Source organism: Hyperolius riggenbachi, chromosome 7 (genome assembly GCF_040937935.1).
Source record: "Hyperolius riggenbachi isolate aHypRig1 chromosome 7, aHypRig1.pri, whole genome shotgun sequence".
NCBI classification, from domain to species: Eukaryota; Metazoa; Chordata; class Amphibia; order Anura; family Hyperoliidae; genus Hyperolius; species Hyperolius riggenbachi.
In genome coordinates, this window is record NC_090652.1 from 193108874 (window position 1) to 193180962 (window position 72089).

Sequence of the window (72089 nt, forward strand, 5' to 3'; positions counted from 1 at the left end):
CATGCCCTCAGACCTCGGAAGCTCACCCATAAAATCCATGGACAAATGGGTCCATGGTCCATGGTTCACTCGGGGTGGGCAAAGGCTGCAACGTTCCCACAGGTGCCAGACGGGAGGGTTTGCTTTTTGCACATACTGCACACTCTCTAACATACTCCTTGCAGTCAGTTGCCAATGAAGGCCACCAAGCACACCTAGCAACAAGGTCCTGTGTTCTGGTGGCCCCAGGATGTCCAGCATTTTTGTGGGAGTAGAACATCTGCAATATCTGGAGACGAAATTGCAGTGGTACAAACGTCACCCCTTCAGGCTTTCCTTCAGGGACATCCTGCTGGAAGGGACTTAAAGTCTCCATCCAGTTTTTCCAGGTCTCTGTGGCTGCCAACACTACTCTCTGTGGGATAATAGTCTCTGGGTCTGAGGGCTGTGCTGTCTCTGACTCAAAGCATCCGGACAAAGCATCCGCTTTAATGTTTTTACTACCCGGAGTGTGCGTAATTACAAATCTGAATCTCGAGAAAAACAGTGACCACCGAGCCTGACGGGGACTCAATCTCTTAGCCCCCTCAATGTATTCCAAATTTTTGCGATCAGTGTAAACGGTAATCATATGTTCTGCTCCTTCTAGCCAGTGACGCCATTCTTCGAAGGCCAATTTAATGGCTAGGAGCTCCCTGTTGCCTATATTGTAGTTTTTCTCTGCTGGTGAAAACCTACGAGAGAAATAGGCACACGGGTGTAATCTTCCCTGCAACCCAGAACGCTGAGACAGCACAGCCCCTACCCCGACCTCCGAGGCGCCCACCTCCACAATAAAGGGATAGGAGGTGTCGACGTGTTTTAAAATGGGTGCAGAGCAAAACAATTCTTTCAAAGTGGAGAAAGCAGCCAGAGCTTCGGGTGACCAGTGGTTGGTATCTGCCCCTTTCTTTGTGAGACTGGTGAGGGGTGCTATGACTGTGGAGTACCCCTTTATGAACCTTCTATAGTAATTAGCGAATCCTAAAAATCTCTGGAGAGATTTTAGTCCCACTGGCTGGGGCCATTCCAGGACAGCAGAGACTTTGGCAGGATCCATAGAAAGGCCCGAGGTGGAAGTTATGTACCCCAGAAAAGTGACAGATGTTGCCTCAAAAATGCATTTCTCCAATTTAGCATAAAGCATGTTCTGTCTTAACTTGTACAGTACAAATTTGACATGAGCCCTGTGCTCAGAGAGGTTATCTGAGAAGATTAGTATATCATCCAGATATATCAGAACAAATTTACCCAACACCTCCCTGAAAAATACTTCATTAATGAGTTCCTGAAAGACGGCCGGGGCGTTACACAACCCGAAGGGCATCACCAGGTACTCGTAATGCCCATCGGGTGTGTTAAAGGCCGTCTTCCACTCATCGCCCTCTCTGATCCACACCAGGTTGTATGCACCCTGCAAATCCAATTTCGAGAAAATCTTAGCATTGGTGACCTGAGTGAATAAATCGTCTATCAAAGGCAATGGATAGCGATTTTTTACTGTGATTTTATTCAGGCCCCGGTAATCAATGCATGGCCGAAGGCCTCCGTATTTTTTCTTTACAAAAACCGACCGGGAGGGCGAATGAAACCCTTAGCTAAGTTTTCACGGATGTACTCTCGCATGGCCACTTTTTCTGGCCCAGACAAATTGTAGAGATGACCTCTAGGGGGCATACAACCAGATCGGAGATCGATGGGGCAATCGAAAGGACGATGTGGAGGTAGTTTCTTTGCAGCTTTGGAAAAAAACACATCTGCAAATTCAGAATATTGTTCTGGTACTCCCTCCATATGAATCCTGGTCTGACCCAAGGTCACCCCCACTAAACAATGATGAAAGCAATGGGCTGACCAGCTTGTTAGCTGACCAGTGGCCCAATTAATCTGAGTGGAGTGAAGGTGCAACCAAGGCATGCCAAGGATGACTGTGGAGGTTGTCATGTGTAACACAAAAAAAAAACAACTTCTCCCTATGCAACACCCCTATAGTGACTCCCACCTCTGGTGTCTGAGACAGAGGACGGTTATGTTGCAGGGGGAATCATCCACTGCCGTAACTTGGATAGGTGGTGTTACCGGGGTGAGTGGAATACCCAATTTCTTAGCAAATTCGTAATCCATAAAATTAGCCGCTGAGCCTGAATCAACGAAGGCCTCAGTGACTTCAGATTTATCTTCCCATGTAACCGTACAAGGAAGAAGCAACCTTTTATCATCTAGGGGTAAAAGTTGTACGCCTAGGGTATTACCCCCAACTACTCCTAGGCAGTAGCGTTTCCCAATTTCTTCGGGCAATTCTGTACTCTATGACCCCCCTCTGCACAATAAAGACATAACTGCTCTGAAATCCTGCGTCTCCGCTCCACTTGAGACAACTTTGACCGACCAATCTGCATTGGTTCGGGTGGAGGTGAAACGGGAGGAGGTGGAGTAACAGGAGGCGCAGCGTAGGACACCAACTTTACATGATTTCTACCCCGGGTCTGTCTCTGATAGCGTAGCCTACGGTCGATCCTGATGGCCGATGAAATGGCCTCATCAATGGTCTTAGGTTCAGGCTGACTTAACATAAGATCAGAGACCTCATCTGATAACCCTGATAGGAAACAATCTAACAGGGCAAAGGTGTCCCACCTGGCTGATACTGACTAGTGTTGGGCGAACAGTGTTCACCACTGTTCGGGTTCTGCAGAACATCACCCTGTTCGGGTGATGTTCGGGTTCGGCCGAACACCTGATGGTGTTCGGCCAAACTGTTCGGCCATATGGCCGAACTAAGAGCGCATGGCCGAACGTTACCCGAACGTTCGGCTAGCGCTGTGATTGGCCGAACGGGTCACGTGTAGTGTTGGGCGAACATCTAGATGTTCGGGTTCGGGCCGAACATGGCCGAACTCCAAACATAATGGAAGTCAATGGGGACCCGAACTTTCGTGCTTTGTAAAGCCTCCTTGGCGCTTTGAGTCCGCCAGGAGAAAAGCGCGATATAAATGTTCTGTGTTTGTTTGTTTGTTGTTTGTTGTTATATGCTACATACCCCAAATTTACAGGGTATGTGCACCTTGGGAGTGGGTACAAGAGAAATTTTTTTTTTAGCAAGAAGAGCTTATAGTTTTTGAGAAAATCGATTTTAAAGTTTCAAAGGGAAAACTGTCTTTTAAATGCCGGAAATGTCTGTTTTCTTTGCACAGGTAACATGCTTTTTGTCGGCATGCAGTCATAAATGTAATACATATAAGAGGTTCCAGGAAAAGGGACCGGTAACGCTAACCCAGCAGCAGCACACGTGATGGAACAGGAGGAGGGTGGCGCAGGAGGAGAAGGCCACGCTTTGAGACACAACAACCCAGGCCTTGCATGAGGACAAGAAGCGTGCGGATAGCAATTTGCATTTTGTCGCCATGCAGTCATAAATGTAATACAGATGAGAGGTCCAATAAACAGGGACCGGAAACGCTAACCCATCACAGATGTTCATTGTTCATGTTACTTGGTTGGGGTCCGGGAGTGTTGCGTAGTCGTTTCCAATCCAGGATTGATTCATTTTAATTTGAGTCAGACGGTCTGCATTTTCTGTGGAGAGGCGGATACGCCGCCGATCTGTGACGATGCCTCCGGCAGCACTGAAACAGCGTTCCGACATAACGCTGGCTGCCGGGCAAGCCAGCACCTCTATTGCGTACATTGCCAGTTTGTGCCAGGTGTCTAGCTTCGATACCCAATAGTTGAAGGGTGCAGATGGATTGTTCAACACAGCTACGCCATCTGACATGTAGTCCTTGACCATCTTCTCCAGGCGATCGGTGTTGGAGGTGGATCTGCACGCTTGCTGTTCTGTGTGCTGCTGCATGGGTGTCAGAAAATTTTCCCACTCCAAGGACACTGCCGATACCATTCCCTTTTGGGCACTAGCTGCGGCTTGTGTTGTTTGCTGCCCTCCTGGTCGTCCTGGGTTTGCGGAAGTCAGTCTGTCGGCGTACAACTGGCTAGAGGAGGGGGAGGATGTCAATCTCCTCTCTAAAGTCTCCACAAGGGCCTGCTGGTATTCTTCCATTTTGACCTGTCTGGCTCTTTCTTCAAGCAGTTTTGGAACATTGTGTTTGTACCGTGGATCCAGAAGGGTATAAACCCAGTAATTGGTGTTGTCCAGAATGCGCACAATGCGTGGGTCGCGTTCAATGCAGTCCTAGGCCGAAGAGGTCATAGCCTAGGGTCACAAAACCTGTTTATTTGGGCAATTTCAATGGTGGCGAGTCTGACGTACATAAATCGCAGCAATGGCCGTTAGCAACGTCTGAATCTCACGAAATGTCTCATGCAGGTAGAAGACATATTGTTAGACTTGGGCTCCAAAGATGGGTTCCCTACATCTCTGCAAACCAGAGTTACAGGGCTCCAAATTTGGTAAAATCACCCATAGGCTTTCATTGGGCCTCCTATTTACAGTTCCAAAATCTCACATCTTTTCAAAGGGCAATTACTCAGCAGTGGCAAATTTTCTAGCATTGTAGGGACCCTTAGGGGGAACATGACTGGTGAGTTTCGGGCCCCTAGGCCAAAGAGGTCATAGCCTAGGGTCACAAAAACCTGTTTATTTGGGCTATTTCAATGGTAGTGATGGTGGCGTACATAAATCGCAGCCATGGCCGTTAGCAACGTCTGAATCTCACGAAATGTCTCATGCAGGTAGAAGACATATTGTTAGACTTGGATTCCAAAGATGGGGTCCCTACATCTCTGCAAACCAGAGTTACAGGGGTCCAAAATTGGTAAAATCCCCCATAGGATTTCATTGCCTCCCTATTTCACTTTCCAAAATCTCACATCTTTTCAAAGGGCAATGGCTCAGCAGTACCAAATTTTCTAGCATTGTAGGGACCCTTAGGGGGAACATGACTGGTGAGTTTCGGGCCCCTAGGCCGAAGAGGTCATAGCCTAGGGTCACAAAAACCTGTTTATTTGGGCTATTTCAATGGTAGTGATGGTGACGTACATAAATCGCAGCAATGGCCGTTAGCAACGTCTGAATCTCACGAAATGTCTCATGCAGATAGAAGACATATTGTTAGACTTGGATTCCAAAGATGGGGTCCCTACATCTCTGCAAACCAGAGTTACAGGGGTCCAAAATTGGTAAAATCCCCCATAGGATTTCATTGCCTCCCTATTTCACTTTCCAAAATCTCACATCTTTTCAAAGGGCAATGGCTCAGCAGTACCAAATTTTCTAGCATTGTAGGGACCCTTAGGGGGATCATGACTGGTGAGTTTTGCCACTGCTGAGCCATTGCCCTTTGAAATGGTGTGAGATTTTGGAACGGTAAATAGGAGGCCCAATGAAAGCCTATGGGGGATTTTACCAATTTTGGACCCCTGTAACTCTGGTTTGCAGAGATGTAGGGACCCCATCTTTGGAATCCAAGTCTAACAATATGTCTTCTACCTGCATGAGACATTTCGTGAGATTCAGACTTTGCTAACGGCCATTGCTGCAATTTATGTACGTCACCATCACTACCATTGAAATAGCCCAAATAAACAGGTTTTTGTGACCCTAGGCTATGACCTCTTCGGCCTAGGGGCCCGAAACTCACCAGTCATGTTCCCCCTAAGGGTCCCTACAATGCTAGAAAATTTGGTACTGCTGAGCCATTGCCCTTTGAAAAGATGTGAGATTTTGGAACGGTAAATAGGAGGCCCAATGAAAGCCTATGGGGGATTTTACCAATTTTGGACCCCTGTAACTCTGGTTTGCAGAGATGTAGCGAACCCATCTTTGGAGCCCAAGTCTAACAATATGTCTTCTACCTGCATGAGACATTTCGTGAGATTCAGACGTTGCTAACGGCCATTGCTGCGATTTATGTACGTCAGACTCGCCACCATTGAAATTGCCCAAATAAACAGGTTTTGTGACCCTAGGCTATGACCTCTTCGGCCTAGGACTGCATTGAACGCGACCCACGCATTGTGCGCATTCTGGACAACACCAATTACTGGGTTTATACCCTTCTGGATCCACGGTACAAACACAATGTTCCAAAACTGCTTGAAGAAAGAGCCAGACAGGTCAAAATGGAAGAATACCAGCAGGCCCTTGTGGAGACTTTAGAGAGGAGATTGACATCCTCCCCCTCCTCTAGCCAGTTGTACGCCGACAGACTGACTTCCGCAAACCCAGGACGACCAGGAGGGCAGCAAACAACACAAGCCGCAGCTAGTGCCCAAAAGGGAATGGTATCGGCAGTGTCCTTGGAGTGGGAAAATTTTCTGACACCCATGCAGCAGCACACAGAACAGCAAGCGTGCAGATCCACCTCCAACACCGATCGCCTGGAGAAGATGGTCAAGGACTACATGTCAGATGGCGTAGCTGTGTTGAACAATCCATCTGCACCCTTCAACTATTGGGTATCGAAGCTAGACACCTGGCACAAACTGGCAATGTACGCAATAGAGGTGCTGGCTTGCCCGGCAGCCAGCGTTATGTCGGAACGCTGTTTCAGTGCTGCCGGAGGCATCGTCACAGATCGGCGGCGTATCCGCCTCTCCACAGAAAATGCAGACCGTCTGACTCAAATTAAAATGAATCAATCCTGGATTGGAAACGACTACGCAACACTCCCGGACCCCAACCAAGTAACATGAACAATGAACATCTGTGATGGGTTAGCGTTTCCGGTCCCTGTTTATTGAACCTCTCATCTGTATTACATTTATGACTGCATGGCGACAAAATGCAAATTGCTATCCGCACGCTTCTTGTCCTCATGCAAGGCCTGGGTTGTTGTGTCTCAAAGCGTGGCCTTCTCCTCCTGCGCCACCCTCCTCCTGTTCCATCACGTGTGCTGCTGCTGGGTTAGCGTTACCGGTCCTTTTTCCTGGAACCTCTTATATGTATTACATTTATGACTGCATGCCGACAAAAAGCATGTTACCTGTGCAAAGAAAACAGACATTTCCGGCATTTAAAAGACAGTTTTCCCTTTGAAACTTTAAAATCGATTTTCTCAAAAACTATAAGCTCTTTTTGCTAAATTTTTTTCCCTCTTGTCCCCACTCCCAAGGTGCACATACCCTGTAAATTTGGGGTATGTAGCATGTAAGGAGGCTTTACAAAGCACAAAAGTTCGGGTCCCCATTGACTTCCATTATGTTCGGAGTTCGGGTCAAACACCCGAACATCGCGGCCATGTTCGGCCTGTTCGGCCCTAACCCGAACATCTAGATGTTCGCCCAACACTAATACTGACCACCTTCTTAATTCAGCAGCATACTCCTCGACCGGACTCTTGCCTTGACGTAACAAATTGAGCTTCCACTCAGAAGTCGAGGCAATGTCTGGATCGTCGTAAATTATTGCCATGGCTTTAAAAAATTCATCTACAGAGGTTAGGGCTAAGTCTCCAGCGGGTAGACTGTACGCCCAGGTCTGAGAATCGCCTAATAACAAAGTCTTAATAAATGTGACCGTTTGGGCCATAGTTCCTGAAGAACTAGGTCTCAACTCAAAGTATGATAACACTCTACTCCTAAAATTTCGGAAATCAGATCTGTGACCAGAAAATTTTTCAGGTACAGGCATGCGTATGTCTGTGCTAGGAGGAGATCGCACTTCATCCACAGCCGTCTGGAGGGTTTGTAAAGACCCGGACACAGCGTTAATTAACGCCCGGTGATTACCCAGCACTTGGTTGATGGTATCCACCGAAGTGGTAAGTGCGCCCAGACGGTCGGTGTGTGCGTCCATTTGCATTTTTCGGTCTGGCATTCTGTAATGATCGGTGTAACACAGAGAGGGTCTGATTACCGGTGATCTGCAGTATCACCGAGAATACAGATATATACCCGATTATTGATGATCTGCAATATCACCGATAATCAGATATATCTCTAACCTCTGGACACCTGGGTAATAAGAGTGTTTGGTGCAACAGGAATACTTTGAGGACTGCACCTGAGGAGCAGGTGCCCAGCAGTAAGGAGTACTGCACAATAACACGTTCCTTCCACAAGCCTGAGACTCTCCCAAGGGAGGGGTCAGGCTAGGAGTAGGAAGGACAGAGTGTGAGTGACACCAAGGAAGGGTGTCACTCCCAGGACTGTGAGCTATCTCTAAACTGAGGAGATAGCTCTCGAGGTCGGGCAAGCCGGGTCGACAATAGACAGACAGATCAGGGACAGAGACAGGAGACAGATGCGGAATCCTAAGACAAACAGAGTTCGGCAACAGAGTATCAGATATAGCGAAGTACCTAATCAGAGATCAGAAGAGTAGTCAGGAAAGCAGAAGGTCATAACAAATAATCAACAATGCCTAGTCTTGGGTGTGAGCTCCTTGATCATCAACACCCTGGAACTGGTCTGAGTATAACTAGATGGTAAAGCTAATTCCTAGTCTGAGGTGTAAGGTCCCTGGTCATCAACACCTAGGAACTGGTCTAAATAATAACACAGATAATATACAGTTGTCCCTAGACTGAGGTGTGAGGTCCTTGATCATCAACACCCTGGAACTGGTCTAGATAATAACACAGATAATATCACAGATACTGACAAGGTCTGAGTGCTACCACGTAGTGATCGCAATGCCAGACACCAGAGAAATGACCAGCACTCAGTATATATACACAAGCGCTCTCCAGCGCCTCCCCTAAGTGCTGGACCAATGAAACCTGATAGAATTGTCAGCTGATCGGCTGTATCAGCTGACACCCTTCTGACTGCCATAAAGGCTCTGCCTCTCAGCGCGCGCGCGTCCTTCTGAACCTGCGTGGACTATCAGTCCCAGCCACACCAGACATGTGTTGTAATGCATCTGTTGGTTTGAACGCGGAGCCAGCCGCACCGCTGTCAGAGCATGCAGCGGTTTCCCCACGTTCAGCCATACTGCTAGTGGTAAGCCCATGCGTGCAAACCGTCGCGTCGGACGCGGAATCCGCTGCCTTGTTCACTGGGCATGCGACGGTTTCTCCGCGCTCCGTCAGGCTAGTGGATGCAGGCCCATGCGCGCAAGCTGCCATGTTGAACGCGGAATCAGCCGCCTTACTTTGAGTACTCGCGGCGGCTTTTCCGCGTTTTCTCACACTTACCCTTGGCCTTGGCTAGCTGTCTCAAGAACACACTCCAAAGCCCTTCCTTTCTCCATATGTAGTGATGAGCAGAAAAAACGCCTACGCATAATTGCACATCGTAATTCACAATTACATTTCGTAATCATGATGCAAAATTTCGGGGAAAAGTGTAACTATTTTTTTTTATGTACCGTATTTTTCGCCATATAAGACACACTTTTTCTCCCCCCAAAATGGGGAGAAAAAGTCCCTGTGTCTTATATGGCAAAGACAGGGAATCCCCGATTTCCAAACGTCGCCGAACCGCCGCCACGTCGGGGATTCCCTGCCTCTTTGCGGCCTTCTATCTCCCTATTTGTCCCCCAACATGTTTGCTGCATGCCTGCGCTGCGTGTATGCCTCCCGTCATGTGTTGTCTGCCCTCCACTCCGCTGTGTGTACGGCTCCCCCACGTGTTATTCCCCCCCCCCGCTGTGCGTACGGCTCCCCCACGTGTTATCTGCCCCCCTGTGTGTACGGCTCCCCCACGTGGCACCTGCCCCTCCCCGATGTGAATACGGCTCCCCCACTTGTTGCCAGCCCCCCCTCCCGGTGTGTAGCAGTGGCGGCTTACCTCCTCCATCATGCCCGCAGAGACTGCAGACCTCCTTCCTCTATGCGCGTCTTCCTCTAGTGCTGGGTTTGTAATGACGTGTCATCGATGACGCGTCATTACAAGCCCAGCACTAGAGGAAGACGCACAGGTAACTTTTGCACAGGTAACAATAGTGTATTATTTTCATAGATTCCCCCAAGTGGGAAGAGTTTTACTTACTTCGTTCTGAGTGTGGGAAATATAAAAAAAAAAAAGACGTGGGGTCCCCCCTCCCAGACCTCTTTAACCCCTTGTCCCCCATGCAGGCTGGGATAGCCAGAATGCGGAGCACCGGCCGCGTGGGGCTCCGCACCCTGACTATACCAGCCCGCATGGTCCATGGATTGGGGGGTCTCGGAAGGGGAGGGGCAGCCAAGCTTTCCCCTCCCCCTCCGAGCCCTTGTCCAATCCAAGGACAAGGGGCTCTTCTCCACCTCCGATGGGCGGTGGAGGTGGAGGCCGCGATTTCCTAGGGGGGGGGGGGGTTCATGGTGGAATCTGGGAGTCCCCTTTAAAAAGGGGTCCCCCAGATGCCCACCCCCCCTCCCAGGAGAAATGAGTATAGAGGTACTTGTACCCCTTACCCATTTCCTTTAAGAGTTAAAAGTAAATAAACACACAAACACTTAGAAAAAGTATTTTAATTGAACAAAAAACATAACCACGAAAAAAGTCCTTTAATATTTGCGTTGAAAATTACGCTTACGGTATTTTCAATTACGATTTTAATGGCAATTACGCTACCGTAATTTCGCATCGTAATCGCAAATTTCGCATGCGTAATTATAGTAATGCGAAATTACGAAAATTTCGGCTCAACTCTATGTGTAAGCCTGAGTCTATTGACCTTCCTCTTTGGAGTTTCAGAAGTAGGTTTTTTCCATGTACTCCTATTCTTAAAGGGGAACTGAAGAGAGAGGTATATGGAGGCTGCCATGTTTATTTCCTTTTAAGCAATACCAGTTGCCTGGCAGCCCTGCTGATCCTCTGCCTCTAATACTATTAGCCATAGCCCCTGAACAAGCATGCAGCAGATCAGGTGTTTCAGACTTTAAAGAGACTCTGTAACAATTTTTTCAGCCTTAGTTCTTCTATCCTATAAGTTCCTATGCCTGTTCTAATCTGCTCTGGCTTACTGCAGTCTTTCCTAACTGCACTGTCTCTGTAATAAATCAATGTATCTTTCCTCTGTCCTGTTTGTCGGGCTAAAGCTTGATTGTGTGGAATGTGCAGGGCTGCTTGTGATTGGTAGAAGCGATACACACCCTCTGCAGGCCCCCTGCATACTCTGAATGACTCATACACTATGCTTAGCTGAGCCTATTAGAAGCTGGTTAGTTTGTTTGTAAACACTGCCTAAAACTGTTAATTACAAGCCAGGATTGCAGCAGAGAGTGGCAGAAACAGCACAGAGGGGCACAGGAGAAAATAATGAATAGAATGGTATGCTTTTTATTGTAAGAATATTAGAGTACAGATTCTCTTTAACCACTTGCCGACCGCACGCTTATACCGTGCGTCGGCAAAGTGGCAGCTGCAGGACCAGCGACGCAGTACTGCGTCGCCGGCTGCAGCCTAATTAACGAGCGATTAATCGCTACGTCACACTCTTCGGCCCCCATGTGACTTCAGCCCGCCGGCCAATCAGCAGCGCCGGCGGGCTGTAAAAATTCAAATCGGCCAATAGAACAGGTATAATACAGTTTGTTTACGTAACAAACTGTATTATACTGCCTGCCTCCCGCTGGTGGTCACACTTAGCGATCGACCACCAGCGAGGAGAGCAGGCACAGTATACACACCCACACACACATCTTAGGAGCCCCACAGACCCCCCGATCACCCGCAGCACCCATCAGACACCCCCCTGTACCCCCCTGCAGCCCGCAGATCAGACCTAACCACCCCCCATATCACTCATCAATAAATCCCTGTCACCACCTGTCACTTCTATCCATCAGAGCAGACCCCCAACTACCCCTTAGGGGTATCTGATCACCCCCCACACCTCCAGATCTCCCCCCGACCCCCCCCCCCCCCCCTGTATACTGAACCTATCTATCTCCCCTGCATCTGTCTATCTCCCCAGTGATCAGCTGCCAATCACCTATCAGTCACCTGTCAATCATCCCTTGTCACCACCTGTCACTGCCCCCCATTAGATCAGACCCCCAACTGCCCCTTAGGGGTATCTGATCACCCCCCACCCCTTCAGATCTCCCCCCCGTATACTGCATCTATCTTCCCTGTAATTGCCCGCTGATCAGCTGTCAATCACCTATCCGTCACCTGTCAATCATCCCTTGTCACCACCTGCCACTGCCCCCCATCAGATAAGACCCCCAACTGCCCATTAGGGGCTTCTGATCACCCACCCACCCTTTCAGATCCCTCCGAGACACCCCCCCTGATCACATCAGCAGTCCATTGTTTACATCTGTTTTTCCCTGTAAACACCCACTTATCACCCGTCAATAACCCATCTATCACCACCTGTCACTCCTATCCATCAGATTAGACCCCCAACTACCCCTTAGGGGTATCTGATCACCCCCCACCCCTTCTGATCCTCCCCACACCGTCCTAGTTCATTGATTGCGTATATTCTCCCCCCTGCCATTGTGTATCTTATCTCCTGTCTGTAAGGCTTGATTGTGCTTTGTTTGGCTACAATTGTCTCAATTGCACTGTGATTGGCATCGATTGTCGTGTGATTGGCTTCGATTGTCACGTAATTGGGCTTCGATTGTCGCGTGATTGGCTTCAATTGCCCGTAATTGGTTTTGATTGTGCCAATTGCCCACTGATTGGCTGTTTTGCCCTGTGATTAGCAGCGATTGTCGTGTGATTGGCTTCAATTGTCACGTAATTGGTTTTAGATTGTCACGTTATTGGATTCAATTGGTCCGTGATTGGCTTTGATTGCGCCGATTGCTGTAATTGTGTTGTAATTGTCTCGTGATTGTTTTTGATTATTTGTGATTGCTCTCTGATCCCCAACCCCCCCCCCCCCCCCCCATCACCATCACTATCACTATCCTAGTGATCTAAAAACTTTTTTAGTATCACTAGTGGTAACAAACAGTTAGGCCAGTTAGCTAAGCAAAAGGGTTGTTAGTGTCAGTTAGTGCTCAGCCCACTGCACCACAGTCACTAATTAGCGTCATCACTGTCGCTAATCAGCATTGGTACTATATAGTATCTGTAAGTGATTATTAGTGATCACAGTCAGATCTATATTAGGGTCTCTAGGATCCACAAAAAAACGCAGTGTTTGCCCGATCAGACCTGATCGTTCGCCTGCACTGCGTTCAGCCCGCCCCACCGCAGTGACAGAAATTTCTTTTTTCTGATCACTGCAAAAAACACTGTACACAAGCTGTGGCACTGTAAACATCAGTTTTGATTTTTTTTATCTAAACTCAGTGACCACAGCTTTCTACCTCTCAAGTACTCCCTTTCGCTAGGTAGGTGCTCTTTTCCTGGGTAGTCTCAGAGGAATACCTCCTAAATTTAGCAGGCCACCATGGCAAAAAAGAGGTTTTCCAATGAAGACATCTACAGGTACATGGACCAGTCGGATGAGGATGATTGGGTCGACTTATTCGACGAATCTTCGGGTTCAGAGTACGATCCTGTAGACAGCAGTGGCTCTCTGACCGATAGTTCCGATGACGAGGTTGAGGTCCCGGCTAGAGCCAGGCGTACCACACCCCATGTCACTGGACTGCAGGTGGCGGAAGATCAGTCTCAAGGGCAGCAGAGTGGCGTTGATCTGATTTTTGTTGGTGAGGCATGCACCAGCAGCGCAGCATCTCCTGGACCTATCAACACCAGTACTTCCGCAGAAGACCGTGATGAAGTGGCGGACACCATCCTGGAAGTAGAAACTGGTTCGGTGGTACGTGAATTAAGATCCGATCCGCAGCCACCAAGTAGACGGGCCCGTACTCCCATTGGTTTTCCAGAGGTGCTGGCAAACCCTGATTGGCATTCCCCTGATCCCGCCGCACCCATACTGCCCCCTTTCACCGCCCAGTCTGGAGTCCAGGTGGAGACAGTTGAACTAGGATCGGCCCTAGACTTTTTTGAACTGTTCCTCACCCAGGATCTCCTTGACTTAATTGTGGCTGAGACCAACCTATATGCCACACAATTTATAACCGCCCATCCGAAAAGCTGCCACGCCCAGCCTTTTCGGTGGAAACCACTCCAAGTTTCCGAACTTAAAATTTTTTTGGGCCTTCTCCTCAACATGGGTATTACTAAAAAAAATGTATTGCGCTCTTATTGGTCTACACGCCAAATACATAACATGCCCGTGTTCTCTGCTGCCATGTCCAGGACGCGATTTGAGATCATCCTGCGCTTCCTGCATTTCAATGACAACGACACCTGTCATGAAAGAGACCACCCAGCTTATGACCGGCTCCACAAAATTCGGCCCCTCATAGACCACCTGTCATCCACATTTGCAGATGCTTATACCCCTGAACAGAACATCTGTGTAGATGAGTCCCTCGTACATTTTACCGGGCGCCTTGGCATCAAACAGTACATCCCAAGCAAGCGCGCCCGGTATGGGGTGAAACTGTATAAGCTCTGTGATAGGGCCACAGGCTATACATCTCGTTTTAGGGTCTATGAGGGAAAAGACTCAAAATTGGAGCCGGTCGGATGTCCTGACTACCTGGGGAGCAGTGGAAAGATTGTGTGGGACTTGGTGTCACCCTTGTTCCAGAAGGGGTACCATCTTTATGTGGACAACTTTTACACAAGTGTGGCCCTCTTTCAGCACTTAAAGTTAGAAGGAATCCGATGCTGTGGCACCGTGCGGCCTAGTCGCCGGGGCTTCCCCCAATGGCTCGTTAACACCAGACTTCAACGGGGGGAGAGGGCCGCCTTGTGTACCGATGACTTGCTCTCGGTGAAATGGAAGGACAAGAGGGACGTTTACCTTCTGTCTACCATTCACACAGACACGACAGTACAAATTACACGGGCAACAGAGGTCATTGAAAAGCCCCTCGCCGTCCACAGCTATAATGCCAACATGGGAGGGGTGGACTTCAATGACCAGATGTTAGGGCCCTATTTAATTTCCCGGAAAACCAGACGCTGGTATAAGAAAGTGTCTGTGTATTTAATTCAATTGGCGATGTACAACAGCTTTGTTCTCTACAGTAAGGCTGGGAGAACTGGATCTTTCCTTCAATTCCAGGAAGACATTGTTTCGGCACTCCTCTATCCAGAAGGTGACAGAGCCCAACCCCCAAATGCAACTAGCCGGCTGCATGGAAGGCATTACGCCTACCCGATTCCCAGTACCCCAACTCAACGCAACCCCAGAAAAAGATGTCGTGTCTGCAGCAAGGCTGGAATAAGGCGTGACACCCCCGTTTACTGTCCCCGCTGTCCTGACCAGCCTGGCCTATGCCTAGGGGAGTGTTATGAGAGGTACCACGAGAAGGCACACTTTTAGAACCTAGGGAACTACAGACACAGCAGTAGGCACACAAGGGTCTCTCAGTGCTATTTCACACTGGCGCGATGCGTTAGGGCAAATTGCCTAGCAAAAGTCACACTTTGCGGTCCCCCCCTACGCCGGAAGTGCTTGACTTAACGCTAGTGCATGCCTACGTTACTGCGTGGCTTCTGCGGCAATTTGGGTCGGCCCGGAAGTCATGTTAGTCTACGGCGACGCAGTTAATTACTAGGCCGAATGCTACTCTTGTGGTATTCCCTGAAGATCTATTTTGGGCGAGACGGTGCGGCGGGCTCGACCGACCGGATAGGCCAGTATGCAGTGTGAACCCAAACATCAGGTTTTGAGAGATCCAAATACACTGGCCTGCCAGAAACCTCTCCTTTCACTTGGGACAGAATGCATAATGTACTTCGCCACATATCTGTGCGATTTGCACTTTGCACATTGACCCATGGGGGAGGAGAAGTTTATCCTCAGCTCGCAGGTAAAAAAAAAAACAAAAAAAAAAAAAAACAGGTAAGCAAAAAAGTTAATATTTGGTTACCAATGTTATTGTTTGGTTTGAACATATTTAATAAAGTTTAAAAAGTTAATGTTATTGAAGTGCTTTGCTGCTTGCTTGCTTTTTTTTTTTTTTTTCTTCTTCTCTCTTTTTTTCCAACCGACCAATCAGCTGCAGCACTGATGATGCATCCTGACAGAAGCATTGCGCTTCTGTCAGGTTACACAAAATCGGTGCATGCAGCGCTGTAGGACGAGATTTCTCCTCCACAGTAAAAAAGATACGTTTGCCGAGGCATATGGGCCAAGGTGTGGTGTTGGGGATTCATATGCTTTGGCAAGCACTTTGTATCAAAAAAGAACTTAAGCAATGATTTCTCCATTCACATCGATCAATGTGGATGAATAAATCAGGATTGCCTGGGCATACGAGCTGGTGGGTTTGGATTTTTGGGGTGGCAGCTCCTATGTCCAGGCGGACGCCTTCCCCTCCTTTTTGTTTTTTTCGTTTTTCTTCTCTCTTTTTTCTATCCAGACCGACCGACCGACCAATCAGCTGCAGCACTGATGGTGTTTTCTGACAGAAGCATTGCGCTTCTGTCAGGTTACACAAAATCAGTGCATGCAGCACTGTAGGACGAGATTTCTCCTCCACAGTAAAAAAGATACGTTTGCCGAGGCATATGGGCCAAGGTGTGGTGTTGGGGTTCATATGCTTTGGCAAGCACTTTGTATCAAAAAAGAACTCAAGCAATGATTTCTCCATTCACATCGATCAATGTGGATGAATAAATCAGGATTGCCTGGGCATACGAGCTGGTGGGTTTGGATTTTTGGGGTGGCAGCTCCTATGTCCCTCTTTCTTTTCTTTTTGTTTCACATTTTTTGGCAGATATTTGTTCATCCACATTGATCGATGCGAATGAAGGGATGTTTGCCGTTCATTTTTCCTTTCAGCCCAGAATGCACTACCTGTATGCCCAATATAAGGAGTATAGCAGAAATACTGGCCATACATGTAATGATTGCAGAGGCCCTAAAATGCCAGGACAGACCCCACAAATGACCCCATTTTGGAAAGAGGACACCCCAAAGTATTCCGTGAGGTGCATGGTGAGTTCATAGAAGATTTTGTTTTTTGTCACAAGTTAGCATAAATTGTTGTTTTTTGTTTTTTTTCACAAAGTATCCTTTTCTGCTAACTTGTGACAAAAAATAATTTTTTTTTATAAACTCACCATGCCCCTCATGGAATACTTTGTGGTGTCTTATTTTTAAAATGGGGTCATTTGTGGGGTTTGTTAACTGTCCTGTCATGTGGGGGGGGGGCTAAATTGTGAGCACCCCTGTAAAGCCCAAAGGTAGTCATTGCACGTTGGGCCCCTTAGCGCAGTTAGGCTGCAAAAAAGTGCCACACGTGCTATCGCCGTACCCGGGAGAAGTAGACCAATGTGTTTTAGGGTGTATTTTTACACATACCCATGATGGGTAGAAGAAATCACTCTGTAAATGACAATTTTTTGATTTTTTTTACACACATTTGTCCATTTACAGAGATATTTCTCCCACCCAATATGGGTATGTGTAAAAATACACCCCAAAACACATTGTACTACTTCTCCCGAGTACGGCAATACCACATGTGTGGCACTTTTTTGCACCCTAACTGCGCTAAGGGGCCCAGAGTCCAATGAGTACCGTTAGCATTTCACAGGTCATTTTGAACATTTGGTTTCAAGACTACTCCTCACGGTTTAGGGCCCCTAAAATGCCAGAGCAGTATAGGAACCCCACAAATGACCCCATTTTAGAAAGAAGACACCCCAAGGTACTCAATTAGGAGTATGGTGAGTTCATAGAAGATTTAGCTTTTTGTCACAAGTTAGCGGAAAATGATTTTTATTGGGTTTTTTTTACCAAGTGTCATTTTCCACTAACTTGTGACAAAAAAAAAATCTTCTATGAACTCACCATACTCCTAACGGAATACCTTAGGATGTCCTCTTTGTAAAATGGGGTCATTTGTGGGGTTCCTATACTGTCCTGGCATTTTAGGGGCCCTAAACCGTGAGGAGTAGTCTTGAAACCAAATTTCTCAAAATGACCTGTGAAATGCTAAAGGTACTCATTGGACTCTGGGCCCCTTAGCGCAGTTAGGGTGCAAAAAAGTGCCACACATGTGGTACCGCCGTACTCAGGAGAAGTAGTATTATGTGTTTTGGGGTGTATTTTTACACATACCCATATTGGGTGGGAGAAATATCTCTGTAAATTGACAATTGTGTGTAAAGAAATCAAAAAATTGTCATTTACAGAGATATTTCTCCCACCCAATATGGGTATGTGTAAAAATACACCCCAAAACACATTGTACTACTTCTCCCGAGTACGGCGATACCACATGTGTGGCCCTTTTTTGCACCCTAACTGCGCTAAGGGGCCCAGAGTCCAATGAGTACCTTTAGCATTTCACAGGTCATTTTGAAACATTTGGTTTCAAGACTACTCCTCACGGTTTAGGGCCCCTAAAATGCCAGAGCAGTATAGGAACCCCACAAATGACCCCATTTTAGAAAGAAGACACCCCAAGGTACTCAATTAGGAGTATGGTGAGTTCATAGAAGATTTAGCTTTTTGTCACAAGTTAGCGGAAAATGATTTTTATTGGGTTTTTTTTTACCAAGTGTCATTTTCCACTAACTTGTGACAAAAAAAAATCTTCTATGAACTCACCATACTCCTAATGGAATACCTTAGGATGTCCTCTTTGTAAAATGGGGTCATTTGTGGGGTTCCTATACTGTCCTGACATTTTAGGGGCCCTAAACCGTGAGGAGTAGTCTTGAAACCAAATTTCTCAAAATGACCTGTGAAATGCTAACGGTACTCATTGGACTCTGGGCCCCTTAGCGCAGTTAGGATGCAAAAAAGTGCCACACATGTGGTACCGCCGTACTCAGGAGAAGTAGTATTATGTGTTTTGGGGTGTATTTTTACACATACCCATATTGGGTGGGAGAAATATCTCTGTAAATTGACAATTGTGTGTAAAGAAATCAAAAAATTGTCATTTACAGAGATATTTCTCCCACCCAATATGGGTATGTGTAAAAATACACCCCAAAACACATTGTACTACTTCTCCCGAGTACGGCGATACCACATGTGTGGCACTTTTTTGCACCCTAACTGCGCTAAGGGGCCCAGAGTCCAATGAGTACCTTTAGCATTTCACAGGTCATTTTGAAACATTTGGTTTCAAGACTACTCCTCACGGTTTAGGGCCCCTAAAATGCCAGAGCAGTATAGGAACCCCACAAATGACCCCATTTTACAAAGAGGACATCCCAAGGTATTCCGTTAGGAGTATGGTGAGTTCATAGAAGATTTTATTTTTTGTCACAAGTTAGTGGAAAATGACACTTGGTAAAAAAAACCCATAACAATCATTTTCCGCTAACTTGTGACAAAAAGTAAAATCTTCTATGAACTCACCATACTCCTAATTGAGTACCTTGGGGTGTCTTCTTTGTAAAATGGGGTCATTTGTGGGGTTCCTATACTGCCCTGGCATTTTAGGGGCCCTAAACCGTGAGGAGTAGTCTTGAAACGAAATTTCTCAAAATGACCTGTGAAATCCTAAAGGTACTCATTGGACTTTGGGCCCCTTAGCGCAGTTAGGGTGCAAAAAAGTGCCACACATGTGGTATCGCCGTACTCAGGAGAAGTAGTACAATGTGTTTTGGGGTGTATTTTTTATACATACCCATGCTGAGTGGGAGAAATAACTCTGTAAATGGACAATTGTGTGTAAAAAAAATAAAAAAATTGTCATTTGCAGAGATATTTCTCCCACCCAGCATGGGTATGTGTAAAAATACACCCCAAAACACATTGTACTACTTCTCCCGAGTATGGCGATACCATATGTGTGACACTTTTTTGCAGCCAAACTGCGCTAAGAGGCCCACAGTGCAATGACTACTTTTAGGCTTTACAGGGGTGCTTACAATTCCGCACCCCCCAAAATGCCAGGACAGTAAACACACCCCATAAATGACCCCATTTTGAAAAATAGACACTTCAAGGTATTCATTGAGGGGCATGTTGAGTCCATGGCAGATTTCATTTTTTTTTGTTACAAGTTAGCAGAAATGGAAACCTTTTTTTTTTTTTTTTTGTGACAAACTGTCATTTTCCGCTAACTTGTGACAAAAAATAAAATCTTCTATGAACTCACTATGCCTCTCAGTGAATACTTTGGGATGTCTTCTTTCCAAAATGGGGTTATTTGTGGGGTATTTATACTATCCTGGAATTTTAGCACCTCATGAAACATGACAGGTAGTCAGGAAAGTCAGAGATGCTTAAAAATGGGAAAATTCACTTTTTGCACCATAGTTTGTAAACGCTATAACTTTTACCCAAACCAATAAATATACACTGAATGGGTTTTTTTTCATCAAAAACATGTTTGTCCACATTTTTCGCGCTGCATGTATACAGAAATTTTACTTTATTTGAAAAATGTCAGCACAGAAAGTTAAAAAAATAATTTTTTTGCCAAAATTCATGTCTTTTTTGATGAATATAATAAAAAGTAAAACTCGCAGCAGCAATCAAATAGCATCAAAAGAAAGCTGTATTAGTGAGAAGAAAAGGAGCCAAAATTCATTTAGGTGGTAGGTTGTATGACCGAGCAATAAACCGTTAAAGCTGCAGTGGTCTGAATGGAAAAAACAGCGCTGGTCCTTAAGGGGGGGTAAAGGCTGAGTCCTCAAGTGGTTAAAGTCAGATCTGACAAGACTAGCTGCATGCTTGTTTCTGGTGGTATTCAGATACTATTGCAGAGAAATAGACCAGCAGCAGGGCTGCCAGGCAACTGGTATTGATTAAAAGAAAATAAATATGGCAGCCTCCGTATACCTCTTACTTCAGTTCCCCTTAAAAATGTCATTTTGGATGTATTGCTCTTGGGCGTTCACCTGGTTCTTAATGCTGTTTCACTTAGACATGTGTCTGTTTTATTTTTCTTCGTTTCTTGAAAAATGCAATCATTGCACATGTCCTGTTTTGCTTGTTTTACCATGCCATTTATTAATTTGAGTTGTATGTTCCTCTGTACCACATTTGACTATTAAATAAAAACCTTTGGCTAATAAAAAAGGGTTATTTTTTACAATATTCATTTATAGATTATTTAGGCACTGTTTGCCCATTTTAAAAATCTTCCTAACTCCAATTTACATTTTTTTTTCATTGACCAAATACTTTTATTTCATTAGCAAGGCATCATACAAGTAATGACATTTACAATAGTATAAATGGCATAGTGACAGAAACAAAAAAAGTAATCACAAGTACTTCGAAACACAGTAAAAGAAATGTGAGAAGATTAACATAAGTGATTTCTGAAGTAAAGATAAATATCTGCACAGGTTATAGATGGAGAAAAACATAGGAGGTCAAATAAAAATATACAAGGTTATTAATGAAAGTAGGATTTAAGGGGTTTTCAGACAGCAAAAATGATAGTGATTGCCAGGGTAGGGTATTATCATGCATTTGTACATGGGAGCTACTGAGCCTGCGTTCCAAGATGCGGAGGAATTTACTAGGACACTTCCTGTTTTGTTTTGTTTTTTGTTTGATTTTTTAATGTAGAGGGATCGTTGTAATTTTAGACTTCCAGTCATCCGAATTTTGGGCAGATAAATGACATCCAACTAAAAGGCCACACATTGCTTAAAGAGGGTCTGTAGTAAAAAGGACATGCCTTCTTTGGTAATATTTAAGATGCATAGTTTGATGTCTAGTGATGCAGAGGAACCCATGGTAAAAGGTAACTTTCATAATCAGAAATATTTAAAATATTTTAATGTAACTTTGATGTATTACATATACTGTATTTCACTATCACAGACACAGGGAGAAACAAGTTTGGGGGTAAAGCGACATTCTTCCCAATCTTCCTTGTGTAGTTGTACTCCTAGTTTGACCCATTTTTCCACTGAGCTGTCAATAGGATTGATGTTCTAAAAATAGAGTAAAAAGACCCAATTTACATTCTTGCATTTATCACAAGGCGCAACAACTTTATGGCTGGCAAGGTGCATCACTGCAGAATGTTTGTTGTGCATTTTCTAAGTGAGCAGAAACAACATCTGGTCTCCACCAGGGATGCTCGAATGTATCCAAATTCGTTTAGAGTACAATCGAATTCGGGTCCGGATCAAATTCGGATTCGGCCGGTTCGAATGGACTCGAATTCGATTTGGGTGGATTCGAAACCGGGTCAGGGGAAAATTCGGCCGTGAATATGATTTTGTGATTCAAAACCTGCCAACTTTAAGGGTTAATTGCAAAGCCCCCTTAAATGCCAGAATCACCAAATTTGCAGGTTATGTTAAGAAGAAAAGTGGGAGCAAGGGGAACAATTTTTTTTTAAAAAGACCTTATACTTTTTGAGAAAATCGATTTTAAAAGTTTAAAGAAAAAAACAATACATTTAACCACTTGAGGACTGCAGTGCTAGCCTAAACCCCCCTAAAGACCAGGCCATTTTTTACAATTCGGACCACTGCAGATATAACTGTTTATTGCTTGGTCATAAAACCAGTGGTGCTCAAATACCCCTTTTCAAAATTCGAGTTAGGTCGAATTCGAATAGTAAATTATTCGAGGTCAGTCGAATATTCGAGTCGAATAATTTTTACTATTCGATTCGACCTCGGAATTCGAGCTCACTATTCGAGTCGGTATTCGAGCTCATTATTCGAGCTGACTATTCGAAATGGCCTTAAATAGCTTCCAACACTTGTTTTGAGGGTGAATGATGCAAGAAACCTCTTTTTTTCCAAGTAACAACAGCAAGTGATTATGTGGGGATGTTCCTTTAAAAAAAAAAGTTGAAAAGAGAAGTTGTGTCCAGAAATTTGTTCAGTACTGTATATACTTCTTCTTCTTCTTCTTCTTTATCTTCTATATCTTCTTCTTCTTCTTCTTCTATATCTTCTTCTTCTATATCTTCTTCTTCTATATCTTCTTCTATATCTTCTTCTTCTTTTATATTGTCTTCTTCTTCTTTTTCATCTTCTTCATCTTCTTCATCATCATCTTCTTCTTCTTCATCTTCTTTATCTTCTTCATCTTCTTCTTCATCTTCTTCATCTTCTTCATCTTCTTCTTCTTCATCTTCTTCTTCTTCTTCTTCATCTTCATCTTCTTCATCTTCTTCATCTTCTTCTTCTTCATCATCTTCTTCTTCTTCATCTTCTTCATCTTCTTCTTCATCTTCTTCATCTTTTTCATCTTCTTCTTCATCTTCTTCATCTTCTTCTTCATTTTCATCATCTTCTTCTTCTTCTTCTTCATCTTCTTCTTCTTCTTCATCATCTTCTTCTTCTTCATCTTCATCTTCTTCATCTTCTTCTTCTTCATCATCTTCATCTTCTTCATCTTCTTCTTCTTCATCTTCTTCATCTTCATCTTCTTCATCTTCTTCATCTTTTTCATCTTCTTCTTCTTCATCTTCTTCTTCTTCATCTTCTTCATCTTCTTCTATATCGTCTTCTTCTTCACTTATTTCTCTTTTCAAATTTTTTTTTTTAAAGAAATGCAGCTATTTTTGAGCGTAACAAATAGCTGGTGGCGCACGCATGTTGGAAGCGCCATTGTATGTGCTCCCTGGCAGTGGAAACACACAGACAGCAGGAGGTAAATTCTGCAGCAGGAGGAGGAGGATGAGTGTGTGGCAGCAGGCAGTCAATGAGGCAGGCAGCGTGACATAATAGCCCTGGTACCTAGCGGTGATACCAGGGCTGTAAATAAACACAGCAGGCAGGAGGTCCCAGACAGCGGTCGTGCAGCCCACATTGTGTCCAATACACAACTGGGACAACACAGTTTTCAACCCGGGCACCTCAGAAAAATTAAACCTTTTTTTTTTTGTTTTTTTTGTTTTGTTTTTACAACAAATTACACAGATATAGCTATTTTTTGACGTAATAGCTGGTGGCAGAGTGGCAGCAGAAGGTAAATCTGTGTACCCTGGCAGTGGGAAACACAGACAGACAGCAGCAGCAGCAGGAGGAATGGAGGAGTAATTATGTGTGCAGCTATTGTTTGACGTAATAGCTGGTGGCAGAGTGGCAGCAGAAGGTAAATCTGTGTACCCTGGCAGTGGGAAACACAGACAGACAGCAGCAGCAGCAGGAGGAATGGAGGAGTAATTATGTGTGCAGCTATTGTTTGACGTAATAGCTGGTGGCAGAGTGGCAGCAGAAGCTAATTCTGTGTACCCTGGCAGTGGGAAACACAGACAGACAGCAGCATCAGCAGGAGGAATGGAGGAGTAGTGTGAGTGTGGCAGCAGGTAGGCAGCGTGACATAATAGCCCTGGTACCTAGCGGTGATACCAGGCCGTAAATGAACACAACAGGAGGTCCCAGACAGCGGTCGTGCAGCCCACATCGTGTCCAATACACAACTGGGACAACACAGTTTTCAACCCAGGCACCTCAGAAAAATTAAACCTTTTTTTTTGTTTTGTTTTTTTTTGTTTTGTTTTTACAACCAATTACACAGATATAGCTATTTTTTGACGTAATAGCTGGTGGCAGAGTGGCAGCAGAAGGTAAATCTGTGTACCCTGGCAGTGGGAAACACAGACAGACAGCAGCAGCAGCAGGAGGAATGGAGGAGTAATGTGAGCAGCTATTGTTTGACGTAATAGCTGGTGGCAGAGTGGCAGCAGAAGCTAATTCTGTGTACCCTGGCAGTGGGAAACACAGACAGACAGCAGCATCAGCAGGAGGAATGGAGGAGTAGTGTGAGTGTGGCAGCAGGTAGGCAGCGTGACATAATAGCCCTGGTACCTAGCGGTGATACCAGGCCATAAATGAACACAACAGGAGGTCCCAGACAGCGGTCGTGCAGCCCACATCGTGTCCAATACACAACTGGGACAACACAGTTTTCAACCCGGGCACCTCAGAAAAATTAAACCTTTTTTTTTTTTTCTGTTTTTTTTTGTTTTGTTTTTACAACCAATTACACAGATATAGCTATTTTTTGACGTAATAGCTGGTGGCAGAGTGGCAGCAGAAGGTAAATCTGTGTACCCTGGCAGTGGGAAACACAGACAGACAGACAGCAGCAGCAGCAGGAGGAATGGAGGAGTAATTATGTGTGCAGCTATTGTTTGACGTAATAGCTGGTGGCAGACTGGCAGCAGAAGGTAATTCTGTGTACCCTGGCAGTGGGAAACACAGACAGACAGCAGCAGCAGGAGGAATGGAGGAGTAGTGTGAGTGTGGCAGCAGGCAGGCAGCGTGACATAATAGCCCTGGTACCTAGCGGTGATACCAGGCCGTAAATGAACACAACAGGAGGTCCCAGACAGCGGTCGTGCAGCCCACATCGTGTCTAATACACAACTGGGACAACACAGTTTTCAACCCGGGCACCTCAGAAAAATTAAACCTTTTTTTTTTTTTAATGGTTTTTTGGTTTTGTTTGTAAAACAAATTACACAGATATATAGCTATTGTTTGACGTAATAGCTGGTGGCAGAGTGGCAGCAGAAGGTAAATCTGTGTACCCTGGCAGTGGGAAACACAGACAGACAGACAGACAGCAGCAGCAGCAGGAGGAATGGAGGAGTAATTATGTGTGCAGCTATTGTTTGACGTAATAGCTGGTGGCAGACTGGCAGCAGAAGGTAATTCTGTGTACCCTGGCAGTGGGAAACACAGACAGACAGCAGCATCAGCAGGAGGAATGGAGGAGTAGTGTGAGTGTGGCAGCAGGTAGGCAGCGTGACATAATAGCCCTGGTACCTAGCGGTGATACCAGGCCATAAATGAACACAACAGGAGGTCCCAGACAGCGGTCGTGCAGCCCACATCGTGTCCAATACACAACTGGGACAACACAGTTTTCAACCCGGGCACCTCAGAAAAATTAAACCTTTTTTTTTTTTTCTGTTTTTTTTTGTTTTGTTTTTACAACCAATTACACAGATATAGCTATTTTTTGACGTAATAGCTGGTGGCAGAGTGGCAGCAGAAGGTAAATCTGTGTACCCTGGCAGTGGGAAACACAGACAGACAGACAGCAGCAGCAGCAGGAGGAATGGAGGAGTAATTATGTGTGCAGCTATTGTTTGACGTAATAGCTGGTGGCAGACTGGCAGCAGAAGGTAATTCTGTGTACCCTGGCAGTGGGAAACACAGACAGACAGCAGCAGCAGGAGGAATGGAGGAGTAGTGTGAGTGTGGCAGCAGGCAGGCAGCGTGACATAATAGCCCTGGTACCTAGCGGTGATACCAGGCCGTAAATGAACACAACAGGAGGTCCCAGACAGCGGTCGTGCAGCCCACATCGTGTCTAATACACAACTGGGACAACACAGTTTTCAACCCGGGCACCTCAGAAAAATTAAACCTTTTTTTTTTTTTAATGGTTTTTTGGTTTTGTTTGTAAAACAAATTACACAGATATATAGCTATTGTTTGACGTAATAGCTGGTGGCAGAGTGGCAGCAGAAGGTAAATCTGTGTACCCTGGCAGTGGGAAACACAGACAGACAGACAGACAGCAGCAGCAGCAGGAGGAATGGAGGAGTAATTATGTGTGCAGCTATTGTTTGACGTAATAGCTGGTGGCAGACTGGCAGCAGAAGGTAATTCTGTGTACCCTGGCAGTGGGAAACACAGACAGACAGCAGCAGCAGGAGGAATGGAGGAGTAGTGTGAGTGTGGCAGCAGGCAGGCAGCGTGACATAATAGCCCTGGTACCTAGCGGTGATACCAGGCCGTAAATGAACACAACAGGAGGTCCCAGACAGCGGTCGTGCAGCCCACATCGTGTCCAATACACAACTGGGACAACACAGTTTTCAACCCGGGCACCTCAGAAAAATTAAACCTTTTTTTTTTTTAATGTTTTTTTTGGTTTTGTTTGTAAAACAAATTACACAGATATATAGCTATTGTTTGACGTAATAGCTGGTGGCAGAGTGGCAGCAGAAGGTAAATCTGTGTACCCTGGCAGTGGGAAACACAGACAGACAGCAGAAGGGCAGTACACAGCAGCCCACTGTAGGTGTAAAATGTGTGGCTGCAGGCGACGTAATAGTCAAAGTGAACCAGGCTGGCTTAGTGAGCAGGAGCCAGGAGGTGGTAAAGGGTGGTAAGGCACATTAACGATGGTTCTTAGCCAGTTCATGTCCCCCTCTCGCCGACAACAGGGGCCAGGAACTCGCCTTCCACCCACGCCTGGTTCATCTTGAGAAATGTCAGTCTGTCCACAGACTTGTGAGACAGACGTGAGCGTTTCTCGGTGACCACACCACCAGCTGCACTGAAGCAGCGCTCGGACAGCACGCTGGAAGGGGGGCAGGACAGCACTTCCAGGGCGTACTGCGCCAGCTCGCTCCAGATCTCCAGGCGCTTGACCCAATACTCCATGGGATCAACAGAGGCATCGCTGTCAAGCCCGCTGTAGGACCCCATGTAGTCAGCCACCATACGGGTCAGGCGCTGGCTGTGACCGGTGGAGGATGCTGCTGCATGCACCTCCTCTCTAGTCACTGCTGCCGGAGCCTCTACAGTCCTGTAGAGCTCATGGCTGAGAGACAGCAGGTCTGTGGGGTGCTTGCTGCTGGATGCAGGCACCTGCTGCTGCCTCTGCGCTGGCTGCTGGACAGTGGGGGTGGAAGGCTGGGGGAAGGCTTCCTCCAAGCGCTCAACAAGGGCCTGCTGCAAGCTCCTTATTTGTTGCGCTGGGTCTCCTCCTGCAGGCGGCAGGAACTGGCTCAACTTCCCCTTGAGGCGTGGGTCCAACATCATGCTGATCCAGATGTCCTCCCTCTGCTTCATCTGGATCACCCTGGGGTCTCTGCGCAGGCACGTCAGCATGTGCGCTGCCATTGGGAAGAGGCGGGCCACGTCTGCTGGCACATCGACGGCAGTGCTGCTGTCCTCATCCTCCTCCTCTGCCTCGTCAGCCTCATCCTCTCTCCACCGCCGCACCAACTCAGCTGCACTGTGCTGCTCCCCCTCATCACCAGCAAGGTCAGGGACCTCCACCAAGTCCTCCTCCTCCTCCCCCTCAGAGGTGGACTGTGCAGCTGCTTGCCGCTCCTGCTGGTCCAAGGCTGCCGCTCCCTGTTCCAGCAAAGCATCGAGGGCCCTGTTCAGCAGACAAACCAGGGGCACCCACTCGCAGACCATAGCATGGTCCCTGCTCACCATGTTAGTGGCCTGCAGAAAGGGAGCCAGCACTAAGCACACCTGCTGCATGTGCCTCCAGTCATCATCGGGGAAGATGGACGGGATGTTGCTGGTCTTGTCCCTTCTCTGAGCGGCGGAAACAGTGGCCAGGGCAAGGTACTGGTTGACAGCGTGCTTCTGTTCAACCAGACGCTCCAACATCGCCAGGGTGGAGTTCCAGCGAGTCGGAACGTCAAGGATCAGCCGATGGCGTGGCAGATCCAGCTCCTTTTGCACGTCTTTCAGGCTCGCACAGGCTGCAGCCGAGCGCCGGAAGTGACGCACAACGTTCCTTGCCGTTTCCAGCAGTTCACCCATCCCCTGGTAGGTGCGCAAGAACTTCTGCACCACCAGGTTCAGCACGTGGGCAAGACAGGGGATGTGGGTCAGGTTTCCCCTGTCTATTGCGGCAACCAGATTGGCCCCATTGTCGGCCACCACCTCTCCGACTCTGAGGCCTCTGGGGGTCAGCCAAATCCTCTCCTGCTCCTGGAGTTTGGCCAACACATGGGTTGCCGTCAGCTTGGTCTTCCCAAGGCTGACCAAGTGCAGCAGCGCTTGGCAGTGGTGGGCCTTCACGCTGCTGCTGAGGCGGGGGGTTTGGCCAGGTGTGCCGGAGGATGGCAGAGGATCGGAGGAACCTGCTGCAGTTCCCCTGACCCTGCGGGGTGGCACCACCCACTGTGTTGCTGCTGCTGCTGTGCCCGCTGCTGCTCTCCCATCCTCACCCCCTTCCACCAAGCTGACCCAGTGGACAGTGAAGGACAGGTAGCGGCCTGTCCCGAAGCGGCTGCTCCAGGAGTCCATGGTGACGTGGACCCTTTCACCAACCGCGTGCTCCAGCCCTCGCTCCACATTGGCCATCACAAAGCGGTGCAGTGCAGGAATGGCCTTGCGGGAGAAAAAGTGTCTGCTGGGGAGCTGCCAGTCTGGGGCTGCGCAAGCAAGCAGTGCACGAATGTCGCTCCCCTCCTGCACGAGCGTGTACGGCAGGAGTTGGGAGCACATGGCCCGTGCCAGCAAGCCGTTCAGCTGCCGCACGCGACGGCTGCTGGGAGGCAGAGCCCTAACCACCCCCTGGAAGGACTCGCTCAAAAGGCTCTGGCGTGGCCTTTTGCTGGCACGGGAATCAGCAGACACAGCGGAGGAGGCCACTGAGGACTGGCTGCCAGAACAGGCCTCAGTGTCGGCGGCAGGAGTTGCAGAGGGGGGAGGAGCAGTGCGTTTCCGCACTCCTGCTGGTGCTGCTGGAGGAGCAGGAGGGCGGGTGGCTGCTGTTGCTGCTGCTGCTGAAGGCTGTGCAGTGATGGGTGTGGTGCCACTGCCAGCACCAGATGCCTTCAGCCTCTGGAACTCCTCATGCTGGTGGAAATGTTTCGCAGCAAGGTGGTTGATGAGCGAGCTGGTGCTGAACTTTAAGGGGTCTGCACCTCTGCTCAACTTCCGCTGACAGTGGTTGCAAGTGGCGTACTTGCTGTACACAGTGGGCATGGTGAAATATCGCCAGATTGGTGACAGAAACATCCCCCTACGGCATGGAAGCGCTGCTGCCTGTCTCCCTGTGGTGGTTGGGGGGGGGGGGGGCTTGGGGGGCTTGGGTGCGGCTGGTGGTGGTACTGGCAGATGCTGCTGCTGCTGAGCCTGAGACACCAGCAGGCTGTGGGACCTGCCTACTGCTGCCAATGCTTGCAATGATGCGCCTCCTTGCAAGGCCCACAAGAGCATCCTCCTCCTCCTCCTCAGAGCTGCTGAGGACGACATCCCCTGGAGGTGGTGGCACCCAGTCTCTGTCTGTCACCGGGTCATCATCATCCTCCCCCTCCTGAAACATGTCCTGCTGGGATGATGACCCCCCAAACTCCTCTCCTGATGCATGGATGGGCTGCTTGACTGTCGCCACAGTCTTGCTGTCCAATCCCTCATCCCCCAAAGTGCCCATCAGCATCTCCTCCTCAAAATCGCCAACAACAGCAGACAATACCCTGATGGTGCCTGGGGTAAAAATACTGCTGAGTGACAGGTCGCCAACTTGTGACGGTGAACTGGCCTCCTCCCCAGACCCTGCTGGGCGGCTGCTGCGAACAGGGGTGGTGGTGGTGGTGGTGGTGAGGGTGGAGGCCTCGGATGCAGAGCTGATGGCGGGCTGCTCATCCTCCGTCATGAGTTGCACCACAGTGTCTGCATGCTTTTCCTCAATGGGACGTTTCCGACCCGGCTGGAGGAAAATCGGAGCAGGTGCTACACGCTGCTGCTGCTGTGTCTCTGCAGCGTGAGTTGCAGATGCTCCTGCTGGGCGGCGCCCAAGGCGTCCACGGCCAGTGGCTATGGGAGGAATGTTAGCCACTGACGCTGCTGCTGCTGCGGAACTGTGCATGGTGGCGCGGCCGCGGCCTGCCACAATGCTGCTCCCTCTCCTCCTGATTCCCTTGCTGCCCTTCCCCTTGCCCAAACCGCGCTGGCTGCCACTTCCAGACATCTTCGATGTTTTGGGCGTATAGACAAAAGTTTTTTAAAAGGGCGGGTGAAAAGTGGGGTACTTTAATGGAGTGGGTTGGTGGGTGAGGTGACTGAGTGAGTGTCCCTAGTACAGTAAGTAAGTAGTAACAGTCAGGAAGTACAACTAGCAGTTACAATAATCAGTAGTAATCACAAGTAAATTTAGTGTGTGTACACTACAGACAGTGAGTGCACGCACGCGCAAACACGCGCAGGAGCTAGCCTATGAACAGTGACTGAGTGAGTGTCCCTAGTACAGTAAGTAAGTAAGTAGTAACAGTCAGTAAGTACAACTAACTAATTACAATAATCAATCAGTTTTCAGAAGGAAATAGAGTGTGTGTAGTGTGTGTACACAGACAGTGAGTGCACACACGCAGGAGCTAGAAGCCTATGAACAGTGACTGAGTGTCCTAGACTCCTAGTACAGTAAGAGTAAGTAGTAACAGTAAGTACAACTAACGAATTACAATAATCAATCAGTTATCAGAAGGAAATAGAGTGTGTGTAGTGTGTACACAGACAGTGAGTGCACACACGCAGGAGCTAGTAGCCTATGAACAGTGACTGAGTGTCCTAGACTCCTAGTACAGTAAGTAGTAACAGTAAGTACAACTAACTAATTACAATAATCAATTACAATAATCAATCAGTTATCAGAAGGAAATAGAGTGTGTGTAGTGTGTACACAGAAAGTGAGTGCACACACGCAGGAGCTAGTAGCCTATGAACAGTGACTGAGTGTCCTAGACTCCTAGTACAGTAAGAGTAAGTAGTAACAGTAAGTACAAACAACTAACTAATTACAATAATCAATCAGTTATCAGAAGGAAATAGAGTGTGTGTAGTGTGTGTACACAGACAGTGAGTGCACACACGCAGGAGCTAGTAGACTATGAACAGTGACTGAGTGTCCTAGACTCCTAGTACAGTAAGAGTAAGTAGTAACAGTAAGTACAACTAACTAATTACAATAAGCAATCAGTTATCAGAAGGAAATAGAGTGTGTGTAGTGTGTGTACACAGACAGTGAGTGCACACACGCAGGAGCTAGTAGCCTATGAACAGTGACTGAGTGTCCTAGACTCCTAGTACAGTAAGTAGTAACAGTAAGTACAACTAACTAATTACAATAATCAATTACAATAATCAATCAGTTATCAGAAGGAAATAGAGTGTGTGTAGTGTGTACACAGAAAGTGAGTGCACACACGCAGGAGCTAGTAGCCTATGAACAGTGACTGAGTGTCCTAGACTCCTAGTACAGTAAGAGTAAGTAGTAACAGTAAGTACAAACAACTAACTAATTACAATAATCAATCAGTTATCAGAAGGAAATAGAGTGTGTGTAGTGTGTGTACACAGACAGTGAGTGCACACACGCAGGAGCTAGTAGACTATGAACAGTGACTGAGTGTCCTAGACTCCTAGTACAGTAAGAGTAAGTAGTAACAGTAAGTACAACTAACTAATTACAATAAGCAATCAGTTATCAGAAGGAAATAGAGTGTGTGTAGTGTGTGTACACAGACAGTGAGTGCACACACGCAGGAGCTAGTAGCCTATGAACAGTGACTGAGTGTCCTAGACTCCTAGTACAGTAAGAGTAAGTAGTAACAGTAAGTACAAACAACTAACTAATTACAATAATCAATCAGTTATCAGAAGGAAATAGAGTGTGTGTAGTGTGTACACAGACAGTGAGTGCACACACGCAGGAGCTAGTAGCCTATGAACAGTGACTGAGTGTCCTAGACTCCTAGTACAGTAAGTAGTAACAGTAAGTACAACTAACTAATTACAATAATCAATCAGTTATCAGAAGAAAATAGAGTGTGTGTAGTGTGTACACAGACAGTGAGTGCACACACGCAGGAGCTAGTAGCCTATGAACAGTGACTGAGTGTCCTAGACTCCTAGTACAGTAAGTAGTAACAGTAAGTACAACTAACTAATTACAATAATCAATTACAATAATCAATCAGTTATCAGAAGGAAATAGAGTGTGTGTAGTGTGTACACAGAAAGTGAGTGCACACACGCAGGAGCAGCTAGTAGCCTATGAACAGTGACAGTGAGTGTCCTAGTACAGTTACAGTATATAACTACAATACTAATACAATCAGTAGTAAAGGACAGCAGAAATACTGGTATAGAATAGAGAGAAATAAACAGAGGACAGGAGGACAGCTGCCCACACAGGCAAGGCCCTGAGGCCTAAAGCTGTAAGCCTACAGCAGCTGGCCTGTCTCTATGTAACACAAAAGCTACTAACTAAAATACAATGTCTAACTAACTAACAACAATATAGGTGTGTATAGGAGGTGTATGTGAGCAAAAACGCTAGGTAAATGACCACAATAGAGCTCTTGCTAAGCCAAAGCACAAAGGAGCAACTCTCTCTCTGTACAAGTCTCAGGCAAGCACGGAGAAACGGAACATGGCGGCCGCTATTTATAGGGTAGGGGCTGGCCAGGGTCCCCCTCTGTGATTGGCTGCCGTCAGAGGGCCTGGGAGCCCTCTGATTGGCTCTAAGGACATCAATCTGGGCTATGAGGCTATTCGAGCTCGGTACCGAGCTCGAATAGCGCCGTTTTGCTCGAATAGCTCGAATAGTGAATGGGCTATTCGAGTGTACTCGAATAGCCCATTCGAATAGCTACAGCTATTCGGAGCTCGAATACCGAGCTCGAATAGCTGGAAAAGAGCTCGAATATTCGAGCTACTCGAATATTCGAGCTCTGCTGAGCACCACTGCATAAAACTTACCACCCAAACAAAGTTTACCTCCTTTTCTTTTCACTAACACAGCTTTCTTTTGGTGCTATTTGATTGCTGCTGCGATTTTTAGTTTTTATTGTATTCATCAAAAAAGACATGAATTTTGTAAAAAAAAAAAAATGATATTTTCAATTTTCTGTGGTAAAAAATTTCAAATAAAGTAACATTTCTATACAAGTTTTTGTCCAAATTTATTGTGCTACATGTCTTTGATTAAAAAAAAAACATCCGATAAGTGTATATTTATTGGTTTGGGTAAAAGTTATAGCGTTTACAAACTATGGTACAAAAAAAGTGAATTTGTGCAGTTTGAAGCAGCTCTGACTTTTCTGAGCACCTTTCATGTTTCTTGAGGTGCTAGAATGCCAGGGTAGTATAAATACCCCACAAATTACCCCATTTACCCCCCTATACAGTCAACCTTTCTTTTTTTAGAGTTAATGTACTTGTAAAACTTTTTTGGGGTAGATTTGATATCCCTAGCGATTTGTTTTTCAGCTTCAATCTTTGCCTGCCTAATTTCTTTTTTACAATTTTTATTGCACTCCTTATAATTGCTTAGTGCTTGCCAAAGCATAGGAACTCCAACACCGCCCCTCGGCTCATATGCCTTGGCAAACGTATCTTACTGCGGAGGAGAAATCTCGTCCTGCAGCACTGCATGCACCGACTTGTGTGTAATCTGACAGACACGCAATGTTTCTGTCAGGGTGCACCATCAGTGCTGCAGCTGGTTGGTCGATCAGTCGTTCGCTCGGTCCACCTGGAAGGGTAAAGATGGAAAAAGAGAGAGAGAGAAAAAAAAACATACAAAAAAAACAAAAAACAAGCAAGCAGCAATACAAGAAATTCACATTAACATTAACTTTCATAAACTTTATTAAACCTTTTTAATTATGGATCATTTCCGAGGATAGGGGCGTAGGACCATTTTTTTAAAGGTACAGGTAAGTATTTATGGTTTAGAATAATAAAATACTTTTCTCGTGGTTGTGTTTTTATTTCATTTAACCTTTTGTGGAAATGGGTAAGGGTACATTGTACCCCTATACTCATTTCTCCTGGAAGGGGGGTGGGCATCTGGGGTCCCCCTCTTAAAGGGGACTCCCAGATGCCACCACAAACCCTCCCCAGGGAGTCATCGCCCCCACCTCCTCTTGGGGCACCGGAAGTAGGGAAGAGCCCCTTGTCCATGGATTGGTTTTTTTTTTCTTTGAACTTTTAAAATCGATTTTCTCAAAAAGTATAAGGTCTTTTTGAAAAAAAAAAATTTCCTCCTTGCTCCCACTTTTCTTCTTAACATAACCTGCAAATTTGGTGATTCTGGCATTTAAGGGGGCTTTGCTATTAACCCTTAAAGTCATCGGGTTTTGAGCGACGGTAGCTGAATCCAAATTCGTGATTACGGGTTTAACACCCATGATCACAGCCGAATTCGAGAGTAAAATTCAGATACAATCGAATTCGAATTCATGATCGGTATCAATCTTTGAATTCGACTTCTGGAGTCATGAAAAACTACCCGTGATCATCACGGGTAAATTCGAATTTGCAAATTATGAGAGCAACCCTGGTCTCCATGAGTTCATTGGAATGAGGAGCCTTTGTGGTATCATAGTCTAGGCTAAACTAAAAATATACAGCAATAGAAAGTGTTTTCAATGTTGAAACCAGGATAATTAACATAAAATAAATAAAGAAAGAAAGTATCATGAATAGTTTATTACATTTTACTATATGTTGTTACGGTGCCTTTTTTAAGGAGCAGGGACAGCCATACTATTCCAGGAAAAAAAAAACATACCATATTTGCTGACGTATAAAATACACTTTTCCTCCCCCCAAAAATGGGGAGAAAAATTACCTGTGTCTTTTATGGCAAAGGCAGGGAATCCCTGACTTACAAACACCCACCGATACAAAACGCCGACCCACCACCATCGGGGATTCCCTGCCTGTGTCCCCGCTGTGCCTGTCTCCTCCTTGAGACAGGAGGAGACATGGGGAGACCGGAGGAGACATATGGAGATTGGAGGAGACATGGGGAGACAGGAAGAGGCATCATGGAGAAAGTAGAAAACATGGGGGAGACATGAGCACACATGGGGAGACATGAGGGATACAGGAGAAGACAGGGGACATAGGGGGGCACATGGGGGAAACAGGAGGGCACCATTTGGGAAAGGACATGTACAAGATACTCCTGAAATAGGGATGCACCAGGTTTATTTTTTTCGATAGTTTTTGCCCTCTAAACCTAGATGGGTCTTATATTCCGGAGTGTCTTATACGGCGGAAAATACGGTAATACAGTAAGTAGATAAATCCTAGCTCTACTTACCTAACATATGTATTGTTCTGTCCACAATTTGATTTCAGAGAATTGTATAAAGTCAATAAAGAGAAAACTGTTTCAGGCATTTTCCATGTTTGTAGCTGCTGAATAAAGCCAATCCTGATTTCATTTCCTCCCTTACTAATTTTTTCTCCTAGAAACCACACTGTCATATCTAGCTTGCTTTGTAAACACATGTGAGAATAGCATAGATCGTATTTCAGTAGTTTCTCCCTTCTCAGCCTTGTGTCAAACTGAACTGCCTTCAGCAAATCAGTGAGGAGCAGGAATGTGGGAAGGGAGATAACAAGCATCCTTCTCCTTGGCAATGTACCAAATAAAGCCAGGCAGACTGAAATAAGATGTATTACAGCAGAAACATTTATGATTATATTGGAATGCTTGCAATGCAGGGTCAGTTTGTAGACTGCATAATAAACATAGAGCAGTGGGTAAATAGAATTTTATTTTATGGCTTGCAATCCTGCTTTAAGAGCTGAGTTCAAAGATGACTTGTTAGACACTTGTCCCTGTTTACATCTAAAATAGCTACCAGAACACTTTCACATTTACAGTGGCCATGCATAGGCAAATAAGAAAATTATCCAAACACTACAATCAAATTATAGTGATCTATGCACCCTGTGGCAGCACTAAATCTTGAACAGATTTCAGTGAAGATCTAATCAAAATCCATTACACAACTGCACATCTTTTGTTTGACAAAATACAAATCTATGCTACATCAGAATAAAACCTTGCACCCAAGCTAGATGGTTTTCAGCCAAGGTGCCTCTGCCAAGAACCTAGCATGTGTACATCAGACCCCCAATCCTCCTTTGCGCAATTGCAAGTGAACTGCCTAGTGCCTAGCGGATCATCTCAGCAGAGCGCAGGCCAAGGGCATTGTTCTCATATTAAACCCACCCAGTGTATGTGTCGCTCCATCGTGTGCCACACCAGCAACACCATTGGCCCTCTCTTAAGCTACGTACACACATGCGACAACGATCGTTTGTTGTCAACGATGAACGAACTTTTAATTGATGAAAGAACGACCTAAGTAAAGTTAGTTTTAAAAGGTGTGTAACGATCAGATCGTTAGAACGAACATTACATCACGTAAAAGCTATGCGCCTGCGCATAAAAATGAAAAGTTCCATGGAGAAATAGTGAAATGCGCATGTCAAGCCTAGTACGAACGACCGTTTCCAACGATGTACTACTCTTGCAAACGATCGTCGTTGGAAAAAATCCGCCAAGCTAGATCGTTCGTTTTTAACGATCTAGCTCGTCCGTCGTTAGACTTAATAGTCATTGGCTACTTTTTTTTAAACGATCGTTGATTGAAACGATCGGGGAACGATCGTTTCAAACGACTATAGTCGCATGTGTGTACGCACCTTTAGAGTGATTCAGGACTACTCTCAATCCTCATAGTGTACTGGTTAAGTACTCTGCCTCTGACACAGGAGACCAAGGTTTAAATAATGTCGCTTCCTGTTCAGTAAGCTACCACCTATTAGTAAGGAGACCTTGGGCAAGACTTCCTAACACTGCTTCTGCCTACTGAGTGACTGCAGCTCTGGTGCTTTGAGTCCGCCAGAGAAAATGCACAATATACATTTTCTGTATCTTATCTTGATTCTTCTAATCTATAAAGTTTATGAAAAATTGATCAGAATTGTATCCATTGGGAGTTAGGCACTGAAGAAGAGGATTTCAGAAAAAAAAAAAAAACGATCAAAGTGTCTGAATGTACCTGAAATTTAGAGGTGTATGATCAGCTTTCTTATCCACAGCGACTCCAAATGCAAAAAACTGCTGAAATTGTCTGAATATAAGGTATCGTGCATTTCCATCAGAATACCAAACACACAGAAAACAGAACAGAAAACCGAAATAAGACTTCTGCCAGGGTAACTGGTTTTTTTTTACCTCTATTAAAATGGATACAAATAGAAATGTGTCCCTTCAAAAGTCTGAATTTTATAATTTTTCTGATGAAAAAGTACAACAATTATGTAAAAAGTTACAATTTACAAAGGTCTTTTGTAATGAAATGGAACATGTTTTAGGATTATGACTATGAATGGTAAACAAGATGCAAATAACCCCATGTTGATTTGGATTGCATGTTAATCCTTATCAATTTGTGTGCAAATTTATGCAGCTTGAAAATAAACCAACCAAATGCCATAGCAGCAGTATATGACTGTTTCGTTTTCAAGCTGCATATATTTTTTATAAAATTAGCATAAAATGTTGCATCAATTTTGAATAATCTGCATCTCATTTGCCAATCCCTCATTTTAATAAAAACTGTAATTTTTAAGGCCAGCGGAATTTTCATTAATACTCTTTATGCATGCTCTCTCTATGAAGAATATTGCTATAATAAATTTTGTTTTATTGTCATGTAGTTGACCAACATTTTTTATTTCAATGCATCTTTTGTATAGTATTTTAAATCAATGTAAGGTACATTTTTTTCTGTCCTACTTTAGAAAGAACAAATATATTGATGTGTTCAGCTGTGCTGCTTATTTTACTGACAATAGCAAATAAACATGAACCCACGATAATAAAAAGCTGACAAGAGAGGTGTGAAAAGGAGGAACATTCTCGTACTCAAAATACTGTAGAATGAAAAGAGAATTACTATACATTCTTTTAACTAAGCGAGATCTCTATTGTGTTAGTAATGCAGATCCAGCAATGGATATCGTATATAAGAAGAGCTGTGTTTGTCATTCCACAGTGTTCACCAGAGATTCCCCAGGCAACATGGGCAAGGTAAAAAAAATCTTTAGGTTTTTTTTTTAAATTCATTAGCATTCTACTGAAAGGTACGTACGTTTTTGTTTTTCTTCTACTTTTGTTACTATTTTAGCATAATCTTATTTCAGTGCAAAAAAGAACCATTAAACAAACAATTAATTTTTTTTCTATATAAAAAATATAAACTGTAATATGCCTATAGCAATAAAGCACAGATTTATGCATTCATATTAATTTACCTTTTCTTTTCTAAAGGTTATGCATATTATAAAAACTACAACTTTATTGTAATGATTGTTTTAACTTTGTAAAACCAAGTGCAGGAAAAATAGAAAGCTCCAAGTTCACTCTTACATGACAACAGTGAGCCTAGAGCTCTAGTGACCAGTTGAGAAGTTAGTAGATACATGCAGTGAGGAGGTTCATGACGCTCTACCCCTAACCATAATACCAGTCGGTGCAGGATCAGGCAAGCCAGGCCATAGTAGTAGAGTTTGCATTTCCTTAGTAGATACATGAATGCCAGGTGGAGCAAGTACAGCTAAATATGCATTCTGCAGCAGCACACTCCAATTATGCAAGCTATGTATAAGCACAAAATTTGGGTGTCAAAAAGTTGACTTACCTGAGAGGTATATGGTAATTTGGTAGTGTCCATGAGAGTTACAATCACATATCAGATATTGCTTGCAGTGGTTATAAACCACACAGCAGCTATGCAATCTATCACTACATGGCAACCTTGCCCTAAAATTACCTCATTTTCATGGACAACAAGTTGTTGAGTTGTTGATGAGTTGTTGAGTTTTGTTTGATCAATGGTTGCTGAGTATTTAAACCATATGGTAATTACAGGTAACTAACCAACTGAATCAGTACTTACCGTATTTTTCGCCGTATAAGACGCTCCGGAATATAAGACGCACCTAGGTTTAGAGGGCAAAAACCAGGGAAAAATATATAAATACTAAACCTGGTGCGTCCATGTTCCAGGAGCGTCTTGAAGATGTTCTCACCCAGTTGGTATCCTCCTATGTCCCCTTCTGTCCTCCCAGATGTCCCCAGCTGTTCCTGCTATGTCCCATGTGTCTGTTTCTTCCCCGTGTCCCTACGGTCTCGGCCATGTCCCTGCTCTTCTCCCCCATGTCCCCGCTACTTGCACGTGTCCGTGCTCGATGTCTGAATAAATACAGTGTAGTCCTGCTGTATCTCCACTATGTCCCTGCTATGTCCCCCACTACTAGCATTTGTCCCTGCATGATAGTAAGTTTATATAGCGTAGCGTTGCTGCATCCCCGCTGTCCCCCCTCCTGTTGTCAGCTGCGTCCCTCGCTATGTCAGCCGTGTCCCCGCTATGTCCGCCATGCAAGCCGTGTCCTCGCTATGCCCGCCGTGTCCCCGCTATGCCCGCCGTGTCCCCGCTATGTCCGCCATGCCCGCCGTGTCCCCGCTATGTCCGTGCAAGCAGTCTCCCCGCTATGTCTGCCGTGTCCCCCGCTAGTAGAATTTGTCCCTGTATAATGGCAGAGGTGTAAAGTGTAGTGCTGCTGCAGGCTCTTACCTCTCCAGCAGCGCCCGCGGGGATTGCTGACCTCTTCTCCTGCTGACTTCTCGCTCTAGTGACCGCGGCTTGTACTGACGTCAGTACAAGCCGCGGTCACTAGAGCGAGAAGTCAGCAGGAGAAGAGGTCAGCAATCCCCGCGGGCGCTGCTAGAGAGGTAAGAGCCTGCAGCAGCACTACACTTTAAACCTCTGCCATTATACAGGGACAAATTCTACTAGCGGGGGACACGGCAGACATAGCGGGGAGACTGCTTGCACGGCGGACATAGCGGGGACACGGCGGGCATAGCGGGGACACGGCGGGCATGGCGGACATAGCGGGGACACGGCGGGCATAGCGGGGAGATTGCTTTCACGGCGGACATAGCGGGGACACGGCGGGCATAGCGGGGACACGGCGGGCATAGCGGGGACACGACTTGCATGGCGGGGACATGGCGGACATAGCGGGGACACGGCTTGCATGCCAGGGACACGGCTAACATAGCAGAGACACGGCGGACATAGCGGGGATGCATCAGCTACACTTTACACATTTACCATCACACAGGGACAGATGCTAGTAGCAGGGGACAGAGCAGGCACACAGGCAGGGAATCCCCGAGGTAGCGGCTGGTCGGCGGTTTCTATCGGCGGGTGTTAGGAAGTCGGGGATTCCCTGCCTTTGCCGTATAAGACGCAGGGACTTTTTCTCCCCATTTTTTGGAGAGAAAAAGTGCGTCTTATACGGCGAAAAATACGGTAATCTGTCGATTTTCTGCTTATTATGCCGAATCAACTTCTCATCCCTACTCCATACATTCCGAAAAACATTTTCATTCACTCACTACATTAGAGTAGGCACACTTTATACAGTAATTTTAAGCAGGAAAGAACATACAGCATCATTTATTCAATCTAAAAACCTGTAGTTTTAATATGAACTAAGTACTTAATCTATATATATAATAGACTAAGTGCCTCAACCTTCAAGCAAGAAGAAGAAGTAGCGCCCTGCCCCCAGGGCCGGTCCAAGCAAGAAGAAGGGGCTGGTCCAAGCAAGAAGAAGAAGTAGTGTCATATCAAACCAAGGGCAAAGAGGGATAATTTGCATATTCAGTAGCAGTGCATTGTGTCTAACCACAAATGTTCACTTATAGCTGAATTACTGCAGATTTGCTTCTGTTTTAAGAAGGAAAATTACACCAAGCTTTGCTTTTTTTTTGTAGGAGAGCTTTTTGGTCTCTTTTATTCTCCTATACATTCTTAGTAGTTTGGGTCACCCAGAGCTGCTTGGTTACTCTGTTGTACTGGTCCAAGCCCTATCTCATACAGCCATATCAATCCCTGCTATGTACTGATGAGGACCAAAAGGCTGAAATATGCTACCACATGTGGGTTTGATATGACTGTGTAAAATTTAAAGCTATAGAGCCTGATTCGCAAAGCGGTACAAACTGTTTAGCACGTGAAGTGCTGTTCGTGGACTTTCGCACGTGCAAAGTGCCATGATTTGCGGCAAAAGACAGCGATTGCGCAAATCGTGGCAGTTTGCGGGCGCAAAAGTACGCGAACGGCACTTCACGTGCTAACTGTTTAGCCCACCTGTGCTAAACAGTTTGCACCGCTTTGTGAATCAGGCCCATAGGCTTGCTTGACTTACCAAGGGTGAAAAGGAATAATTTGCATATTTAGTAGCGGTGCATTGTGGGTAACCACAAATGTTCACTTATAGCTGAATTATTGCAGATTTTCTTCTGTTTTAAGAAGCCAAATTACACCAAGCTTTGATATTTTTTTTTAGTAGAAGGTCTTTTTGGTCCCTTTTATCCCCCTATACATTCCGAGTGGTTTGGGTCGTCCTGAGCTGCTTGGTTACTCTGTTGTACTGGTCCAAGGCAAGCCCCATCCCATAAAGCCATATCAATTCCTGCTATGTACTGAGGAGGACCAAAAGTATAAAGCAGGCTGTCACATGTGGGTTTGATATGGCTGTGTAAAATTTAAAGCTATAGGCTTGCTATACACCAGTGGTTCTGGATGCTTGCTTGGGTTACTAAGGGTGAAAAGGAATAATTGGCATATTTAGTAGCAGTGCATTATGGGTAACCACAAATGTTCACTTATAGCTGAATTATTGCAGGTTTCCTTCTGTTTTAAAAAGGCAAATTACACTTATACAGTGGGCGGCATTGCAGGAAGTGACGATAGTGGATCGCACGCTGGAACACAGAAGAGGTGAGGCATCCCTGCCCACTGCCTCTTACTAATAGTGGCGGCTGCTACTGTGCTTAAGCAGGAGGGGGAGGGGGAGGGGGGGTTCCTGCTGAGCTTAAGATGGAGGGGGAGTGCACATAGGGGACCCAGGTGAGGGGGGGGGGGTTCCTGCTGAGCTTAAGCTGGAGGGGAAGCACACATGGGGGACCCAATTGAGGGGGGGTCCGACCCCCCTCCCCGCCCCTGTGCCCAATACCCCCGTCCTGCCCTCTACCCCCTTATGCGGCGAATGCTACGCCGCGGATCGGCTAGTATATTATAAACAGTAAAAACTTTTCATGGCTGTCCTGCTAATAAGTGAAGATTAGCAAATAAGTCAAATACTTGTAAGGCCTCTTACACAGTAGGACATTGCGGTTTGATGCAACGTTAAAGTCGCAATGCAAATTACAACGCAATGCCCCCAAAAAAGTCGCAACGCAACTTAATGCCCGTTACAGTCCCATACAGTAGAGCATACAGGCAATGAAAAGTATGTTTCCAAGTCATTACTGAGCATGTGAAAACAGTCCAACACAGCTAATAACCTGTATAATGCACTGCATGCAGTACTTTCACTTAACGTGCAGTGTTAGTCACCAACGCAAAGTGTGCACTGTGAATGGGGCATTGATTTTTCATTGCAGTGAGTTATTCTGCGTTAAATGTAGTTTTAACGTGCAACTTTAACGTCGCATTGTGAAAGAGGCCCCCTAAACCTCAGCATCAGAGAACCAATATTCATAGTCTCAAAATGATATCAGCCTGATATGTCCCAACATAGACCTCCCTTATGTCCAGGAGATAAACTATAGTTACAGTCCAAGATTTAGAGAAGAGGCTTTGGATAATTTGCTGACATACACTAGTGGATAAATTAACAAGCACTTAAGGTAGGTTTTCTTTGCCCCCCCCCCCCCCCACCTAAAAAAAAAGTTATTTAGGGGTTAAGTACTACAAAATATCAAAAATATCAGAATTACAGGCAGGCATAGCATATAGGGAGAATCTCTCTACTCCCTGTTTTACATTGTACCATTGTGCTGGAAGCAGCCATTGTATGGGTACACATAGCTACATAGTTATTTGAGTTGAAAAAAGACATATTTCTATCTAATTTAACCATAAAACAAGGTATGGCACTGTCTTGCACCCTCACATAAATCCTGCACAACTCCAGACGGCAATCAGATAAAATCCCTGGATTAACACCACTGAAAAATACCTAGTAATGAAACCCATAGATGTCCCTAAAGCATCCAAGCCCCCTCCCTTAATCGCAAATTTAGAATTTGCTATAGCTTCCTGTGGTAATACATTTCACATCTTAATCACTCTTATGGTGCCCATACATGGTACAATTTTTTTCATCCAATCTTACCATTTCTATGTAATATAAGGGAACTGCCTTAATTATCCTTTCAGTGTAATCACTTAATTTACCCTTATACTACATAGAAATAGTAAGATTGGATGAAAAAAAAATGTACCATGTATGGGCACCATTACTGTAAAGAACCCTCCATGCGCAGATCATGTCCCCCAGTCCTAGTTCATCTTCCATGCTTTAAAGGGGTTCTCCAGGGGGGTTTGAAAATAAAAACAGACACTTACCAGGGACTTCCATCAGCCCCCTGTAGCTGTAATGACCTCCTCCGATCCACCCTTCCCCGCCGCTGGCCCCGGTCTAGTGAGGCATCCCATTCAACTGAAGCTGCGCGGCTATGGCCGCGCTCATGCTCACTCCCGCATGTCATCGGAGGCTTACTGCGCAGACGCAGTATAAGAAAACTTCATACTGTGCCTGCGCAGTAGGCTTCCAATGACGCGAGCGGGACCGCACATTATTCGTCTTACTAGACGAATAATTGCACAGTGCCAGTGACAGGGAACGGTGGATTGGAGGAGGACAGCGCGGGACATTACAGCTCAGGGGGCTGATAGAACATAGAAGCCCCAGGTAAGTGTCAGATTTTATTTTCAAACCCCCCTGGAGAACCCCTTCAGTATTGCCCTCTAATGTATTTATACATGTTAGCTAGCTCTCCTCTATGGCGTCTTTTTCCAGACTAAATAAGCCCAGATAAGTATCTAACCTTTTCTGGTACGTGAGACCTTCTATCCCTCTGATCAATTTTGTTGCTTGTCTCTGCACCTGCTCAAAAACTGCAAGCTAAGCATAAACAAGATGAAAAGGTGCCCAAAAAATGAATTAAAATCTATCAAATAAATAAGGTTTGAGGTGGCTTACCTCAATGAAAACAAATTCATATATAAATGTATAATCTTTAATAGCACTGGCAGTGCGTTCGGTGGGTCTTCGCCCACTTCCTCAGGCCAAATCAAGTGCCACGCTATGTTCAGAGCCAGAAATAGAGCGCCTGTCTCTGTGGTTTTTTTTTTTTTGTTTTTTGTTTTTGTTTAGGGTGACAGCTCCCTCCCACTTAAGCAAGCTGAGCAGTCAAACATGTCCTTAGTGAACCCATGTTGATGCTTAGAAATAAGATTATTCTCTGATATGAAGTCTTGTATAGCATCACCTCAAATAGTTTACATATAACTGCTGTTAAGTTTACAGGTCCATAATTTCCTGGATCTGATGTTTGCCCTTCTTAAAAAGGGGGGAAATGTGGGCTGCGCGCCTATCTTTTGGAACCAACCCACTTGAAATAGAGTCACAAAAGATAAGATAAAAGGGTTTATCAATAATTTAACTTAATTCCCTTAGCAATCAGGGTGTATGCCATTTGGGCCAGGTGCCCTATCAGTTTTGATTTTATTTAGACTTGCCGTCACTCCTTCCTGCATTAAAGAGAGACTGAAGCGAGAATAAATCTCGCTTCAGACCTCAGAGTTAGCAGGGGCATGTGTGCCCCTGCTAAAACGCCGCTATAGCGTGGCTTAACGGGGGTCCCTTCACCCCCAAATCCCCCTCCGTAATGCGGGGGAGCGCTTCCTGGTTGGGGCAGGGCTAACCGCCGCAGCCCTGCCCCACGCGCGTCTGTCAGCGCGTATCTCCGCCTCTCCCCTGCCCCTCTCAGTCTTCCTTCACTGAGAGGGGCGGGGGAGAGGCGGCGATGCGCCGCTGACAGACGCGACTGGAGGCAGGGCTGCAGCCGTTAGCCCTGCCTCCAGGAGCGACCAAATGCACGACCAAGTCGTGCTGGGGTGGGTTTGGGGGCGAAGGGACCCCCTTTGTGCGGCGCGATAGCGGCGGTTTAGCAGGGGCACACGTGCTCCTGCTAACTTTGAGCTCTGAAGCGAGATTTATTCTCGCTTCAGAGTCTCTTTAAGTATTTAATATTAAAAGGGGAAGATTGGGACCCTTCCACATCTGCAATATGTAACAACGATGTTTCCCTTGTGGTGCCAGAAGCAAAGGAAACAATCAATAACTCTGCCCTACTTCAATCATCCACCATTGAGTTACCTATCTCATCCTTTAGCAGTCCTATACAGTCCACTTTTCTTTTGTAGAGTTGATATGCTTGTAAAACTTCTTTGGATTAGCTTTAATATCCCTAGGGATTTGATTTGCAGCTTCAACCTTTTCCAGACAAATTTATTTTTTACAAATTTTATTGCGCACCTTATAATTGCTTAATGCAGTCTCAGTCCTCTCCTGTTTTAAGGACTTATAGGCTTTCTTCTTCCACTTAATTTTATCTCTAAATTTTATATTTATCCATAGAGGCCTTTTTTATTCCTAGAAGTTTTCTTTCCATATGGGATATATTTACTACGATATTCAGTGAGAATAATTTTAAGTTTGCCAATGCCATTCCCTTTCAGTGTCCTTCCTTTGTAGTGTACTACCCAGTCCACCAAACGTGTATCCCTGAGTTGATTGAACTTTGTTTTTGTAAAATTCCTAGCTTTAGTTGTTCCAGATTAAACGTTATCATGTTGAAAGTTATCATTTTATCATGTCACTATTAATCACATTTTATAATACCTGCACATTTGATACATTATCCGGTCTATTTGAAATGACCAAATCCAGTAGTGCATTCCCTCTAGTTGGTCTTGTGGAGTTGCCAGAAATCTGCAATTTTTACCAGAATGAGTAACTTTAATAGCAAAATCGATGTCTGGATAGTTGAAGTCACCAATTACTATGACTTCACTTTTACTTACTCATGGTTATGTGGCAGCCTATAGCACACCCCAGTGAAAGCTGAATAAGCTTGTATAGATGGTTATATCTTATCCCCACCACCTCACCCTGAAGTAGAGATCAACAAACTATCTCCTAACAGCTGAGAGAGCTCACTGCAGTGTTAGTATGGTACCTGATAAGGCCTCAGTGAAAGCAAGTTAACTCCAAATCCCCCCAAAAAAAGTTTATTGGCAGGGCCAAATACTTTTAGCATTTCCAAAGAAAAAAATAAGAATTAGCTCTTTTAGGCAGTTTCTAACAGTAACAGGACTTTGTCCTTTGAAGTCATAATGGTGTGTTTAGTCTGCTGGAGCAGAGGATACATTTTTAATGTAATTCTTGTCTATACTGACAAAAATTATCACCCTGATTCTAAACATCCTAGACATTATATATTTTTCTAATCTTATAGTGTCCACTGTATTAACAATTCTCTTCACATTCTCAGCCTCCACTAAACTTTTTTGTGCATATCATCAACTGCAACTAAAAACACTTTTATTTATTGCTAGATCATCTTCTACGAAGACAGGAATTTCCAGGGTCGCTCTTATGAGTGTAGCTCTGACTGTTCTGACCTCCACTCTTACTTCAGCCGTTGCAACTCCATCCGTGTGGAAAATGGAAACTGGATGCTGTATGAACGTCCAAACTACACTGGACATCAATATTTCTTGAGGAGGGGAGAATACCCTGATTTTCAACAGTGGCTGGGATTTAATGACTCCATTAAGTCTTGTCGCATCATCCCTCAGGTATAAGGCTATTCTGGGGTCAAATAATGTAATGCACATATGAATTACATTACAAATGTTTTTTTATTTTTTTAATTGTGGTTTATATTGTTTTTCTCTAATTGTCTTAAAATATCAGTCAACAAATACATATTAAATACAGGGTGAAACCAAGCTTTGCAGTTTGAAAAGCAGGCTGGACTTGGAAAGCACAGAAATCCCTATATGTTAGGAGACATACATTGGCCCTGATTTACAAAGGTTTCAGAGTAGTGGAGAGAAGTGAAGAGCCAGCCAGGCTTTATTCTTTTAAAGTAGACCTGAACCAAGAACTCCTCTCTGCTCTAAAAGATACACAACAGCATAATAACCTTTAAACAAAAAACCTTTGTTACAGCTGATACAAATCCTAAAATAAATCTGCACAGTTTCTACTTCCTGATTCATGGAAGCAGACATATTATTAACAGCATGTGTTTTCTAATGGGCTCATCTGCTTATCTGCCAGTCATGTGACACAGGGAGAGGACAAATTACAACTAGTGATTAGACACAACTTAATTACACAGGCCAAACTCTTTAAATACATACAAGGTGCCTTTCTGTTATGTTTTCCTTGTCTCCTGTGCAAGAGTTCATTTAACTTTAACAGACACATCCGAGCAGATCAAAAATAAAAAAATCCACTTACCTGGGGCTTCCTTCAGCCCCTGCCAGCAGTTCTGTGGCCTCGCTGCAGTTCCGCTCACCGCTGGTGGTTCTGGGTCCCCTCTGGCGCAGGATTCCTACTTCTCCTACACGAGCGGCTCTCAGAGTCACACAGACGTCATCTAGACTGTACAGCGCAGGCACAGAGCTACTGCACCTGCGCTGTACAGTCCAGATGATGTCAGTGCGACCAATGAACCACACACTGGAGCACAGAGGAAGCCGACACAGAAGCCGACCTGGCGAGGTCGGCTTCTCCATCAGAGGGGACCAGGAGCCACAGGAGCTGCGGCGAGGGCACAGGACGGATGCCAGGGGCTAGAAGATGCCCTATGTAAGTGGATTTTTTATTTTTTATTTGCTCGGACCTTCTCTTTAAACATTGTTGCTGATAGGTGGCACAGGTTTGAACCCATTTAGATCTTATCAGGTCGTAGTGATGATCTCTAAAAAGTGAGTGAAATCACAGTCATGCAGCTATGCGGCACCTGCAGTGCAAAATGTCTGCAATAAACCTTGGCAGTCTTGACATGGAACATGGAGCAGATCTATTGACATCAAATCAACAAATGCTGATTCCGGTAATACTTTTAACTACTACATAGTTCATAGTTTTCTTGTTCATTTAAAAAAAAGTTTCGTTTTCAGTAATGATACAAAACTGGTACAGAACTGCCTGAAAAAGAAGCTTAAAATTTTGAAAGCTTGAAAGAAAACTATGTTCAGTTAGTCATTAAAGGTATTACTGGAACCAACATTTGTTAATTTGATGTTGGCAGATGAGCTCCATAACTAACCCTAAATCAAACATCACTTGCAAAATAGTAAATTAATATTTAAAAAAAAATTAACAGCTGTGATCAGAACAAGAGTTGGCAAGAAATCTCTATTTCATACATCGGTGGTAACAACTGAAAATGGTATGACATGTCAACATGTTTATTATTCTTCAATTTATATTTTTCAAATGTGTACATATGGATGTAACGTTAGCCACCGAACTTCATGTAACTGCTATGAGGAGCTACAGCACAGGGAATCCAACACTGTCAGGCTTGATACAGTAATTATTTATGCAGATACCAGTAACTGTTTTTAAAATGTATGTATAACTGTAAGAATAACTATACAAAATTACAATTCAATCTGTATATAATTACTGTAAAAGTATTTAGTATACTTTATCAAGCTGTGCATGCTTAGAATAGTCTGATGTATCTAGGAAGACTAGGTCAGGACTCAGGGGTGCTGCTGATAGTGATGTTGTGACAGACCACACATTTACACATCTGTACATATTTAGCCATTATTGTATGTGTTAAAAGCTTCCTTTGTGTAATAATTTAAGATTAAATTATATAAAAAAACTGTGCGCTGGAAGCAATTCCATCTCAAAGACAGATGTAAAAGTAACCAGTGTAAAAGCAAAGCTATTGGAGAGACCAGTCAAATTTCATCTTACATGAAACGAACCTGTTGCTCAAGGAAAATTATCCCTTTTTCTTAAAGGGACTCCGAGCAGTGCAGAAACTATGGAAAGATGCATACCATTTTGAAGCTCTCTTTCTCCTCTTTCCAACGATATATAAACCGCCGCCCTACGCCTTTTAGTTTTTGCTATTTCCACGATCAAAATCGCGGCCGCCGCGATTTTGATCGTGAGAATATCGAAAATTAAAAGGCGTAGGGTGGCGGTTTATGTGTCGTTGGAAAGTGGAGAAAGAGAGCTTCAAAAAGGTATGCATCTTTCCATAGTTGCTTATATTACACAGGACGACTTTTCCCCAAAGTCGGCAGCTGAATGGAGCTGCCGACTTTGGGGAAAAGTCGTCCTGTGTAATACAAGTAACTATGGAAAGATGCATACCATTTTGAAGCTCTCTTTCTCCTCTTTCCAACGACATATACACCGCCGCCCTACGCCTTTTAGTTTTCGTTATTTTCGCGTTTGAAATCGTGTTTGCCGCAAATTCAATCGCAAAAATAGCGAAAGCTAAAGGGTGTAGAGTGGTGGTTTATATATTGTTGGAAAGAGGAGAAAAAGAGCCTCAAACTGGTATGCATCTTTCCACAGTTACTGCACTGCTCGGAGTCCCTTTAAGTTTTTATAGTCAAAGTTGATATGAGTACATATGTTAATTTGTAACATAGATTTACTATCTATCTATATATATATATCTATATATATATATATATATATATATATATATATATATATATATATTGTAAACGATAATTATCTAACGTTGCAGTGCATTTGACATACAATGTGTTTTCTTCATCAGCATCGTGGATCATTCAGGCTTAGGATCTATGAAAGGGAAGAGTTCAGAGGTCAGATGATGGAGTTCACTGAAGATTGTCCCCAAGTCCATGAAGAGTTCAACTACCATGACATTCATTCATGCAATGTCCTTGAAGGACACTGGATCTTCTATGAACAGCCCAACTACAGAGGACGCCAGTATTATCTTAGACCCGGAGAGTACAGGAGATACACTGAGTGGGGAGCAGTTACTCCTAGAGTTGGTTCTTTCAAGAGAGTCCAGGAAATGTTTTGAAAATATTTGGCATGATGTTGTGCTAATGAGCATATGAAGAAATAATAAAGTATACCAGTGTACAGAGACTAGTGTGTATCATTTACTCATCAATGGTGCAAATTCACTTTCTTTATCAACCTGAAATCAATTATACATTGACTAAAGTGCAACAATGGAAATGTCACACCTTTCAGCAAATAATTTTGCTGTTGAGTGACAAATGCCTTTTCCTTTTTCTACATTTAACTTTCCAATAATACTGTAATGATCTGAGGTAGATTTCCAGAGTCAGCGCACGCCGTGTGCGCTGAGCAGAGGAGAATCTCCACAATCACGGAAGCAGAGTACCCAGTAGATAGATATATGGGGAGAGGAATTCCAACCAGCAGGTGGTGCTGTGGAGCACAGAGAAACAAAGTCTCTGCACATCCACAGATGACAGGTTGGAATTGCACAACTTGAGACAGAACAGAGCAAACAGAAACAAGACAGCAAGACAGAAGAGAAGTGGAACAGAAAGAGATTATGTGAATGTCTACCAATCTAGTCGCTGCCCAGCGACGGTAGACACTTCACATCAAAACAGGCCAGAGTGAGAACACCAATCACAGGAGAGGCGATTGTAACAGAGACACAAGACTGAGTAAAGACAGAAGGTGTATTAAGAAAGACACAGCAACAATTACAATCAGAACGCCAAGGAAAATAACAAACGCACTAGCTAAACGCGGTCGCCGCACGAGAAGCTCAACAGCGACAAAGCACGTTAATGGCGCGGTCTCTGCACGATAAGCGCAACAGAGACAAAACGCGCCAACCCTGACTAACAAATGAACACAGAAAACACAAACAAACAAATTACAGAAACGCTTGCTAATCGGTTGCCTTACCTCAGGCAACAGCAAGCGTTTGCTCCAGACCGACAGACAAACAGACAACAGGAACAGGTCAGATAGGATCCACTACTCTTCCTCAAGAGCGAGTGCGATCCGTACACAGGAACAGGTCAGATAGGATCCACTGCTCTTCCGCAAGAGAGAGTGCGATCCGCACAACAAGACAGACAGAAGAAGAAACCAGTAGCAACCGTAGCCGAGGTTATACTCCAAGATTCAGACTAGAAAGATCCACCGCCTCTAACGCTAGGGCGAATGCGATCTATGTACAGGACAGAACGATTCACTACCGCCAACCGCTGGCGACAGTGCAATCGCAAGGACAGGACAGACAGAAGGAGTAACCAGTAGCAACCACTGCTCTGGCTTACACTCCAAGACAGAGTACAGAAGGATCCACCGCCTCTACCGCTAGGGCGAATGCAATCCAAACAGACAAGACAGAATAGGCAGTACAAATTATAACACAAACCTGACTGCACTAAATAGGATGCAAGGAGCACTCCCCAAGAATTAACTACACTAGAATAAAGTAACAAGATGCTGTGGCTCTAAGGTAGACTAACAAACAGTAACCTGATGACGAGCAAGGAATTCTGGGAGGAAGTGACATTTATACTCAAAACCCTCCAAGGAAGCCAGCAAGCAAGTGGATGCAAATCCATCCACAGCAGCGAGCTGACAGAAAAGGCCTGTTTCCCCCGGACTTGCATTATGCAAGCTGCATAAGAAACTATCCAAATGTCCAGGGAAACAAGGCCAGCAGAGCAGATTGTGGCAAATACCCATCTTTTGTTTTAAACCAATAATATAACTACCAGGGAAACAGCATCTGTAATGGCAGGGACCATCAAGGGAGTGTGCACAAACTTCTTCCTTCTTTCCCTCTACTATGCTTTCCCTTTTGTCCTCATCTGACAGCTGTCCCTCATCCTTCTTAGCATCCTTAGCAGATCAATGCAGTGGTGGTTCTTACCTCCTCCAGCAGCACTAGGGGATTTTCATCCCCCTCTGTTGCAGCCACTTGCTCTCCTCTGCCTCCATCTTGGTTTCGGCAATAAGGTAAACAAGAAAAAATAAAAAAGAGAGCACACTCAGTGGTGTCAGTGGGGTTAAGTGGCTGGCTGGACGAGGAGTAATCACCTGAATTGGTGGCTGGTAAACCCATATGGGGTTACCAGCAGTAAAGCTTTGTCCCTCTTGCCCGGGACCAAGCATGCAGCTATTTAAGGCTCCTGTAGTACTCTACTGGGGGTCCTCTTGTAGCTGCTGTTTTCTCTAACTGGCTGCACGCTGCTCCTGCTCTCTGTGAGTGCACTGAGGTCCAGTGAGCCTGATGAAAGGGAGGCTTCTCTCCCGGAAATACATTGCAAATAAAATATATACTTTACAAACATGGTCCTAGCCATTTCTTACTTTCACTCACACCCCACAGCAATTACTCTTACCAGCTGTTTGCAACCTTCTCAGTGCTAAGTTACATTACAGCGTGGGGAAAAAAGCACGCCATCCAGCCGCTAAAACCACCTGCCGCTCACTGGAATGCCGCACACCTGTAGAGTGCAGAAGCTGTGTGCAGCCAGTTAGAGCAGGCACCAGCTTCAAGAGGACTCCCAGCAGAGTACTACAGGAGCCTTAAGAAGCCGCATGCCTGATCCCCAGGGAGAGGGACACAACTTTACTGCTGAGGACCCCTTAAGGGCTTACAAGCCACCAATTCAGGTGAGGTTACTCCTTGGCCGGCTGGACACTTAACCCCACTGACACCATTCTTTTTTCTTGTCACCCTTATTGCCAGATCATTCCACCACCAGAGTGCACCACAGAGCGACATCAACCACATACCCTACCCATAGACAACCAACTTTGTTCACTCCTTTTGAAATCCAGCAATAGTCAAACATTTTTCTGCTTCATCTTGGTTTTGTGTATGTTGTATAATGTCATTCAACATGTGTGAAAATTCAGGACCAGGAAGTAGAGTTAAGTGATGACGGGAGCCATGGAGGATGGACAATAGATCCAGCAATGTGGTAGGTACGATTTCAGTACCACCACTGTGCAAAAAGGGAAAGAATGAGAGGTGGCTGTTAAATTACAATTGGGGGGGGGTGCTTAGAGGACTTGCAGGAGAGAAAAAGTAAAACGACATTTTTTTTTTGGGGGGGGGGGGGGGGGGGAGGTATCATTGTTCTGACTGAACTTGTAATGGGAGGAGTAGAGGGGGGAGTTTTGCTAATAGCACTTATGTTACTTATAGCAGTTATGCTGGCCAAAATTGTTATGGGATGGTGTGTGTGTGTGTGTGTGTGTGTGTGGGGGGGGGGGGGCAATTGTTAGTGGGTTGAAGTAGGGGTTATGGTGGACACATTTGATATGATGGGGTGGATGATGGCCAGGGGCGTAGCAATAGGGGGTGCAGAGGTAGCGACCGCATCGGGGCCCTTGGGTCAGAGGGGCCCCAAAGGGCTCTCCCTCAACTACAGTATTAGCTCTCTATTGGTCCTGTGCTCATAATAATCACTTCTATAGATACTTTGAATAGTGGTAATCATTAACAAACTTCTCCCCATCCCCTTCTTGCACCTCTGACACTGTGGTTGTCCTTGGCAGGTTTTTGTGCACCGTATCAATTGTTATGTATAGCGTGCTTGGTGGGGCCCCATTGTAAAACTTGCATCGGGGCCCACTGCTCCTTAGCTACGCCACTGATGATGGCTACATTATTACTGAGGGACTATGACAAGAGGGGTAGATTAAGGTGGTAACTTTGGTTACCTAGACAGAGAAGGAGGTCTATACACTTTTATTGGAGGGTGGGGCATAATTTGTAACTACACTCTAGTTTTACACTTTGCCAATTTAGCCATTTTCAGCTCTAGAGTACACTCAAACACCTTCCAGACATTAGCTTAATCATGCCACTTGATGTCAAATGCACAAAGATGTGTGATTATTGTTAACATTACACCTGTCAGGAGCAACACAGTTATTAACTTTTTACAGTGGCAATTACAAAGAGTGGGGACACCCAGCAGTACAATTATGTATAATACAAAGTACAATGACATACAACAATGTTAATACACATCAGGAGGGCCCTTTCCTTGTGTGCTCACAATCTTGAGGAGAGGGTATTGGAAATAGGGGGGGGGGGGGGGATAACAAAGTGTACTAAGGAGACAGGATAGTATGTGACAGCTGTCTTAGAACTGGGTAAAAGTGAATAAATGTCAAAGTTATAATCTTCTGTGAAAATGTGATTGTTAAGGGTATGTTTAAAGGCATTAAGACTAAAAGTATGACAGACATGGTGCAAAAGACTGAGTTCCATCCAGGGGTGCTCATCATGAGCTTGTGGTCATGGCTTGCCCGTGATCACGACCCAATTTTAGCGATCATGGGGTCGAAGTCGTGATCATGGAAGCCGGTTTTGAATGCACCCGTGATTGCATTTGAATCTGGCATAAAATCGTGGGTTCCAGCCATGTTCATGATCTCGGGATCCAGTAACCAGGGAATTTGTGTTATTGGGCCAATCAGAGGGCCCCAGCTGAGGCCCTAGAAACCAGACCAAAGGAGGCACTAGCAACCAATCATCTATATAAGGCGGCGGCCATTTTGGGATTCTCTGGAAAGGATAGGAGGCGCCCAGGGTACTCGTGACACGGTATATGTCTAATACTCAATGAAGTAGGTAGTTATTTTACAAATAATATTTTTGTCATATGGCAGCTTATATCAGATATGGCACAGAAAAATGCTGTCCTACCTTAAAAGTAGACCATCAGTATGATAAAAAAACGTAAACTTTATCGGCACTATTGACAACGCGTTTCGCAGAAAACCACTTCCTCAGGTCGTATACCGTGCCTTTAAGAACAAGAATGGGCACTTAGGACAACATAGATCTCAAAACATGTTCAAATTTACAACGTAATATACTTCAGGTTCTCTTTACCAGGTAAGAGATACTCTTATCCTCCATGGCCGCACCGAGCCTCCTCTGCTACCCCAGCCTATTTGTTCTTCTGCCTCCCCTATCGCATACTCCCCGCACTCCTTCCACTCTGCTGGACCTCACTATCAGGGTTGCTCGGGTAGTACTTTTTAAAACCTGCCCGGATCCAGATCCGGGTACCCAGATACCCGGATCCAAATCGGATATCCGGATCCGACCTTGCGGATATCCAAGTGAATTCGGATATCCGACCAAATTACCCGTGGGTACCCAACCTATTCGGGTATCCGGATAGAAAAACCGGAAGTGCCCCTTAAATAGCTTTAAAAAGGGGTTTTAGGGTAAATGATGCATGTAGCATCATGTTTTTTTTAAAGGGAAACACTAATTTATTATTTGGTGGACATAAAATGAAAAAAAAAAAAAAGCTGTCAATTAACATCAGGACTAGGTTCCAGACAGCGGTTGTGCAGCCCACATTGTGTCCAAAGTCCAATCGCACAACTGGGACATGACAGTTTTCAGCCCAGACACCTCCAAAAAATTACTCCGCAATTGTGTTTTGGGTTGAATATAGGTGGTGGTATCAGCAGCAGTGGCCTGTGGCATATGCAATGTGTGCAAACTACAGATGAGCAGAGGTTGTGACCCCTACAAGTATGGCACCTCCAGCTTCATCACCCATCTGGCCAAAAAGCACTGTGGGAGCCAGCGCCAGCTTGCTTCAGCCTCTTGAACTTCTCATGCTCAACAACATGTTTTTTGGCCAGATGGGTGATGAAGCTGGAGGTGCCATACTTGTAGGGGTCACAACCTCTGCTCATCTGTAGTTTGCACACAGTGCATATGGCAAACTTGCTGTCCAATGAGGGCAGAGTGAAAAACCACCAGATTGGGGAGGTGAACATTCCCCTGCGGCCTGAATGGGATGCTGTGGCTTTTCTCCCTGTGGCAGTTGGGGGTTGAGTGGTGCGGCTGGTGGTAGCGGCAGAAGGATGTGGTGGGTCCCGCATTCCACTGCCACTGTCTGCAATGCTGATCCTCCGTGCCAAACCCACCGACGCATCCTCCTCCTCAGAGTCAGAGCTGACATCCCCATCCTGTGGATGGTAGTCACGGTCCTTCATCCCATCATCAACATCATACCCCTCCTCCTCAAAACCCAGAACATCCTCCTCAAACTCCTTGCGGCTAACAGCCCTGAGTTCAATCTTGGCGCCTGGAGCGAAAAGCTCACAGGCTGAGGGTAGGCTGCCCGCTGGGGTCGACACTGACATGGCAGACCTTCTGAGGGTGGCCGTAATGTTGCTCCCTGTCCTCTTGCCCTTGCTGCCCCTCCCCTGGCTGCCGGTGCCAGCAGACATAGTACAACTTATACGTGATGATGATGTCACCAGATGATGTGGTGTACTTTTACTTTAATGAAATCAGGGTTGGACTTTAAATCAAATCAGCACGGAGTGACAGATCGCAGAGTAGAGGACAGACAGTGCACACTATCTGTCTAACTGTCACACTGACAATGCTCAGCACAGCAGCACTGCAGTAATCTGTAGTAAGCTAACACAGTACTACTCTCTCTAACAACTAACTGCAGTACTAACTAACTGTATAATACAATACAATAAAGCAGTAATCTTATTCCCTAACCTATACTGTCCTGCTGGCCTGCACAGCACACACAGACACAGACAGGACCTAACCGAGTGAATGAAATCAAACAATTACACTAGCTAGCTAAAGATAACAATAGAACAATAGTGTAGTGAAGGAATTTAGCACTCAAAGCTTTAGGTTAATCACTGTATACAGACAGCACTTGCTAAGCCAACAGCACTGGAGCAAGTCTGTCAGTGACCAGCCAGCCAGCCAGCCAGCCACACAAGCAAGGACGATCTGTCTCATCATGCCAGCCCTCCTTATTACACAGGGGGGCTGGCCAGGGTTCCCTTCTGTGATTGGATGCCAGGGTTTAGGCTGGGAGGCATCTGATTGGCTCAATGAGGTCAGGTGGGGCTGGCTAGAGTTCCCCTCTGTCATTGGTTGCTAGGGCTTCTGCTGGGAGCCCTCTGATTGGCTGGGAGCCCTCTGATTGGCTCAATGACATCATCTCCCTTGTTACAGTACCCGGATCCAGATATCCGTCGGATATCCGCGGGTACCCGCGGGTACCCGGATTATGCGGCCAGATATCCGCATAGAGCTATCCGGATCCGGCCCCAGGTATCCGGAATCCGGATCCGACCGGATAGCGGAAAAATGGTCGGATACCCGGGTTTACCCGGGTACCCGGATGCGGATGAGCATCCCTGCTCACTATCCCCTCATCTGGCCTCCTCTCGCTGCAATACTCTATTATAATATTTCTCTACACATATACAGCGGTTTCTTCCCAATCCCAGGTATGACCATAGCATTGTTACTTTCTCCAGGTATTAATACATTATGTGAACTTATTTTTATTCTACAGTATTTTTACATTCTTTTAGAGTCACCACACGCCATGTACTTACTACTATTTAACCTTTCTTGTCGGTGCATGTTTACCTATATATGCCCATGTCCCCATATAATTCTGTATAGACACATACAGTATATACCATTTCTCCCACATTGACTCACCGTTGGCTTTTTACATAACTATATCTTTTAGGACTTGCTAGGGCCAGTATTTTAAGATAATCTGCTTCTTCTAGGTTTTACCATAAAGATATGTATTAATATATACATTTGCATGGTTTTTTGTTATACAATTGTATTTTACGTGGTAAATTTGAACATGTTTTGAGATCTATGTTGTCCTAAGTGCCCATTATTGTTCTTAAAGGCACGGTATACGACCTGAGGAAGCGGGTTTCCGCGAAATGCGTTGTCATTATTACCAATAAAGTTTACGTTTTTTTTATCATACTGATGGTCTACTTTTTAAAGCAGGACCGCATTTTCCTATACTATATCTGATATAAGCTGCCATATGACATTTGTGAAATAACTACCTACTTCATTGAGTATTAGACATATACCGTTTCACAACATATGGTAGAGAAAAGGACAGGAGGAGACCCGGAGCCCAATCTGGTGTAATATCGTAAAGCAGTGGGTAACGACAGCTAAACAAGTATTGAATATATTCACAAAGGTGGGTTGCTGAAAGCAACCACTCAGCTCAGCGTGTGGGGTAGGGATGAGTAGAAACTACGCCAGTGTGAATTTATGCATCGTAGTTCGCATCTACATATCATAGTTTGTAGGTGAAGTTTCAAAACTACGATTACGAATTTACGCATAGCGAAGTACCGTTACGCGTTGCTTACTCCCACTATGCGTAGTTAACATGTGTATTGCGTAGTGAACTACAAATGTGTTACTCACGTCTAATTTTCCACGTGCGATTGCATGCTTACAAATTTACGCATAGAAAATTTCCCGGTATAAAAGGAATTAATGCGTAAAATTTCCTGCATAGGGCATAAGCATCCGCATACGCTACGCTTCGCACTATGCGTAATTGCGTATTTTAACATGCATTCTACGAAATGCATACGAAGCAAATATTTCATTTCAAAGCCGTAGTTTGGCGAAGCGTAATTGCGTAAAACTACGCGTAGTTCCAGCCTAACGAAGTTGGCTGACTACGACCATCCCTGATGTGGGGAAGTACCATCCCCACTCGTACTTGTGTCCAGATCTCGATGGTCGCTTCTCCTTGAGAAAGGTCCACCTTCCGTGGTGGTAACCCCAGGCTTGCGGTGAGACGTAGATTGGAAAGGGTAGGAGGTGCCCAGGGTACTCGTGTTCGCGTAGTGAAGTGAACTATCTTAGTTAGTGCATTACTATAAAACATACAGATAAGTGACAGCGCTCAAAGATGCATCCGAACTGCAAGCCCACAGAGGCAATGCAAAGCCCCTCCGGAACTAAATACATGCCTTGAATGCAAACAGATGCAAATCATGTGCTAATTCTATTTATCACTAGATTCGCTTTAGGTTTAGCGTTAGTCCTTCCCCAAGGGGGTACGTCACAGCCGTGGGGAAGTCTATTAGGTAATAATCTGTGCACATATTATCACTGAAGCTAACACCCCCCTTTGCCTGTAGTGAGTGCTAGGTGTGTAATGCAGTCCAGTGGGGCTCTGCACATCAATGCAGACAAATCATTCAGGTGAGTTCACCCCCCCCCCCCTTTTTGCCTGTAGTGAGTGCTAGGTGTGTGATGTAGTCCAGTTGTTGGGGTTCGCACATCAATGCAGATAAACCATTCAGGCACAAGTTTTTGTGTGAAAGCGCTGCCATGTTTCCCACTATGCAAGTTCAATGTAAGTATACTAGTGGCCAGCTGCATTCACTGCTTCAAATTCACTTTCAACATTTTTAGATTAGAATTAGCACATGATTTGCATCTGTGTGCATTCAAGGCATGTATATAGTTCCGGACGGGCTTTGCATTGCCTCTGTGGGCTTGCAGTTCGGATCAGGGTTGCTGTCCAGGACTCCCGAATACGAATTTACCCGAAAATTCGGGTGGATTTTCAGGGTTGCCAAAGTCGAACCCCAATGTTCCGCATCATGCCGAATCTGAATACGAAGGTTCCCGAATATGCGCACTCGAATTCGTCCGGATGACGCGGGGGGTTCGGCTTCGGGATTCGGGGATGATATCATTGGGCCAATCAGAAGTCCTCCAGCCGAGGCCCTGGCAACCCTAGCAACCAATCAGAGGAGGGGAGCCTGGCCCTCCCCTCCTCTATATAAGGTGGCGGCCATGTTGCGGAGCCCATCCTTGCTGTGTGACTGAGAGTATCTCCAGTGCTGCAGCATGTCTCTGAGCAAGTGCTTCTTGTGCTAAACCTAGCATTTTGCTTCCTAATCAACTCCTAAACACATTCATTGTACTAATTTATAGTTAGATAGTAATTTGATTGTTTTTAGTCAGCTAGGGCATATACTGTATACTGTGCTAGGCTAGTGTTAGTCTGTGTGCAGGCTAGGCCTGCTAGCCTAGGTAGCCTTAGCCTACTACTAGCTTAGGTAGGTTAGGGATTATAGTTAGTTGTGTACTGCTAATTTTTAATTAATTAGTTAATTTGTACTGCTGTAGTCTGTTAGTTTATTAGCTTCAGTACTGTGTTAGTTAATAGTTAGTTACTGACTGTGTACAGGCCAGCATCTGTTGTGATCTGTGACAGACAGTCATCTGCCCGACCCTATTGATTGATTGCGTCTGACCGTGTGTGACCGACTTTAATTGTCACTCACTGTCTGCCGCACGACTTAGTTATTGTGTAGTACGCTAGGTATTTATTAGTTACCTGTGTACTACTATACCCGCTCAAATAATTTCAACTGTTAGTCTGTGATTTTATTAGCTTCTGTACTGTGTAATAAATAATAGTTACATCACAGGCCAGCATCCATTGTGACCTGTGACAGACAGTCATCTGCCCGACCCTATTGATTGATTGCTTCCGACCGTGTGTGACCGACTTTAATTGTCACTCACTGTTTCGCACATGACTTACTTATTGCGTAGTACGCTAGGTATTTATTAGTTACCTGTGTACTACTATACCCGTTCAGTTAATTTCTACTGTTAGTCTGTGAGTTTATTAGCTTCTGTACTTATTCTGTGAGTTTATTAGCTTCTGTATGTGATGATTTGCTCAGCTGCCTGTGCAGGCAGCCAGCCTTTTGACCATTGTGTAGGTTTGCATGCTGCAGGACTCTGGAAAGAAGAGCTTCTGTCAGTTTTGCAGCTTGTGCTTGCAGAGGAATTTGCATACGTTGTCATGCAAACTGTCTGGCCACATTCATTGGAGGCGTGTACTATAAGTACTATGTCTTTCCCACAATGCTTCGCTGTTCATAAGGATTTCGTCCTATGTAACACTCCTGGAGGGGTGTCAGCCTTGCTCTCTGTTTGAACATCAGCTTAGAGTAATTCCTGAATCTGTGCTAGGCAGATTTCCCTAGTGCAGTTAGGATTGTATTATCTGCATTGCCTGTTCTGTCTTGTCTTGCCTGTTGCCATTGTCCTGTCCCTATGGTGGTTGACAGGAAATGGTTCTGATCTCTGTTCTTGGAGTATAGCTGGTGCAGCGGTTGCTACCAGCTATCTCTTCTGTTCTGTCTCCTGGGATCGTACTAGCTACTTTTTGCTAGCGCTGGGGATCCTTCTGTTCTGCTACTCTGTACTTGGATTGCGCTAGCCACTTTTCGCTAGTGCTGTGGATCCTATCTCTCGCTTGTCCCTGTTTTCGTGTGTCTGTCTGCTACGCTTGCCTGAGGCTCGGTGAGGTAACCGTTAAGCAAGCGCTCGCGTCCTCTGTTTCATGTTTGTCTGTTAATGGTTAGTTAGGCGTGCTTGTCTCTATTGTGCTTATCACGTGGAGACCGCGCATAACCGCGTGCACTGTTGCGAATGAGTGCGGTGTTCGCGGTTAGCTAGCGTTTGTTATTTTCCGTATCTCCTCATTGTATTATTTGCTGTGCCTTTGCTAACCTCGTATTCTGTCCTGATCTGCCTTGTGTCTCGTCTGGCGATCGCACCTCTCGCGATCGCGTTCCTATTTCATATCTGCTGTTGTGTGTGTGCGGTCGCGGGGTGGCGACTGGATTGGCGCACACACATACAACCTGTCCCTTTGCTCATTCTCATTCGCAATCGCCTCTCTTGCGATTGCGTTCTGCGTTTCGTACAATTCCTGTCTGGCATTTGTGGAGGTACAGAGGATTGGATCCTCTGCACTCCCCAGCGCCATCTGCCAACAGGAATTTTCCCTCTACGGGTGCGTAGCACCTTTTGCTGGGTTCCTGCAAATTATACGCTTGTGGAGGATTTCCGCCGTGTCAGCGCACGCGTTGTGCGCTGATCGCGGGGAAAGTTCCACAATCGTTACACTGTACTGTGTAATAAATATTAGTTACATTACAGTCCAGCATCCGTTGTGACCTGTGACTGTCATCAATAATAGTTAGTTGCTGACTGTGTACAGGCCAGCATCTGTTGTGATCTGTGACATACAGTCATCTGCCTGACCCTATTGATTGATTGCCAACTTTAATTGTCACCCACTGTCTGGCGCACGACTTACTTATTGTGTAGTATGCTAGGGATTTGTTAGTTACCTGCGTACTACTACTACTACCCGTACAATTAATTTTTTCTACTGTTAGTCTGTGATTTTATTAGCTTCTGTACTGTGTAATAAATAATAGTTACATCACAGGCTAGCATCCGTTGTGACCTGTGACTGTCATCTGCCCGACCCCATTGATTGTGTCTGACCGTGTGTGACTGACTTTAATTGTCACTGTCCATCACACGAGTTAGTTAGTACTGTAGGCTACACTACTGCTGTTAGTAGTACTACTACTATTTAATACTACTATTTAAATAAAAATAAAAATAAAAAAACTTTCACTTTTTGTTGTCACTCAACACCAGTTACCACTAGTCACCACTAAGTCACCACCAACCCAGGCTTTATTAAAGTTTACACCCTTTCCCGCCCTTTTCTACATTTTTTTTTTTACTGTATTTGTATATTATTGCACAATGACTGGCAGAGGTAGAGGGCGAGGCACCACCAGGAGAGGCAGCGCCATTGCAGGAGCCACTGCCAGCAGCAGCAGGTCTGGGACTGGTCCGCCGCCAGCCACTGACCGCAGAGTTGTGGAGGAGGGAGCAGAGGCGCAACAGCAGCACGTTGCGTCCATCTTTGAGACGGGTCGTCGCCCCCGGCCCTTTCTGGAGAGTCAGGTGCTGTGGTGGAAATGATGGCGGAGCAGCAAGCCACCGTTTCCAGCCAGGCCTCCACCAGCACTCCAGTCCTCAGCAGGCCTCCACCACCGCTTGAGGCCATGGTCACGGTGACCCCATCGACCAGCCTGCCCTCACTGAGCTCGCTCTTCTCCCCAGAGACTGTGAGCGTTTACAGGGATGTTTTGGAGCAGTTTGAGGTGGACATGATGGGGCCATGCAAGGAGGAGGAGGAGTTTGAGGTGGAGCAGTTTGTTGTTGGCGCTGAGGAAGAGGGGCGTGATGCAGGGGATGTTGGGGTAGAGGAGTTGGTTGAGGCGGGCCCACAGGAGATGTTTGGGGATGATGATGATGACGTGCTGGATCCTTCCTATGTGCCACCAGTACCACCAGCACAGTTGGTTGAAGGCAGCTCGTCATCGGAGGAGGAGGCATCTCTGGTGCAGAGGTGGGGGCAGCAGCAAGGCGGCCAGCACAGGGCTTGGAAGGCAGGAGCCACAGCCTGCTGCTTCAGCCGCTACCACCACCCGCAGCAAACCTCCAACCAAACCAAAAAAGGCATAATCCTCCAAGGGCACCAAAAAACCTCAGCCCTCATGCTCAAAGAGTAAGTTGAAGTCCCCAGTCTGGCGGTACTTCACAAAGTGCCCAGTGGATGCGACCCATGTTATTTGCAAGAGTTGCGGTGTCAGTCTCAGCAGAGGTCGTGATCTCCTCAAGTTGAGTACCTCGTGCCTGCAGACCCACTTACAGAGCAGACATTTTGAGGACTTTAGTGAGTTGGAGAAGCTGATGAAAAGAAGCGCAGGCAGTGGTCAGAGCCAGACAGGCACTGCACAGATTTCAGCAGCAGCATCCCACCCTCCTGCCCATCCAGCAGCAGCAGCAGCAGGAGCACAGCAGAAGCAGCAACTCCCTGTTCCCCCCCTCCCCCGGGGGCCAGTCCTCAGTGGCCTCCTCATCCTCCCGTGCAGGCAAACGCCGCCAGACCCTGCTCAGCGAGTCATTCCCAGGTGTGACCAAGGTGCTGCCTCCTGCCGACAGGCGCATCCGGGTGCTGAACGGTTGTTGCTTGCCCAGGCCATGTGCTCCCAGCTCCTGCCATATTCCTTTGTGCAGGAGGGGAGTGACATGAGAGCGATGCTGCAGTTTGGGATCCCGGAGTGGCAAGTCCCCAGCCGCCACTACTTCTCCCGCACGGCGATCCCAGCACTGCGCCGCTTTGCCATGGCGAACGTGGTCCGCGCGCTTGATCACGCCGTGAGTGTGCGGATCCACATAACCATGGATTCATGGAGCAGCCGTTTTGGGACAGACCGCTATCTGTCCTTTACGGCCCACTGGGTCAGCCTGGTGGAAAGCCCGAGCGAGGAAGCAGCAGGTCCACCCTCGGGTGCATCAGCGGCAGCAGCGGCACCAGTCACCCAGTATATGGTGCCATCGCGCGGGGTCAGGGGAGAAGCAGCAGCTCCCACCGCCAAGCGATCCCGTCTGAACAGCAGCATGAAGGCCCGCCACTGCCAAGAGCTGCTGGAGATGAGAAGCCTGGGGAAAAACAGCTTGACATCAGCCAACATGCTCTGGTACCTCAGGGAGCAGGAGAAGACGTGGCTGACCCTCATAGGCCTCACAGTGGGATTGGTGGTGTCCGACAATGCCACCAACCTGCTGGCTGCCATTAGCAGGGGAGACTTGGTCCATGTCCCCTGCTTGGCCCACGTCCTCAACCTGGTGGTGCACAAGTTCATGCGCACCTACCAGGGGATGGAGGAGCTGTTAGAAGCGGCGCAGAAAATTGTGCACACTTTCTGCCGCTCAACTGCTGCCGCAGCAAAACTGGCAGACATCCAGCAGCAGGAGGGCCTGCCATGACACCGCCTCATCATAGATGTTCCAACTCGCTGGAACTCCACCCTGACGATGTTGGAGCGGCTGGTTGAGCAGAGGAGGGCTGTCCAACACTACATCTATGATGCCACTGTCGCCGGCAGCACCACCAAACTCCAGCTCCTCACCAACGCACAGTGGGGGCAGATGCAGCAGGTCTGCTTGGTGTTGGCTCCCTTCCTTCAGGGAACCAACCTGGTGAGCCAGTGGGTGCCCTTTGTTTGTCTGCTGGACAGGGCACTTGGTGATTTGGTGGATTTGGGAGAGGAGGCCCTGAAGTAGCTGGAGCAGCAGCCGCCTGCGCAGTCCACTGCTGCACAGGTATTTGAGTCCCTGGAGGAGGATGAGGAGGAGTTGGAGGTGCTGGACGTTGCTGCTGAGGGGGAACAGCGGAGCGCAGCAGCAGTGGTGCGAGGGTGGAGAGAGGAGGAAGAGACTCAGGGGCCAGAGGAAGAGGAGGAGGACGCTGACCCTGATGTCTCTGTTGGACGGACCACCCTGCTCCCCATGGCAGCGCACATGCTGCGCTGCCTGCGCACGGACCCCATGGTCAAGCAGATGCAAGCGAGGGGGGATGCCTGCATCAGCATGATCCTGGGCCCATGGCTGAGGGGGAGGTGGGATCAGTTTCTGCCTGCTAGAGACCGTGACCAGCGAACAAGGGAGTTGCAGGAGATCCTTGTTCGGCGACTGGAGGAAGCCTTCACCCAGCCTTCCACCTCCTCTGTCCCTGTCCAGCCAGCACAGCAGCTGGTGCCTGCAGCCAGCAGTAGTGTCAGGTGCCCAGGAGATCTGCAGTCATTGACGCAGGCGTTCTACATGACAGTAGAGCATCCGAGAGAGGAGGTGCCAGCGCATGACCCGAATGGTGGCCGACTACATGGGGTCCTTCAGTGGGCTTGACCCCGGCAGTGCGGAGCCTGTGGACCCCATGGAGTACTGGGTGGAGCGCTTGCACATCTGGAGTGAGCTGGCACAGTACGCCCTGGAAGTATTGTTTTGCCCCCCTTCCAGCATGCTGTCCGAGAGGTGTTTCAGTGTGGCCAGTGGCGTGGTCACCGAGAATCACTCTCGTCTGTCCCCAGAGGTCGTGGACAGGCTCACATTCCTTAAGATAAACCAGGCCTGGATTGAAGGCACATTCCAGGCACCTGTTGTCGGCGAGAGGAGGACATGAGGTGCCTGGGAATATTCTTTGACATCAACCTTCAGTCCCTGGGTCCTGATAATTTGGCCTGGTTTTTCTTTAGTTGCTGTGGTACTAATGCTAGGTACCATGGCCCATGACATGCCTGCTGCTGCCACACGTCACGCCTCCTCCTGCTGCTGCTGTATTTATTTATTATGAATTTATGAATTTATTTATGTATTTATTGTATTTATGAAGCGCCAACATATTACGCCACGCTGATTTTCATCCTCCTGCTGTCTGTGTTCCCACCGCCAGGGTCCACAAAATTATGCGCTGCTGCCATGCGCCACTAGCTATTACGGAACTACAATAGCTATACTGTTGTAAAAAAAAAAATTCTGAGGTGTCTCGGTGGAAAACTGTGCTGTCCCAGTTGTGCATTGGACACAATGTGGGCTTCACGACTGCTGTCCGGAACCTCCTCCTGATCTTGCTGTTATTTACAGCCATGGTACCAACGCTAAGTACCATGACCCCGTTACATTGCCTGCTGCCACACGTCACTCCTCCTCCTGCTTCTGCTGCTGCCATATTTATCCTCCTGCTGTCTGTGTTCTCACCGCCAGGGTCCACAGCAGGGGCATTTCTAGGGTCCTTGGAGATCGGGGGCACCTGTGGGCACCAGTTGGGGAGGTATATGCGGCGCACGCAGCCCGCCGCGGCAAACAATGGGCGTGGCCATGAGGTGAGTGGGCGTGGCCATGGGTGGGGCCAAATGTACATGAACTTAGCAGCGGTGTAAGCAACAGATAACGGGCCTGCCTATCGAAATATTGGATGGAGGCCCGTCCTTTATTTAGATAATTTACAATCAGTATAGGCATAGATCAAAGATGTATACGCACATACAATTTTGATTGGTCAATCACTGACCCCCAATTTTACCACCCCCGTGCAGTAAGTGGGCCAACAGACAATTAATTTATGAACAGAGCTAAAATTGGCTAATCAAAATTGTATGTGTGTACCAGGCTTTACAGCTAATACTGTACATACTGAAAGTAGCAGGGATCAGCATACAATATAGCTGGTTTACAATCAGTAAAGGCACAGAGTAACACCTTACACTGTACACACTGGAGGTAAATCAGCACACAGTGCAGGCACTAGAGAACAGCGTATACTGTACATACTGTAGGCAGCAGAATTCAGCACACTGCAGCTAGCGTGCCAAAAATATGAGGATCACGTTGTGCGGCGTGCTTATCGCGCCGCACCGAAAAATGGGTGGGCCATGGACCAGAATATAGGTGTGGTAACGGGTGGAGACAAATTTACATGAACCTAGCAATGGTGGGACATTAGATTATGACAGTGGTGGCGAACCTTTTGGAGGCCGAGTGCCCAAACTGCAACCCAAAAGTCACTTATCTATCGCAAAGTGGCAACAGCAATTTAAACTAAATACTGTACAAACGTTTTAACTCATACATGAACATTATGGAAAATCCAAGTTGAACTGTGAAGATAAACAATTTCATCCATCCTACTCCTGAAAAATGTATTCAATTTTTTAGAACCTCCCAGTTTTATTTTCGGTTTTAAAAAGCTAAAAAAGTAGGTTTAATGCTATTGTCTCATATGATAAGGATTCAGCTTTTCCCATAGTCTCGTAGTTAGCAATCATGTAACCCTCAACAAGACAAATTCAGCAATCATGAGGCCCCCAACAAATCATGAGGCCCCCAACAAAACAAATTCAGCAATCATGAGGCCTCCAACAATTCATGAGGCCCCCAACAAGACAAATTCAGCAATCATGAGGCCCCCAACAAATCATGAGGCCCCCAACAAGACAAATTCAGCAATCTTGAGGCCCCCAACAAATCATAAGGCTCCCAACAAGACAAATTCAGCAGTCATGAGGCACATAAATAGACAGCATTTCACATAAATAGGCAGAATGCCCCCTTAATATGGTAGCCCCCCAAGTTAGGTAGTGAGTGAAAGGGACCCCCAGGTTAGCTAGTGAGTGACAGGCGCCTCCAGTTAGGTAGTGAGTGACAGGGACCCCGATAGTGCGTGACAGGGAGCTCCTTTAGGTAGTGAATGAGTGCCAGGGAGCCCCTTTAGGCAGTGAGTGAGTGCCAGGAAGCCCCTTTAGGCAGTGAGTGAGTGCCAGGCAGCCCCTTTGGGCAGTGAGTGAGTGCCAGGGAGCCCCTTTAGGGAGTGAGTGGGTGACAGGGAGCCCCTTTAGGCAGTGAGTGAGTGACAGGGAGCCCCTTTAGGGAATGAGTGAGTGACAGGAAGGCCCTTTAGGTAGTGAGTGAGTGACAGGGAGGCCCTTTAGGTAGTGAGTGAGTGACAGGGAGGCCCTTTAGGGAGTGAGTGAGTGCCAGGGAGCTCCTTTAGGGAGTGAGTGAGTGCCAGGGAGCCCCTTTAGGGAGTGAGTGAGTGCCAGGGAGCCCCTTTAGGGAGTGAGTGAGTGCCAGGGAGCCCCTTTAGGGAGTGAGTGCCAGGGAGCCCCTTTAAGGAGTGAGTGAGTGACAGGGAGGCCCTTTAGGTAGTGAGTGAGTGACAGGGAGGCCCTTTAGGGAGTGAGTGAGTGCCAGGGAGCCCCTTTAGGGAGTGAGAGAGTGCCAGGGAGCCCCTTTAGGCAGTGAGTGAGTGCCAGGCAGCCCCTTTAGGCAGTGTGTGAGTGCCAGGGAGCCCCTTTAGGGAGTGAGTGGGTAACAGGGAGCCCCTTTAGGCAGTGAGTGGGTGACAGGGAGCCCCTTTAGGGAGTGAGTGAGTGACAGGAAGGCCCTTTAGGTAGTGAGTGAGTGACAGGGAGGCCCTTTAGGGAGTGAGTGAGTGCCAGGGAGCCCTTTAGGGAGTGAGTGAGTGCCAGGGAGCCCCATTAGGGAGTGAGTGAGTGCCAGGGAGCCCCTTTAGGGAGTGAGTGAGTGCCAGGGAGCCCTTTTAGGGAGTGAGTGAGTGACAGGGAGCCCCTTTAGGGAGTGAGTGAGTGAGTGACAGGGAGGCCCTTTAGGTAGTGAGTGAATGACAGGGAGGCCCTTTAGGGAGTGAGTGAGTGCCAGGGAGCCCCTTTAGGGAGTGAGTGAGTGAGTGAGTGAGTGCCAGGGATCCCCTTTAGGCAGTGAGTGAGTGCCAGGGAGCCCCTTTAGGCAGTGAGCGAGTGACAGGGAGCCCCTTTAGGGAGTGAGTGAATGCCAGGGGGCCCCTTTAGGTAGTGAGTGAGGGACAGGGAGCCCCTTTAGGAAGTGAGTGAGTGCCAGGGAGCCCCTTTAGGAAGTGAGTGAGTGCCAGGGAGCCCCTTTAGGAAGTGAGTGAGTGACAGGGAACCCCTTTAGGGAGTGAGTGAGTGCCAGGGAGCCCCTTTAGGCAGTGAGTGGGTGACAGGGAGCCCCTTTAGGGAGTGAGTGAGTGACAGGAAGGCCCTTTAGGTAGTGAGTGAGTGACAGGGAGGCCCTTTAGGGAGTGAGTGAGTGCCAGGGAGCCCTTTAGGGAGTGAGTGAGTGCCAGGGAGCCCCATTAGGGAGTGAGTGAGTGCCAGGGAGCCCCTTTAGGGAGTGAGTGAGTGCCAGGGAGCCCTTTTAGGGAGTGAGTGAGTGACAGGGAGCCCCTTTAGGGAGTGAGTGAGTGAGTGACAGGGAGGCCCTTTAGGTAGTGAGTGAATGACAGGGAGGCCCTTTAGGGAGTGAGTGAGTGCCAGGGAGCCCCTTTAGGGAGTGAGTGAGTGAGTGAGTGAGTGCCAGGGATCCCCTTTAGGCAGTGAGTGAGTGCCAGGGAGCCCCTTTAGGCAGTGAGCGAGTGACAGGGAGCCCCTTTAGGGAGTGAGTGAATGCCAGGGGGCCCCTTTAGGTAGTGAGTGAGGGACAGGGAGCCCCTTTAGGAAGTGAGTGAGTGCCAGGGAGCCCCTTTAGGAAGTGAGTGAGTGCCAGGGAGCCCCTTTAGGAAGTGAGTGAGTGACAGGGAACCCCTTTAGGGAGTGAGTGAGTGCCAGGGAGGCCCTTTAGGTAGTGAGTGAGTGCCAGGGAGCCCCTTTAGGGAGTGAGTGAGTGCCAGGGAGCCCCTTTAGGCAGTGAGTGAGTGACAGGGAGGGCCCCCCAGGCAGTGAGTGAGTGACAGGCCCCCCAGGCAGTGAGTGAGGGACAGGGCCCCAGGCAGTGAGTGAGCGACAGGGAGGGCCCCCTAGCGCCCACACTATTGGTCACCGGCTCGCCGCCTGATGCTGAGGTCTGACTGAGTGTGACGCGGCGGCGGCGGCTGCGCTGACAGAGGGGGTGAGCGGCGGGCGGAGATCCGTGGCACCCCAGGACAGATTGGGGGCACGTGCCCCCCCAAAATAGGGCGAGCGACGCCCCTGGTCCACAGAATACATTGCCTGCTGCCATTCATCACTTCTCCTCTTCCTGCTGAATTTATACTCCTGCCTGTCTGTGTTCCCAACGCCAGGGTCCACAGAATTATGTGCTGCTACCATGCGCCACTAGCTATTACACCACTACAATAGCTGTATGCTGTTGTAAAAAAAATTTCTGAGGTGTCTGGGTTGAAAACTGTGCTGTCCCAGTTGTGCATTGGACACAATGTGGGCTTCACGACTGCTGTCCGGAACCTCCTGATCTTGGTGTTTTTATTTACAGCCGTGGTACCAACGCTAAGTACCATGGCCCCGTTACATTGCCTGCTGCCACACGTCACTACTCCTCCTCCTTCTGCTGCTGTATTTATCCTCCTGCTGTCTGTGTTACCACCGCCAGGGTCCACAGAATACATTGCCTGCTGCCATTTGTCACTCCTCCTCCTCCTGCTGAATTTATCCTCCTGCTGTCTGTGTTCCCACCGCCAGGGTTCACAGAATTATGCGCTGCTGCCATGTGCCACTAGCTATTACACCACTACAATAGCTGTATACTGTTGTAAAAAAAAATTCTGAGGTGTCTGGGTTGAAAACTGTGCTGTCGCAGTTGTGCATTGGACACAATGTGGACTTCACGACTGCTGTCCGGAACCTCCTCCTGATCTTGCTGTTTATTTACAGCTGTGGTACCAACACTAAGTACCATGGCCCCGTTACATTGCCTGCTGCCACACGTCACTCCTCCTCCTCCTTCTGCTGCGGTATTTATCCTCCTGCTGTCTGTGTTCCCACCGCCAGGGTCCACAGAATACATTGCCTGCTGCCATACGTCGCTCCTCCTCCTCCTGCTGTATTTATCCTCCTGCTGTCTGTGTTCCCACCGCCACGGTCCACAGAATTATGCGCTGCTGCCATGCGCCACTAGCTTTTACGCCACTACAATAGCTATACTGTTGTAAAAAAAAAAAAAAAAATTTGAGGTGTCTGGGTTGAAAACTGTGCTGTCCCAGTTGTGCATTGGACACAATGTGGGCTTCACGACTGCTGTCCAGAACCTCCTCCTGATCTTATGCTCACCACTATACCACCAACATAACATGCTGAAGCCAGCTAGTTCACTCATCTCTTCAACTACAAGAAAGGCCCAGGAGTAGTCTTAGCTACCATAATATCTATGTTACAGCAGGGCCCTTATTACACTTTCCGAATCCGACCTTTTAGATATCCGCATGAACGCGGATATCCGAACACATCCGTGGATATCCGACCTATCCGGATAGAGAAACTGGAAGTGCCTTTCAAAATGCTTTAAAACCATTTCTAACCTTTAAAAACACCTTCTATTCTCTTACCCACCTCCCTCTCCTCTCCGGAGGAGGAGGATCTTGTCTTCCAGGGATTTGTAGGATGTCAAAAGCACGCTCACATACCTTGGCCAGGAATCAAACCCATGTCCATGGCTTAGAAGGCAGCTCGCCTCGCCACTATACCACCAGTGGCCGGGAATCAAACCCAGGTCAACTAACATTACAGGCTGAAGCCAGCCATTTCACTCATCTCTTCAACTACAAGAAAGGCCCAGGAGTAGTCTTAGCTACCGTAATATCTATGTTATGGCAGGGCCCTTATTACACTTTCTCTTACAGGGCTATGGAAACCGTTTTGCCCATGCGATAAAGTGAGGTGCAGAAATGAAATCATGCCTAGCAGAGGATGGTTTCAATCCATCAACCTCTGGGTTATGGGCCCAGCACGAT

At 46.4% G+C, this 72089-nt stretch overlaps 1 protein-coding gene across 1 annotated transcript; it reads left to right on the top strand.

Moving 5' to 3' along the window:
* Window positions 1-38299: 38299 nt before the first annotated feature.
* Window positions 38300-50415, top strand: LOC137524746 (gamma-crystallin 1). The gene is made up of 3 exons (XM_068244959.1): window positions 38300-38401; window positions 46857-47099; window positions 50072-50415. The coding sequence occupies exons 1-3, from the start codon at window positions 38324-38326 to the stop codon at window positions 50345-50347; spliced, it is 597 nt and encodes a 198-aa protein (XP_068101060.1). The 5' UTR covers window positions 38300-38323; the 3' UTR covers window positions 50348-50415.
* Window positions 50416-72089: the final 21674 nt, after the last annotated feature.

Excerpts from the sequence above, each read along its gene's own strand:
- LOC137524746 (XM_068244959.1), top strand. The coding sequence starts at position 38,324 with ATGGATATCGTATATAAGAAGAGCTGTGTTTGTCATTCCACAGTGTTC. Across the intron at positions 38,402-46,856 it reads CCCCAGGCAACATGGGCAAG|ATCATCTTCTACGAAGACAG; the intron begins GTAAAAAAAATC and ends ATTTATTGCTAG. Across the intron at positions 47,100-50,071 it reads CTTGTCGCATCATCCCTCAG|CATCGTGGATCATTCAGGCT; the intron begins GTATAAGGCTAT and ends TTTCTTCATCAG.